Genomic DNA, 72,089 nt, shown 5'->3' with positions numbered 1-72,089 from the left:
TCTGGTGAGTATGCAGGCCATGGAAGAACTGGGACATTTTCAGCTTCAAATAATTGTGTAAAGATCCTTGCGACACGGGGCTGTGCATTATCATGCTGAAACATGAGGTAACGTTATTTGTCGAAGCTGAACTGGTGGGGGCTGCTCTTCTCTGCTCTCCAGGACTCAGAGGGATGTGCTATCTCAAGGCCATCAGACTGTTAAACAGCAATCACTAGCACATTAGAGGCTGCTGCCTATAGACACAGACTATAAATAACTGGCCACTTTAAGAAATGGAACACTAGCCACTTTAATAATGTTTACATATCTTGCATTACTCATCTCAAATGTATGTACTGTATTCTATACTATTCTACTGTATCTTAGTCCATGCCGCTCTAACATCGCTCATCCATATACGTATATATTCTTAATTCATTCCTTACTTAGATTTGTGTGTATTGGATATATGTTGTGAAATTGTTAGATATTACATTTTATATAACCTTTATTTAACTAGGCAAGTCAGTTAAGAACAAATTCATATTTACAATGACGGCCTACACCGGCCAAACCCGGACGACGCTGGGCCAATTGTGTGCCGCCATATGGGACTCCCAATCACGGCCGGTTGTGATACAGCCTGGAATCGAACGAAGGGGTCTGTAGTGACGCCTCAAGCACTGAGATGCAGTGCCTTAGACCGCTGCGCCACTCGGGAGCCCATGTTAGATATTACTGCACTGTCAGAGCTAGAAGCACAAGCATTTCGCTACACCTGCAATAACATCTGCTAAACACTTGTATGTGATCAATAACATAGCATTTTGATTTGATTTGATAAGACACTGTTAGATTCTAAATACTAAGAAAAGCTCAAACCAAGTTTATTCACCCAATGGGTCAAACAGCTACAAGACAAAGACATGTTCCCACCAGCACAAGTATACAGTATATACCCCACTTTAGGTGGAGTCTCCTCCTTTTCTCTACACATTACATCTTTGTTGCTAGGCAGGAAGTTAAGTGACGTGGGTAATAAACTGTTCCTTCCCCTTCATGTGACCTAACCTGACCTTGGTCCCCATTCCACACCAATCCACAGCTATCCACCCTTATCTGACCCCACCATATACATTCCTGCTACATATAACCATTCACTTCTGGTGTAGCAAGTATTTCAAATTACAATTCAACAACTGAAACCAGACTGTGGCCCTTCTCGTATCCATAGGTTACCTGATGTCTAACAATAACATGTTCTGACAGAATGTAAACGTTCTGCATTCCCCTCTCTCCCGCTGTAACATGAATAAGGATATTCATATTTCCAGTTTAGAAGTCAGAACCCAGGAGGTTTTGAACAATAACTCCATACTGTTCAACATTATATAAACTTGGAAATTACTTTTAAAACATTATTAACATTCGCAGTTCAGACTTATGGCCTCTGTTCTATAGACAAGTTTACGCGCTGTATCCCGGGTGGCGCCATAACTCTACACAAATGAATTAAATTTCCGCCGGAAGTTGTTGGCACAACGTCTGCCGGTGTAAACACAGCGATGTCGACGCTAGCTTGGGAACACGGTTCTACTACTATGCCGCAACCCGTCAAGGAGCGGAGGGGGAGGAACTTGCAAGGGACTATTTGGAAACTCTGGGCAACAGCATTGAAACCAAAGGCTTAGTGGTGTGCGAAAAGGAACCGTGGCTTGCAGCATCTCCCGATGGAGTGATAAACAACGACATTCTGTTGGAGATCAAATCACCTGTGATGGGAAACAAGTCACTTGCAGAATTTTTGGCAACAAAGAACTGCGAAATCACAACTGTGGCAAACGGAGATAGGGTAGATTACCATATTGCCTGCAATGGTCCAAAAGGCTACTACATGCAGGTACAAATTGGGATGCACTTCACAGGGCTTCAGCACTCCAAGTTGGTGATCTGGAACAAAACTGAGCACCTAGAAATCGAAGTACCCTACGACCAAGGCTTTGTCCAGGGGCATATCATAAGGCTGCGCACATTCTACTTTGTCCACATGCTCCCGAAAATTGTTGATGATTTTGTTGAGGGAAGGTTACAGTTCTGCAGTAAATATCTCAGCATTTTAAAACCAAAATAAACTGCCTTATTTAGGTCATGCCCACAGGAGCCAACAGATGTCCATTGTTTACATGATCTCTTTATGCTGTGCAATATATCAGTGTGCCTACTGTTTGAGTGAAAATAAAGTTTGATGTAATTTCAATCCTTAGAGTGCTACAATTTATTTTAACACAGTTCATAATTCATAGTAAGCTCATACTGTACATAAATAACACTGGATTAATTAATTGTTTTGAGGAAACTAAACAAATGGCTTCAACAAGAAAGATTGCGTGTTTAATCTTAACAGGTATTAAAAAGTAAAATACAAAAGCAGCCCACACAATTACATCACTATGAAAATATTCATATATAATATGAAAAAATACAATGCACGCAGTATTTGTTGTGTTTATCTGTATTTAATGAACAACATGGCTGGGTGTTGGTAGACAGGGACACAGGGCAAGATTCTAAACCTCACTGATCAGTGGACTCTTCAGGTTAACTAGGCCAGCACAGATGGTTAAGATGTTGTCCAGTTTCGGTGCCATGCTGATGGGAACATTCTGGGATAAAATCTTAAACACCTTCAGTCTCTGGATTGCTCTTTCCACATGTATGCGGACATTGGCTACTCGCCTGGTGTGTGTCGTCTCCTCATTGGTCAACTGATTGCGCCTGTAGGTGAAAGCAGGGATGTTCAAACTGACCCTTCTCTCATCAAGCAAGTCTCGAATGGTGAACCCACGGTCCGCCATGACCTCATCACCAGCCCTCAGATAGTCTAGGAACCCACTGTCCATGGTGATAAACTTATCGCTGCTTCTGCCACATAGGCATCAGATATAAACATGATTAGCCCATTAGGGGCCACAGCGACGAGATATTTCACAGTGTTGCGTGATTTATACTGGCTGAAAGTGTCACTCCTTGAGTCGTGGTTTGTGGCTCTCTGCATGGCACTTTCGGCACAGTCAATGATGCAGGTGGTTCGAGGGTAGTTCCTCTGAAACGACAAGGGCATGGTGGCACGAATGGTCTCTCTTGGAAGCCAGGGGATCAGGACTTTGAACTGTTCACCCATCACGTCAATCCAGTGACTAATCACAATGCTTGCCATGGATGTAGACACATTGAAGCGGTGAGCAATATCTCCTAAAATTAGGTTTAGTTTTAGTTTCATCAACGTCATAAGTATTTGGTCAACAACAGGAACGGTAATTGATGGCTTACTGAAAGGCAACAACACCGTCACCAGGGTGAAGAATTGAACCATAAGCACTCCTGTATGCAGCCGGGACCTAGCATCATCAATGACCGTGGTGCTGGTCACAGTAGGACCCATTTCTGCCTCGCACTGTGTGGCCTTGTCTACTTTAACAGACTGTGTTGAACAGTAAATGTGATCAATATGTGACGGATCCTCCCATTGGGTCTGGGCATCTCGAAATTTTGGTGTAGCAGGCTCGGCCTCACAGACAGGCTGACAGGTTTCTGGAGCATCTAAAAAGGGGAAGAGAAAACATAGATGGAGCAAAATTAATGCAGGCATAGAGTCCTCTCACTACAAACATCACAATGGAAAAATGTGTACTACAACATTGCACTCACACGCACACACACAATCATCATCACAACAGCCTGCCACCTTGCATTGTATTTATGATGTAGACTAAGGCACACGCAGGCAGGCAGGCACACACACACACACACACACACACACACACACAATTAATGATGTAGCTATCGTGGGCATTGTTTGTCCCATCTCCAAAACAATCAACTGCCTTAGCAAAATACCGGTAGCAATGTTAATGTATGACAACTTCTTCATAATTAACCGTATTGTCAGCTTCATAGCTAAAGTTGCTGAACTTACCCTCAGATTCAAGTCTGCGTTTCTTTATCTGGGAGGAGGCAGTGGTCCGCTGGGTGAGTTGACGCCTATTTGGCTGGGGAGGGCGATTGTATTCCAACCACAACTCTGGGAAAGGATTATCCTTGGTAGGTTTTTGGTCAACAAAGTGATAGGAACAAACAAAAACGTTGAGGGGTGGTTTCTTTAGATGCAATGCCTTCAGCCAGGTCCTTGATTCCGAGTCGGTGTCAGGCTTGCGAAAAAATGTAAACAATGGAGCGCATGGACATTGCCTCTTTGTAGCTGGTTTGTGGTCATAGCACTCTCTATCTAACCACTCGTTCAGGTGCTTTCTCGAGTTTTTGCAACCAACTACCGCACACGTCGTTCCCGAACCACTTTTCTTCATGTTGTAATTGTAATTTTTATATCCTCTTTGTCACTGCGATATCAGTGCTTTGTCGGCACAACGGAGCTAGCTAGCAAAACAAACCCAGCCCGGCAGAACGGAACTGGATTGCATCGACGGGAGGAGTTCAGGAAGTAGAGCGGAAATGGCTCAAAAACTTGTCTATTATCACACTATGCACACGTTTATTTCCATCTCTCGTCGGACAACTGAGAATGACATTTCAGCTGGAGCTTTTGACCTCCATTTCAGCTGGAGCTTTTGACTTTCTCCATTTCCTCCTTCTGGTTCCTATGAGAGTGATAGCACAAGACTTGAAAAGCAAAAAGAAACACAAAACATAAGAAGTCTTAATAATGTGTTAAGCTATGCATAATTATTTACATTTACATTTAAGTCATTAAGCAGACGCTCTTATCCAGAGCGACTTACAAATTGGTGCATTCAACTTAGGATAGCCAGTGGGACAACCACATCTTGATCACAGTAAGAACACTTCTTCAAACAAGCAGCTGTGAGCAAAGTCAGTGCAATCAGGGACAACTACATCTCGATCACAATAAGTACATTTCTTTAAACAAGTCAGTGCTAGCAGGTGAAATAAGTCAGGTGTTAGTTAAGACAAAATACAGTGGTAGTAAAGGGGGGGTAGAAGGATTACTGTTATACTATCCCAGGTATTCCTTAAAGAGGTAGGGTTTCAACTGTCTCCGGGAGGTGGTCAGTGACTCTGCTGTCCTGGCGTCGTGGGGGAGCTTGTTCCACCATTGGGGTGCCAGAGCAGCGAAAAGCTTTGACTGGGCTGAGCGGGAACTGTGCTTCCGTAGAGGTAGGGGGGCTAGCAGGCCAGAGGTGGATGAACGTACTGCCCTCGTTTGGGTGTAGGGTCTCATCAGAGCCTGGAGGTAAGGAGGTGCCTTTCCCCTCACAGCTCCGTAGGCAAGCACCATGGTTTTGTAGTAGATGCGAGCTTCAACTGGAAGCCAGTGGAGTGTGCGGAGGAGCGGGGTGACGTGAGAGAACTTGGGAAGGTTGAACACCAGACGGGCTGCAGCGTTCTGGATAAGTTGCAGGGGTTTAATGGCACAGGCAGGGATCCCAGCCAACAGCGAGTTGTAGTAATCCAGACGGGAGATGACATGTGCCTGGATTAAGACCTGTGCCGCTTTCTGTGTAAGGTAGGGTCGTACTCTGAGAATGTTGTAGAGCATGAACCTGCAGGATCAGATCACCGCTTTGATGTTAGCAGAGAACGACAGGGTGTTGTCCAGGGTCACGCCAAGGTTCTTTGCACTCTGGGAGGAGGACACAATAGAGTTGTCAACCGTGATGCGAGATCATGGAGCGGGCAGTCCTTCCCCGGGAGGAAGAGCAGCTCCGTCTTGCAGAGGTTCAGCTTGAGGTGGTGATCCGACATCCACACTGATATGTCTGCTAGACATGCAGAGATGCGATTCGCCACCTGGTTATCAGAAGGGGGAAAGGAAAAAATGAATTGTGTGTTGTCTGCGTAGCAATGATAGGAGAGACCATGTGAGGATATTTACATTTACATTTACATTTTAGTCATTTAGCAGACGCTCTTATCCAGAGCGACTTACAGTTAGTGAGTGCATACATTATTTTTTATTTATTTTATATATAATAATTATTTATTTATTTATTTATTTTATTTTTTAAATCATACTGGCCCCCCGTGGGAATCGAACCCACAACCCTGGCGTTGCAAACGCCATGCTCTACCAACTGAGCTACATCCCTGCTGGCCATTCCCTCCCCTAACCTGGACGACGCTGTGCCAATTGTGCGCCGCCCCATGGGGTGGATATGACAGAGCAAGTGACTTGCTGTATAGAGAGAATAGGAGAGGGCCTAGAACTGAGCCCTGGGGGACACCAGTGGTGAGGGCACGTGGTGCAGAGACAGATTCTCGCCACGCCACCTGGTAGGAGCGACCTGTCAGGTAGGACGCAATCCATGAGTGAGCAGCCCCGGGGATGCCCAACTCGGAGAGGGTGAAGAGGAGGATCTGATGGTTCACAGTATCAAAGGAGGCAGATAGGTCTAGAAGGATAAGAGCAGAGGAGAGAGTTAGCTTTGGCAGTGCGGAGAGCCTCCATGACACAGAGAAGAGCAGTCTCAGTTGAATGACCAGTCTTGAAACATGACTGGTTAGGATCAAGAAGGTCATTCTGAGAGAGATAGCAGGACAGTAGGCTAGAGAAGGCACGCTCAACAGTTTTGGAGAGAAAATAAAGAAGGGATACTGGTCTGTAGTTGGGGGGATCGAGTGTAGGTTTTTTTGAGGAGGGGTGCAACTCTCGCCCTCTTGAAGACGGAAGGGACATAGCCAGCGGTCAAGGTTAAGTTGATGAGCGAGGTGAGGTAAGGGAGAAGGTCTCCGGATATGGTCTGGAGAAGAGAGGAGGGGATAGGGTCAAGCGGGCAGGTTGTTGGGCAGGCGGACATCACAAGTCGCAAGATTTGATCTGGAGAGAGAGGGGAGAAAGAAGTCAAAGCATAGGGTAGGGCAGTGTGAGCAGGACCAGCGGTGTCATTTGACTTAATAAATGAGGATCAGATGTCGTCAACCTTCTTTTCAAAATGGTTGACGAAGTCATCCACAGAGAGGGAGGAGGGAGGAGGGAGGGGGAGGAGGAATCAGCAGGGAAGAGAAGGTGACAAAGAGCTTCCTAGTGTTAGAGGCAGAGGCTTCACATTTAGAGTGGTAGAAAGTGACTTTAGCAGCAGAAACAGAGGAAAAAAAAGTAGAGAGGATGACAGGTCCGCAGGGAGTCTAGTTTTCCTCCATTTCCGCTCGGCTGCCCGGAGCCCTGTTCTGTGAGCTCGCAATTAGTCGTCAAGCCACGGAGCAGGAGGGGAGGACCGAGCCGGCCGGGAGGATAGGGGACATAGAGAGTCAAAAGATGCAGAAAGGGAGGAGAGGAGGGTCGAGGAGGCAGAATCAGGAGACCGGAAGGAGAAGGATTTAGCAGAGGGAAGAGATGATCGGATGGAAGAGGAGAGAGTAGTGGGAGAGAGAGAGTGAAGGTTGCAACGGCGCATTACCATCTGAGTAGGGGCAGAGTGAGTAGTGTTGGAGGAGAGCGAGAGAGAAAAGGATACAAGTAGTGGTCGGAGACTTGGAGGGGAGTTGCAGTGAGATCAGTAGAAGAACAGCATCTAGTAAAGATGAGGTCAAGCGTATTGCCTGCCTTGTGAGTAGGGGGGGATGGTGAGAGGGTGAGGTCAAAAGAGGAAAGGAGTGGAAAGAAGGAGGCAGAGAGAAATGAGTTGAAGACAGACGTCGGCAGGTTAATGTCACCCAAAACTGTGAGGGGTGAGCCATCCTCAGGAAAGGAACTTATCAAGGCGTCAAGCTCATTGATGAACTCTCCGAGGGAACCTGGAGGGCGATAAATGACAAGGATGTTATGCTTGAATGGGCTAGTGACTGTGACAGCATGGAATTCAAATGAGGAGATAGACAGATGGGTCAAGGGGAAAAGAGAGAATGTCCACTTGGGAGAGATGAGGATTCCTGTGCCACCGCCGCGCTGACCAGATGCTCTCGGGGTATGCGAGCACACATGATCAGACGAGGAAAGAGCAGTAGGAGTAGCAATGTTTTCTGTGGTAATCTATGTTTCCGTCAGCGCCAAGAAGTCGAGAGACTGGAGGGTAGCATAGGCTGAGATGAACTCTGCCTTGTTGGCCGCAGAACGGCAGTTCCAGAGGCTGCCGGAGACCTGGAACTCCACGTGGGTCGTGCGCGCAGGGACCACCAGATTAGAGTGGTAGCAGCCACGCGGTGTGAAGCGTTTGTATGGCCTGTGCAGAGAGGAGAGAACAGGGATAGACAGACACATAGTTGACAGGCTACAGAAAAGGCTACAATAATGAAAAAGAGATCGGAATGAAATTAACTAAACATCTGGGGAAGCGAGAGAGCGGGGCCTCCCTTGACTAACTCCCGCAGAACAACTTGGCAGAACTATATATGCAAAGAAAAACCAAAGTTTGATCACATGACGATTCCCACTCTCTCTTCGCCTGACTCTATGCCTTCTGGATACCTTTTCTGCTGGGTTCCACACAAAGGAAGGCCCTAAAAAACCTCCTCATGCTTTCACCCAGTCTTCCCCCTGTCAGGCCACAGGCTCCAAGAGGTGTTCCCAAGCCATGTTAATCCTTCCATCTAACCCATAACACATTAGTCACTACTAAAACATACTCAAGTCAATTAGTCAATTTCCAACAATCCCTCTCATGTTCCACGACACCTAGAAAACATAGTGACTTGAACAGGGAAGAGAAAAAATACATGTTTAATAATTTCACACCACCCTTGACCACCCTTGATGCGAATAAGACTGGAGAAAGAACCGTCCATCCGTTCAATGCCAATGGAATGCTAGTCTCCTTCAGCCTCATCCTCGGGTGTCAAAACAAGACACAGACTATGACATTTACGTCATTTAGCAGACGCTCTTATCCAGAGTGACTTACAGTTAGTGAGTGCATAAATTATTTTTTATTTTTCATGCTGTGGGAATCGAACCCACAACCCTGGCGTTGCAAATGCCATGCTCTACCAAATGAGTTACATCCCTGCCGGCCATTCCCGAATTTGAGACTCTCAACTTACACTGTTAGAATGTATTTTTACAAACAGGGAAAATATATAAACAATATGTACTACTTATATTACAGATATTATATTTTCTCATTACGGCCCCTATTTGTCCGTGTTTTACCGTAGCGAGTGGCATGTTTTTTTTTTTTTTTTTTGGGGGGGTGGGGGTAGATCAGCTTAATATTGCTGATAGATTATAACTTCCATCAATGTAATTGTCTGCATCACTTCCAATCCCCCATGTTTTTTATATATATACTTTTATATATATATACTTTATTACTTTTCAACCCCGCCATCCTTTCCCTACTTGGGGTAAATTAGTGAACAACAATGCTTAGGCCTCTACTTCCAGCTTATACTTACTATCTACATTTTATGGACACAGTCAATTTTACAATAATAATATTTTATTTGTTTTTGCTCCTGAACTTCTTCTACTCTCAACCTCTCTGATCATTTTCATGATGTCCATCCGGTTTGCTTCTATATGCCATATCTTTCTAACTGCGCTCTTTCCCAAAAGCTCCCAACATACAACCTATATACTTATTAAGGACACAGTATGCTTACATGATTAGTTATCTTGTTATTATTTGTTGTTAGTTGTTATTAGTCCCATCCTTCAACTCCATTCAACACCTCCCATCTATCTCTTAACACCATCCATATAGGATTTCTATTTGCCATATATATTTCAACTGTACTGTGATGTTTTACAAAAGTTCTGAACCTTTCTATTCTCATTGCTTCAACAGATTGTGAATTAAAAATAAACATTTTTGCTAAAAGTATTATTATATTATTGATCGATTGACTATGACTTTTCAGATCACCCAGTAATGCTATCTGCAAGGTTAGCTCCAGGTAAATATTGCAATCCTTTAGCCATTCCTGGACCTGTGTCCAAAAACAAGCTACAAATGGACAGAACCAAAACAAATGATCTAATGATTCTGTCTCTTCACAGCAAAATCTGCAGAGCTGGAAAAATTATATCCCCCATATAAATAACATTCTATTGGTAGTAATAATTTTATATAATAATTTAAATTGAAAGATTCAAATTTTTGAAACCGGTGTCGTTTTGCATGTCAGTTCATAAACACTATGCCATGGGATCGGTACGTCAAAAATCTTTTCCCAACTATTTTGCAATCTATATGGGACGGCTGTCAATCCTTTGGTCCTTAAATTAAACTGATATACTTTTTTATTTATCACAGTTTTCCTTAACCAATTATGTTCTTTAATGCAAGGCCGACAGACAAGTTCCTTACTTTCTCCCCCTTCCACTTTCCTCTTCCATTTTTGCGGTAAGGCTGCAATTATTTGGTTGTAATTTTGCAGACATTTCCATATGTTTTTGTTAGCTGCATGTGCGACATAACTCCACCAGTCCTACCAATGATATCATTTACGAAGATTATACCTTTTTTAAACATTTTGTCAAATAATAACGTTTTTTTGTCAATTAGTGGCATGTTAATGACAGATCGGTATCTCAATGCATTTTAACCTAAATTACCATGAACTTCCCAGTGTGTAGACCTCCAAAATCATACCCCAAATAAACAGTTTAGGGCAACCCTAAATCACAGTTGACAACCCCCCCTTCTTCCTGGCACTCATCTTCTTCAAATAGCATTACAGTTCATCTTCCCAACGGCACATATGTAACTCATGCCTGTTACAATTGATGCCCATGATAATGTCCCGATTTCAATATCTGGGGAATAATCAGATTTTCCAGAGCCCATGAATCTCTCACCTGAGCCGCCACCACCATTCTGTAAGAGTCCATTCTGTCTGGTCCATTTTCCCACCAGTGCACCAGCAGCATGAGAGGAGTTTGAACGTGATCTCTCTCCATGCTAACCCCACATGCACGGTCTCATGCCGTGCTCCTGCCGCTCGTACACAGGTTGCTAGCTCGGACTCAGGTCTCAGATAAGAGTGGTGAAAGACAAGGTTGTAGTGAACACCTTTGACGCTATTTCTTCAGCAGTTTAGGGGGGGTTGAGGTTCACACTGTTCTTGGTCAAATTATCCCTTCCATGCATCAAGACACCATCTGTGTTCACCTTCGCCATAACTCAAGAGAGGACACAGCAAAACATTTTACATTACATTTTAGTCATTTAGCAGACGCTCTTATCCAGAGCGACTTACAGTTAGCACATACATTATTTTATCGAACCAACAACCCTGGCGTTGCAAACGAGATGCTCTACCAACTGAGCTACATCCCCTGCCGGCCATTCCCTCCCCTACCCTGGACGACGCTGGGCCAATTGTGCGCCACCCCATGGGTCTCCTGGTCGCGGCCGGCTACGACAGAGCCTGGATTTGAACCAGGATCTCTAGTGGCACAGCTAGCACTGCGATGCAGTGCCTTAGACCACTGCGCCACTCGGGAGACAGTTTAAGACATTTCTGATTCTGGAAATCCAGACCATCTATTCACCGTATGACAAATTATTACATTCCCAATTTTCTTAATACCAAAATATCTAAGACAAATGTCCAAGAGCATAACAACACACTGTTGAAACCATTTTCCAAATTGGCTTATACTCCCTTATCATACTGGCGACCTCACTGCAGAGTTACCGGGTCAGGGAGTATGAGCACTAACCCTTAGGGAGAAATCCCGACAATACAGCAGAGCCAATCTGGTGAGATTTGTATCGAAACAAAGACAAAAACAAGAACTAAAACACCAACAGCAATACACATATATCACTCAAGGTGGAGGAAACCTCAATCCATTTGGAGTAACTGTCAACCATTATCAACATATATTTTCCTTTTATATGCATACTGAACAAAATCAATTTGCATATTTACCAAAGGGCCAGGGCCCCAGGGAACTGGTAATTTCGCCTTTGGACATATGACTCACATCGTGATTCATGCATATAAAAAAACAACAACAACACTGCCTGTTAAATCAAAAATAAACAAATTAGAATAACAAATACAATTTGAATTACACCCCTTGATAACTCCATAAGGAAATAATTGTATCCCATAAGGTAATGGTAAAATAGACTGGAGACTGGTGTCCCTCATTCATATTATATTTAAATCTCACCTAATATCTCTATCATTTCTAGTGAGGTTGATCAGGCCTCACCAGAAAATCAGGACAAAGGTCATTCAACACCATTAAGTATTTTCTTTCCCTTTTCTTTCCCTTTTCTTCAGAAACCATTTAAAACCATTTAAAACATTTCATCATTCTGCGTACCCAGTTTACAACCAAATTAAAAAGACCCCACACAATACATGAAACACGGTATTAACACCACTATAACTATTCATAACCGGTGAGTTGTGTGTGCCTGCTGGTGTGTGTGGTAAAATGTAGGGCAAAAAGACACAAATGGCCAGGCCTTACTAATCTAGGATCTCCCTTTACGGCCGGCTCCAGATACCTTTATACTTTATAAAACTGCAGAATTTCACTAACCGCTCTCCCAAGACAACAGCCTCGGGAAACATTTCAAAGAGAGAGATAATGACACCCCATCCTCTCCTGGAAGAGACAGTGTACTTTATATTGTATTCACTATGCTACATCTTAATCAGAAACCCAAAAGTTTGAATTACAAACAAAACATGATAATGATAAGTCCACTGTCCTCCCTCCAATCATTAGTCGTTTGTTTTAATCCATCCCAACATTTATTTACCCTTTATTCAGCATGTACTACCCTTAGACACGGCACCATTTCTCTCACCACTGAGTCTAACGATTTACTCCCATATATGACTGGTTCCTCTTTTCCCCATGATTTTCCTTATCCGGCCTTCATGTCCATGAACAAAAATGTTAAAAGGTCGTTTTAAGTTTGTTAACCGTAATGCTGTCGCTGTTAGGCCTACTGCTGCTAGGTAGCTCTCTCTCTGCTCTCCCCCTCCCCTCTGTCTGTCCTTGATTGCAGGAGTGAAGTCTGGTGTGCGGGAGTCAGGGTTCCAGCTGCAGCTCATTCACCATAATCACCTCAGCCTTTAAGACCCGGTCAAACTTTCCACTCATCGTCAGATCATAGTCAAGACAACCATGTTAGTCTCGCTGCCGACTCAACCTGTCTGTTTTCGGCTCTTGTGTTTTTTGGACTGTTTATTTACTTTTTCTCCTGTGCCACAGATATTTGGAACCTGACTCCTGCCTCCGCTTCACTCCTGCCACCACCATCCTGCTCTCCACTACTCGGGCCTCTCCTTTGGACTCACCACGGACACTAGGACATTACGGTACCACACCTGCCCTGACCTGGATCTGTACCCTCCCTGTAACCTGGACTTGCTCTTCCCCATTTATTGGAAACCTGGACTATTGAACATTATAATAAACCTGTTAAAACTTCTCTGGCTTGGTGTACTTGTCTGCATTTGGGTTCTATCCAGTTAAATCATAACAGTATGATCTGACCAACATGAACCCAGCAGACAGTAGCTCGGATACCACCCCAGAGTGCACTCAAATTTGGACTGCCATAGCCAATCAGGGCATTCTACTTGGCCAACATGATACCCTGTTTAAGACGATTGCTGAGGACAGTCAGGTGCTGCTTAATCAGGTTCAATTACTCACCAATCAAGTGTCTGCCCTTACTACCCCTTCAGCCCAGATCAGAGAGCCTTTTGTTCCTGCTCCAGAGCGCTATGGAGAACTACATTCGGGACTCCTTGGCGGCAGGTATTATGCGTCCTTCCTCGTCACCTGTAGGAGCGGGATTCTTTTTTGTTGCTAAGAAGGATAAGACCCTCAGACCCTGTATTGATTACCGTGGACTTAACAACATCACCATTAAGAACAAGTATTCTCTGCCTTTGATTAATTCTGCTTTTCCCCTCCTTCATGGTGCTACCATCTTTACGAAACTGGATCTACGAAATGCGTATCACCTGGTGCGCATTCGTAAGGGTGATGAATGGAAGACTGCCTTCAACACACCCTTGGGACATTTTGAGTATCGGGTTATGCCTTTTGGGTTGTCTAATGCCCCTGCTGTTTTTCAGGCACTAGTCAATGATGTCCTTCGGGACATGTTGAATCGGTTTGTTTTTGTCTATCTGGATGATATCTTGATTTTCTCAGAGTCCTCCCAGGAACATGAACTGCATGTGCGCCAGGTGTTGCAAAGGTTGTTGGAGAACAAACTGTTTGTGAAGATGGAGAAATGTGAATTTCATGTGTCTGAGACCTCTTTTTGGGTTACATCATAGCTCAGGGGAGCTGCGGATGGACCCAGCTAAGATCTCTGCTGTCACGGACTGGCCAGCTCCCTCTACCCGCAAAACAACTTCAACGATTCCTGGGGTTTGCGAACTTCTATAGGAGGTTCATCAAGGACTACAGCCGCATTGCGGCGCCACTCACCGCTCTCACCTCCATCTCACGACCGTTCGCTTGGAATGAAGGGGCCGAATCAGCGTTCGAAGAACTGAAACATCGCTCGCCTCGGCTCCCATTCTGATGCAGCCGGACCCCCGACCGCCAGTTTGTCGTGGAGGTGGATGCATCCGACACTGGGGTAGGTGCAGTGTTGTCACAACGTTCTCCTGAAGATAACAAACTGCATCCCTGTGCTTTTCTCTCAAGGAAACTTTCTCAGGCAGAGAGGAATTATGATGTTGGAAATCGTGAACTGCTCGCTGCGTTAAGCTGGCTCTCGAGGAGTGGCGACATTGGTTGGAGGGGGCGGAACAACCCTTCATCGTTTGGACGGATCATAAGAATCTGGCTTACCTCCAGTCAGCGAAGCAGCTCAACCCCCGTCCAAGCCAGGTGGGCACTATTTTTTGGGAGATTCAATTTTTCTCTGTCTTACCGTCCTGGGTCACGCAACGTCAAGCCTGACGCCCTGTCTCGTGTTCATTCGGCTGTTGATACTGGTAGTAACCCTGAACCCATTTTGCCTCCTACCTGCAGTATTGCAGTCATCACATGTGACATCGAGGGGATTGTTAGACAGGCTCAACATCATCAAGCTGACCCTGGGAGGGGGTCCTCCTAACCGGATGTTTGTCCCTGAGTCTGCTCGCTCCCAGGTACTTCAGTGGGCTCACTCGTCTCCCCTTACCTGTCACCCTGGAGTTTCGCGGACCCTTGACTTTGTGCGACGGAAGTTCTGGTGGGCCACGATGGAGGCGGACACTCGAGCCTTCATTGCTGCTTGTACGGTATGTGCACGAAGTAAAACTCCACCCAGGCCAGCGCTGGTCATCTACGACCTCTACCTATACCCAGCCGGCCCTGGTCGCATATCGCTATGGATTTTGTCACTGGACTTCCCCCTCATCTGGTAAGACTGTCATTCTTACGGTGATTGATCGTTTTTCTAAGTTCGCTCATTTTTGGCCCTACCTAAACTGCCCACTGCCAGAGAGACGGCTGATATTTTGGTTGAACATGTGTTCCGCTCTCATGGTCTACCCACGGATATTGTCTCTGACAGGGGTCCCCAGTTTGTCTCCCAGGTGTGGAAAGCTTTCTGTAAAGCTTTGGGCATTACATCCAGCCTGTCCTCTGGATATCACCCCCAGACCAACGGGCAAGCCGAGAGAGCGAACCAGGAGATGGAGACCGCACTTCGCTGTGTCACTGGGTCTAACCCTGGGTCATGGAGCTCCATGCTCCCCTGGGTGGAATATGCTCATAACACCTTGACTAACGCTTCCTCTGGTTTGTCTCCCTTTTCTGTGTGCTCTGGGTTATCAACCTCCCTGTTCCCTTCCCAAGAGAGGGAACTTGCGGTACCCTCGGTGCAGTCCCACATGCGCCGCTGCTGCAAGGTCTGGAGGAAGGCCAGGGTAGCTCTGTCCCGAGCTTCGGCGTACATGCAGAGGCAAGCCAACCGTCACCGGTCCCAGGCTCCCGGTTACTCTCCTGGTCAAGAGGTATGGCTGAAGTCACGGGACCTTCCATTGAAGGTGGAGTCGAAGAAGATGGCGCCGGTTTTATAGGACCGTTCAAGATACTGTCTATTGTTAACCCCTGCGCCGGTTAAGCTACAGCTTCCTGCCTCCCTACGGGTTCATTCCACCTTTCATGTTTCCCAGATTAAGCCTGTGTCGGTTAGCCCTTTGTGCCCGCCCTCTCGTCCCCCTCCTCCGCCCAAGATCGTGGGTGGGGGTCCGGTCTCACTGTCCGGCGACTTCTGGATGTTCGCCGCCGGGGTCGTGGTTTCCAGTACCTGGTGGATTGGGAGGGTTATGGTCCTGAGGAACGTTCCTGGGTGCCCAGGAGCTTCATTGTGGATCCTGCTCTGGTTCGTGAGTTTCATAGGTTACATCCTGATAAACCCTGTCGGCCGCCAGGTGGCGTCCGTAGAGGGGGGTACTGTTAGGCCTACTGCTGCTAGGTAGCTCTCTCTCTGCTCTCCCCCCCCCCTCTGTCTGTCCTTGATTGCAGGAGTGAAGTCTGGTGTGCGGGAGTCAGGGTTCCAGCTGCAGCTCATTCACCATAATCACCTCAGCCTTTAAGACCCGGTCAAACTTTCCACTCATCGTCAGATCATAGTCAAGACAACCATGTTAGTCTCGCTGCCGACTCAACCTGTCTGTTTTCGCTCTTGTGTTTTTTGGACTGTTTATTTACTTTTTCTCCTGTGCCACAGATATTTGGAACCTGACTCCTGCCTCCGCTTCACTCCTGCCACCACCATCCTGCTCTCCACTATCGGGCCTCTCCTTTGGACTCACCACGGACACTAGGACATTACGGTACCACACCTGCCCTGACCTGGATCTGTACCCTCCCTGTAACCTGGACTTGCTCTTCCCCATTTATTGGAAACCTGGACTATTGAACATTATAATAAACCTGTTAAAACTTCTCTGGCTTGGTGTACTTGTCTGCATTTGGGTTCTATCCAGTTAAATCATAACAGTCGCTTGACAAGAGTTGCTTCTTTCAAAACTCTGCTAACAATTACTCACAATATAAACAGCAATCTAATTTCTCGTGACCCCTCCTCCCTTTCATCAATTCTATAAATCTATGTCAGAATAAGACAAAATAAAATGTAAATCTATTTCATCCCAATGAAAATGTTGGTCCACCATCTCCGCAATAGCCGTTTTGATAACAGGTTTCAAACCTGCCATCAAAGCAGACGTACACATTCTAACAGTGTACTCACGTACCCCCTCATTTTGACCCTGAGTGTATTTACTAATTTGTTAATGTTAGGGCGGAACAAAATATTTCCAATAGCTGTCACAAATATTTCCATTTTTTCCTGAGAAGTTGCTGGGTCACATGCCTCACAAGAGGACGACCAGGCGGGAGTACGATAGTTTCTGACTAATGTGCCAATATTGCTCTCTGCAATATTGGCACATAACGTACAACATTATCATAATTAATTATGCTGCGCATTTCACCAATACTCAGCGGTTGGTGTTGAATTTGGAATCGTGTTATATTTTGGCCATCTGGCAGAATTGGATTCCCTCCCTCTGTGAGTTTCTGCCCGGGATAATAATTCATCACAACTGCATGAGTACTAACCGGGCGCACCTCTCTAAGGTTTCCGGAATCCCTTGGATCTATGATCCAGTCCGGAACTGCTATGTCTGGAATTGTGATACGTGCCTCTGCTGCCTCTCTATACCCGTAACGCTCTTTTTCCTCTATGTGAGAGGAATATAGCAGAGACATTATCTGTTTAGCCTGATATACATGATATCCTGGGGGCGTACGGTGGGGAAGTGGCGAGATTATATAACCTCACCATCCCACAGGTGTTCTGATTCTGCTGTAGGACAGCTTTAAATTGTTGGACTTTATTTAGATTATTTTCCAGAGCCCTCGCGAGGTCCTGGTTCTTTTCATGTTATTCATGAGCACACCCATCTGCTATTTCTAATTGTTTTATTAGTTGCCTCATACTTGTCAGTCGCCTGGACAAGATGACCCTGCATTTATTTAATTTCAGCTTCATCGGTTATACTCTTTTGTTGATAAACGCCGACATCAAAACGCTTGTATATTGAGTTTGCGATTTCTCACTGATGTCATTGTGCCAGACCACAACAGCATCTCTGAGTTCTTTATTTGATTGGAATTTTCCATCAGCAGGGAAATGCTGACCAATTCTATCCAGTTTGCTGAAGTTTTCCCCTATTCAAGCCGAATTGGTAAAATGCTTGTGCGCTTCTTTTAGCGCATCCATGACTCCATTAAACTTTTCTTCCTCTAGCCCCCTTTACAGGAAGAATCGGGGCCGCCGGTCGCCATTTCAATAGTTTTTATTCCGACGCCTCTCTTGACTGTGTCCAGAGTGTTTAGATTTCTTCACCCACGGCTCTAATATTCGCCAATTTTAATCTATATATACTGTATGTTTTATAGTTATCCCACTTCCCGGAGATATAGTTACGGTTTCGGTACCTAATAATTTGGTCACTGGACCTGATACCTTGTATTAGAAACAATACTGAAGCTTCTGCCAATTTACTACTGGAGAATACGGGTGACCTAATGTCTTATACCAGTGTTACGCCTCAAATATCACTGTTGTTGACAACACACATTACCAAATTATCCACAGTTGTCTTCCTATTTCCACATAATCTGTCATGGTTCCCTGCCCCAATAGGGCATAAACCAACCTCTCTCTTTATCGCTACTGCTAATACACTCAAATCATGTTCAAACAATGTTTGAATATCTTTTTAATTTTCTAACCATGGATGAGGCTCTTCTCCAGAACTTATAGGCAACCTTTTATACTAGTACACAAACATTACAATTTATCCATCCACAAACACTCTACAGCCTCACGGCCACCGCGGCTGGGCTTTCACCCTCCTTACGGGTCTGGCCGATAAACCACTACACTAGGGATTTACCCTCCACAGGGACTACCCTGTTCGGGACTTACCCTTATCCACGACCGGTCGTAACACAATGGGACTTCTGAATAAGCTCAGGCTTTCTAGGTCGGTATTCTATTATTGTTCAGCCTACGATTCTCATCTCCCCAAGATGTCAGAATGACTGGTAACATGTGTAGGAACTGTGCCCACCTTGTTTTTGGTGCCGGCTCCTGTTTCACTGAATTGACACTGAAGTTCGAATGTAAATCGTGGTGAACCCTGCTCGCAGCGCCAACTGTTAGATTCTAAATAAACAGACTAAAAACTCACAAATGACTAAGAAAAGCTCAAACCAAGTTTATTCACCCAATGGGTCAAACAGCTGCAAGACAAAGACATGTTCCAACCAGCACAAGTATATATACCCCACTTTAGGTGGAGTCTCCTCCTTTTCTCTAAACATTACATCTTTGTTGCTAGGCAGGAAGTAAAGTGATCTGGGTAATAAACTGTTCCTTCCCCTTCATGTGACCTAACTGACTGGGAATATTAGTGCAAAATGTGGGGAAATTATGTGATAATGTGTCAGTTTTTATCACTACACTTATTGGAGATGAAACTGTAAAATGGTTAAACTTTGTTTTCTTATTATTGGTAATCCTATACCGTAAGAATCAAGTTATTATTTTAAAGACTAATGTATAGCGGTGATTGTGAACATTTAGCTATTACAACGTTCATCAGAAAGAAATGAGGTTGTCTATGCTGAATGTGGAAGTGGTTTTTGTACATTTACTCCCATTAGCACAGTAATACACTGCTGTGTCCTCACTCTTCGGGCTGTTCATCTGTAGGTTCAGCTTACTGCTGGAGTAATCTCTGGAGATAGTGAATCTACCCTGGACTGACTGGGAGTAAGAGATTGGACTACTAGATGTGCCTATATAAGCAACCCACTCCAGTCATTTCCCAGGAGCCTGTCTGAGCCAAGCCATGTAGCAGTTACTGAATGTGAACCCAGAGGCTGTACAGGTCAGTTGGTGGGATTCTCCAGGCTTTTGAACTACTGTTCCAGACTCAGTCAATGTCTGACCATGAACACCTGTTGAAAGAAATCACAGCTGTTGTTAAAATGGAATCTAAAACTTAATGGGTCAATTTATTCACCATAAACCTTTAAAAAAAAGACACTCACAGGAAGGGAGAGAAAGGAAGAGGGGCTAGTTGAAATTTTCATAAGGAGAGGATATATAAAATTAATGGGAATATCAGAAGATAAAATACAATTAATAACTCTGCAAGCTATAAATACTCTAATGTGTTTTCCATGTAATATTAGGCAGGACTGTGATACAATTAGTTTTACATTCTGCAAATATTTTTTGTGGAGTGTCAATGGTCTCCAGTCTTTAATATTAAGTTGCATATATTTGTATTTATACTGTATCACAATATATATATATATATATATATATATATATATATATATATATATATATATATATAAAAAAAAAAATCTTTTTCTTTTTTTTTCTTTTTTTTTTAAATTTTAGATAGTAAAGAGCTTAGACCTTCTTGTTCGGTATTGGGCACCTTTATCACATGAATTATTACAATATATAGTAATGGATCATGCATTACTTCATTGAATGTTTGATAGACAATTAGAATACCATCAAGGTCTGTAGTCTTATCAGGCTAGAATAAGTATTATTGGCAAATAATTCACATATGAATTTACTGCACAGCCAGTGATAATTAGGGCTTATTTTAATTTACAAATATGATATTGAGAAGCATCTTTGTTCTATTTAATTTTAATTAGTCTTATTATACAATGAATCCCTGGAGGATGGGTTTTTGTACAGCTCTGGTCATGGTTTGTATCACTGTGTCTCAAGGACACAGTAATAAACTGCTGTGTCTTCAGTCTGGAAGTTGTTCCCTTGTAGAAACACTGTACTGCTGGAGCTGTCATATCTAGAAATGATCTTGCTCTTTAGTGAGTTTACAGTGTAAGTACTACTAGTGCATGTATAACCAACATGCTCCAAAGCTTTGCCTTCAGCTTGTCGTATCCATCCAGGACAATAAGAGGATATAGAAAATCCAGAGAATTTGCAGGAGATGCTGAAATAGGAAACATCATTCAACTGACGACCGAGGTCAGCCTGCAGGTGCCCGGCACGCAACAAGGAGTTGCTAGGGAACATGGTTTGTGTTGAAGCTGCTCTTCTCTACTCTCCAGGACTCAGAGGGACCTACTAGGACAGACAGACAGACAGACAGACACTGTTTAAGTAGGGAAAGAAGGGAGGGTTTGCATTGAGGTAGAGAGATGGAGGGGGAGAGGAGAGGGGGTATACTGTAGAGGTGGGCATACTGAAGCTTTTATCATGTCTTAATGAGAGGGTCCATGTCCACAGTTTGGAACTTGTGAGTTTGGAATTTTTCATTATATATTATATTATGGAGAAATAACAGGTTGGAGCTTTACAATGACAGACAAGGTTGGGTAGGTTACTTTCTAAATGGAATCCGTTACAGTTACGAGTCACCTGCCCAAAATTGTCATCAGTAATGTAACTTTTGCATTACACAAACTCAGTAACGTTATCTGATTACTTTCAGTTACTTAAGCATTACTTTCCCCTTAAGAGGCTTTAGAAGAAGACAAAAAAGGATCCATCAAACACATTTGGTGTGTCATCATAGTGGTCTCTGACTTGTGGTCAGACTCACTCAGGTGGAACAAACTTCAACTTGCGCGTTTTTTTCAATGTTTAATTGAATGTCATTGAGAAAACAGAAAGGTGCCACAATGTATTGTTTTGCAAACATCCTTTTTTAATTTAAAAGTAATCCAATAAGGAATGATTTGACTTGTGTTTATTAAGAAGGTTAATATCGCCCCCTCCTGATTGGTAGATATAACTCCAACTGTTTAAAGGATGAGTGAGTTTTTGTACATGTCTGGTCCTGGTTTGTATCACTGTGAGTCTCTGGCACAATAATACACAGCTGTGTCTTCAGTCTGTAGGTTCTGCCCTGTTAAAGTCACAGTATTGCTGGAGGAGTCTAAACTGAGGCTGAACTTGTTCTTCAGGGAGTCTTTGTGGTGTGTGCCTCCAGTATATTTCATTCCAATCCACTCCAGTGTTTTCCCTGCAGGTTGTCGAATCCAAGCTGTGTAATAGCTACCTACAGAGTATGAAACCTTACAGGAGATGGTCAGTGGTTGACCTGGCTGGACAGTCATAGAGGCTGGCTGAGTGAGGTCTTCACAGTGAACACCTATGGACAAAGCATTTAAAATATTACCTACTGCAATAGCATCATAGAGTTTTAACAAAACTAAAGCCATCACTAATTGTTTTATCGTTCCCCCCAAATTCAGAGACTCACAGGAGGCAGCAGCCAGCAGCAGCAGCAGAGATGCAGGGAACATGGTTTATGTTGAAGCTGAACTGGGAGCTGCTCTTCTCTAGTCTCCAGAGACGTCACTTACTAGGACCAACAGACAGAGTGAGGCTGTTTATAAGGGAGAGGGAGTGAAAGGAATAGAGGTGAACATTTGCATAAGGAAAGGAGACACATACAGTATGAAAGTGGGAATAAAACAATGATAATGAAAAAGCTTTAACAGTAACATTTGAATATGTTACTCCTGTAAATGACTGGTGGTGGATAATATTAGATTAGAGGCTTCTGACTGATACTATGTTTGCCAATATGTATCACAACAATGAATTGTGAGAAGGCCCCTGTATATTTTGTTATAAAGAGAACTATACTGAGAGGTAGTGAACCATAGCATAGCGTTAGGATTTAGAATACTTGAATGGACATTAACCTTCTGATGATGGGCCACAGGTCAGCCATGTTGGTCAAGGACTTTGTCAACTTTGTTTTTCCAGTGCTGTGATAAGATATTTTGTAAAACAATGAATGTGAATAATTTATCTGCACTGTATGTGTATTAGCTTGGAACCAGACTGTTTTAGAGGAATGATTTCATAAATTTTTCAAATTAACTGCCAATATGCCAACATTCCATTCAAACATTGCTGTCAATCCACAGCCATACACTGGCTCAAATCAGTTAGTGATAGGATTTAGACAAGTTGGAAATGCAACAAGTACTGATATTGTATCATATAATAGTACACACAGCTTTCCAAGAAAACAAAAACTGAGACATTTATGGTCTGTTTATCTATATTTTTAGACGCTGTTTATACAGAAAGTTGGTATAAAACACATATAAACTGTATTTATGATAATATGACAACATTTTAGGTTGACTATAATTCCATTACACAATTTATGATACATCACATGCCTTACTTTTATTTTCCTGCATAAGTCAAAGCAGAAAATGCATCACCTATGCCTCTACTGCCATTCATTCCAATTAGACTGGTTTTGGATTTCTCCCTGACCAAGATGGTTGCCATTTTCTCCCCATTATGGAACTTTTAGGATTTCTGATACAACTCCTCTAGTGATTTAATAGGATCTGTATGTAGTGAACCTACTCTTATAGGAGAAGGAACTCTTTAAAATGGTTAGGAAAAACACCCTATGGGAATAACATGATATGGATATGTGCTTGCATTTTTCTATTCCTAATATCCAACAAGGGATTATGTAGAGTGTATATCCATGGCTGACCATTTTGTGCTCAAAACGTTTGAACTGAGATAGCTTGTGCTGATTGGGGAAGTGGATTTTGTACAGCTCTCCCACCGCTCTCTCTCACTGTGTGTACCGGGCACAGTAATACACTGCTGTGTCTTCACTCTTCAGGCTGTTCATCTGAAGGTACAGTTTACTGCTGGAGTCGTCTCTGGAGAGGGTGAATCTACCCTGCACTGACTGGGAGTAGTAAGCAGAAGTACCATGTATATAACCAATCCATTCCAGTCCTTGCCCAGGAGCCTGTTTTATCCAACCCATCCAGTGGTCCTTGAATGTGAACCCAGAAGCTGTACAGGTCAGTCTGTGTGAATCTCCAGGCGTTCTAACTACTGGTCCAGACTCAGTCAATGTCTGACCCTGAACACCTGTCGAAAGAAAGCACACATGTTGTCAAAACAAAATCATAAACCTAATGGGCCAATTTATTAATCATAAACTTGCTTTAAATCCAGAGAGACTTACAGGAGGCAGCTGCCAGCAGCAGCAGGGATGCAGGGAACATGGTTTTTGTTGAAGCTGAACTTGTAGGAGTTTACCTTCTTTACTCTCCAGGACTCAGAGAGAGAGATGTGATTCACACAGAGAGACTGTTTATATAAGGCAGAGGAAGGTAGATGAAAGAGAGGAGCTATAGGTAATTTGCATAAGAAGGCAGGTACAGTATGACAGGGTTGGGAATTTCAGAAATCTCTGGGAACCATATTGACTTTTGACACTTCACTTATAGGATGGAACTCTATACCATAGAATGTTTAGAAAAACAGCCATAGGACATTTTAAAAAAGTATATCATAATAACTTAGCCCTCTCAATAAAACATTTCAGAAAACTCTGTGAACCATATTGACTTTTTACACTTCAATTATATCAATTATAGGGAAGGAACTCTATAGAATGTTTACAAAAACAGCCATAGGACTCATAATATTTTACCCTTTACAAAAAAATAAAAATAATGGCGTATTTAATTCATGAGGGTTAACTTAACTCTGGGAGTGTTGTATTTATGACCATAGAGTGTTCCATTTAGAGTCAAATAGTTTAGAAATCAACACTGTGCAACTTTCACACTGAAAAATCGACATAACAGTTTGCTGTGAATTTGTTGTATATTGAATTTCACTGTTTGTGATTTTGAACATTTAGCTCTTAAAGCTGTCATTCTATCATACTCTGTTGTTCTTACAGTAGGCTGTATGTTAGTTTGATGTTTTTGTTCAGGTCTTCCATTGAGCTGTTGCACTGTGCCTCCAGTTTGTGCACAATAATACACAGCTGTGTCCTCAGCCTGCAGACTGGTGATGTCTAAGTACAGTACATTACTACTGTCTCTGGAGATGGTGAATCTGCTCTTAAAAGAGGCTCCATAGTTGATGGATCCACCATCCCAGATGATCCCAATCCACTCCAGTGTTTTCCATGGCTGCTGTCGTATCCAACCTGTACCATAGTCCGTCAGGGCATAGCCAGAAACTGGGCAAGACAGTTTCACTGACTGTCCAGGATGTTTGAGTTGAGCAGGGGAGGAGGTCAAACTAATGCTGTGTATATTTGAAAGAGATGGGAGTGTAGAGAAAGAGAGATGAGAGGCATTCATCAAAAACTATATCACAATAGCAAAACAACTAACTAACACAATGGCAAAATAACTGACTAACACAATGGCAAAACAACTGACTAACACAATGGTAAAACAACTGACTAACACAATGGTAAAACAACTGACTAACACAATGGGAAAACAACTAACAAACATAATGGGAAAACAACTAACTAACACAATGGGAAAACAACTGACTAACACAATCGCAAAACAACTGACTAACACAATGGTAAAACAACTGACTAATACAATGGGAAAACAACTAACAAACACAATGGGAAAACAACTGACTAACACAACAGTAAAACAACTGACTAACACAATGGCAAAACAACTGACTAACACAATGGTAAAACAAGTGACTAACACAATGGTAAAACGACTGACTAACACAATGGTAAAACAACTGACTAACACAATGGGAAAACAACTAACTAACACAATGGGAAAACAACTAACTAACACAATGGGAAAACAACTGACTAACACAATCGCAAAACAACTGACAAACACAATGTTTCGTGTCCTGTATTCAAGAGACTAAAATCCCCCCCAATTATATGGCAGGAATGCCAGGAGGAGGAGGGATGTAAGAAACATGTTTCTCTGTTGTATGGCAGACGGTGTCTGTCTGGGTACTAACAGACAGGGTGGTTGTGGTGATGAAGGTTGTGTCAGAACAGTTCATTGATATAGCAGAGGGAGGGTGTTCATTTTGAACTATCTGTGCTACAAAGACAGGTGTTTGACACGTCACTGGATGCATTCTATATGCATAATGTACTCATAATATATGCACATCTATCCATCCATACGTAAATGTGTATTTATTGTATTGCTTGTACATCGTTTTATTTTACATTTGTGTGAATGTCCTTGTCTATCAATGTTTAGTTACTTCTAATATTTTGTGTTTTTTTGTGGACCCCAGGAAGAATAGCTGCTGCCTCTGCAAAAGGTAATGGTGATCTAAATAAACAAACAAAATAAACAAGTAAACATACATACATACATGCATACATTTTGTATACAGTGAGGGAAAAAAGTATTTGATCCCCTGCTGATTTTGTACGTTTGCCCACTGACAAAGAAATGATCAGTCTATAATTTTAAAGGTAGGTTTATTTGAACAGTGAGAGACAGAATAACAACAACAAAAATCCAGAAAAACGCATGTCAAAAATGTTATAAATTGATTGCATTTTAATGAGGGAAATAAGTATTTGACCCCCTCTCAATCAGAAAGATTTCTGTCTCCCAGGTGTCTTTTATACAGGTAACAGGCTGAGATTAGGAGCACACTCTTAAAGGGAGTGCTCCTAATCTCAGTTTGTTACCTGTATAAAAGACACCTGTCCACAGAAGCAATCAATCAGATTCCAAAGTCTCCACCATGGCCAAGAGCTCTCCAAGAATGTCAGGGACAAGATTGTAGACCTACACGAGGCTGGAATGGGCTACAAGACCATCGCCAAGCAGCTTGGTGAGAAGGTGACAACAGTTGGTGCGATTATTCCCAAATGGAAGAAACACAAAAGAACTGTCAATCTCCCTCGGCCTGGGGCTCCATGCAAGGTCTCACCTCGTGGAGTTGCAATGATCATGAGAACGGTGAGGAATCAGTCCAGAACTAAACGGGAGGATCTTGTCAATGATCTCAAGGCAGCTGGGACCATAGTCACCAAGAAAACAATTGGTAACACTCACTACGCCGTGAAGGACTGAAATCCTGCAGCGCCCGCAAGGTCCCCCTGCTCAAGAAAGCACATATACAGGCCCGTCTGAAGTTTGCCAATGAACATCTGAATGATTCAGAGGAGAACTGGGTGAAAGTGTTGTGGTCAGATGAGACCAAAATGGAGCTCTTTGGCATCAACTCAACTCGCCGTGTTTGGAGGAGGAGGAATGCTGCCTATGACCCCAAGAACACCATCCCCACCGTCAAACATGGAGGTGGAAACATTATGCTTTGGGGGTGTTTTTGGCAGACATATCAGTATAGATGACGGATCACCACCTCAAGCTGAACCTTGGCAAGACGGAGCTGCTCTTCCTCCTGGGGAAGGACTGCCTGTTCCATGATCTCGCCATCACAGTTGACAACTCCGTTGTGTCCTCCTCCCAGAGTGCGAAGAGCCTTGGCGTGACCCTGGACAACACCCTGTCGTTCTCCGCTAACATCAAGGCGGTGACCCGATCCTGTAGGTTCATGCTCTACAACATTCGGAGAGTACGACCCTGCCTTACACAGGAAGCGGCACAGGTCCTAATCCAGGCACTTGTCATCTCCCGTCTGGATTACTGCAACTCGCTGTTGGCTGGGCTCCCTGCCTGTGCCATTAAACCCCTACAACTCATCCAGAATGCCGCAGCCCGTCTGGTGTTCAACCTTCCCAAGTTCTCTCACGTCACCCCGCTCCTCCGCACACTCCACTGGCTTCCAGTTGAAACTCGCATCTGCTACAAGACCATGGTGCTTGCCTACGGAGCTGTGAGGGGAACGGCACCTCCGTACCTTCAGGCTCTGATCAGTCCCTACACCCAAACGAGGGCATTGCGTTCATCCACCTCTGGCCTGCTGTCTCCCCTACCTCTGCGGAAGCATAGTTCCCGCTCAGCCCAGTCAAAACTGTTCGCTGCTCTGGCACCCCAATGGTGGAACAAACTCCCTCACGACGCCAGGACAGCGGAGTCACTCACCACCTTCCGGAGACATTTGAAACCCCACCTCTTTAAGGAATACCTGGGATAGGATAAAGTAATCCTTCTACCCCCCTTACCCCCAACCCACCCCCACCCCCCCAAAAAAGTATAATTGTAAAGTGGTTATCCCACTGGCTATAAAGTGAATGCACCTATTTGTAAGTCGCTCTGGATAAGAGTGTCTGCTAAATGACATAAATGTAAATGTAATGTAAATGTTTTTCTGCTAAGAGGACAGGACAACTTCACTGCATCAAAGGGATGATGGACGGGGCCATGTACCGTCAAATCTTGGGTGAGAACCTCCTTCCCTCAGCCAGGGCATTGAAAATGGGTCATGGATGGGTATTCCAGCATGACAATGACCCAAAACACACGGCCAAGGCAACAAAGGAGTGGCTCAAGAAGAATCACATTAAGGTCCTGGAGTGGCCTAGCCAGTCTCCAGACCTTAATCCCATAGAAAATCTGTGGAGGGAGCTGAAGGTTCGAGTTGCCAAACGTCAGCCTCGAAACCTTAATGACTTGGAGAAGATCTGCAAAGAGGAGTGGGACAAAATCCCTCCTGAGATGTTTGCAAACCTGGTGGCCAACTACAAGAAACGTCTGACCTCTGTGATTGCCAACAAGGGTTTTGCCACCAAGTACTAAGTCATGTTTTGCAAAGGGGTCAAATACTTATTTCCCTCATTAAATTGCAAATCAATTTATAACATTTTTGACATGCGTTTTTCTGGATTTTTTTGTTGTTATTCTGTCTCTCGCTGTTCAAATAAACCTACCATTAAAATTATAGACTGATCATGTCTTTGTCAGTGGGCAAACGTACAAAATCAGCAGGGGATCAAATACTTTTTTCCCTCACTGTATGTAAATAATGAGTGCCAGTTGTGGCAGTAAGGAACTGTGTTGTAATGGCACCGTCTTTTGGCCAGGGAAGATGAATTGCTGTGTCCTATAGCTTGTCACATGTATAATTTCAGTAATTGTGGTATTCTACTCCATGTATTGTTACAGAACCTAGTGACAAGGCCAGTCAATATTTTGCAAAACAATTTAGTATAAGTTGTCCCCTGTTATTTGAGGTGCATTTGATATATTGACTATTTCTCCTCTGATCTATTACCAAAGAAGATAGGCTAGATATTCTTATTTAGTATGTTATGGATAAAACATTTATTTTTCAAGAAAATGAGTGGAATTGAGGCGCGGATGATCCCTGCATGTGTATTTCCCACCGTAAAGCATGGAGGAGGAGGTGTTATGGGGTGGGGGTGCTTCGCTGGTGACACTGTCTGTGATTTATTTAGAATTCAAGGCACACTTAACGAGCATGGCTGCCACATCATTCTGCAGTGATATGCCATCCCATCTGGTTTGGGCTTAGTGGGACTATCATTTGTTTTTCAACAGGACAATGACCCAACACACCTCCAGGCTGTGTAAGGGCTATTTTACCAAGAAGGATAGTGATGGAGTGCTGCATTAGATGACTTGGCCTCCACAATCCCCCGACCTCAACCCAATTGAGATGGTTTGGGATGAGTCGGACCGCAGAGTGAAGGAAAAGCAGCCAACAAGTGCTCAGCATGTGTGGGAACTCCTTCAAGACTGTTGGAAAAGCATTCCAGGTGAAGCTGGTTGAGAGAATGCCAAGATTGTGCAAAGCTGTCATCAAGGCAAAGGGTGGCTATTTGAAGAATCTCAAAAATAGAATATATTTTGATTTGTTAAACACTTTTTTGTTTACTACGTGATTCCATATGTGTTATTTCATAGTTTTAATGTCTTCACTATTATTCTGCAATGTAGAAAATAGTAAAAATAAAGAAAAACCCTTGAATGAGTAGGTAGTGTACGTAAAATATTTGGTTATAAACCGCTTCTTATACAGTTTATCCCCAGAGGATGGGTTTTTGTACAGGTCTGGTGCTGCATTGTATCACTGTGGCCACCAGCACAATAAAACACAGCTGTGTCTTCTGTCTGAAGGTTCTTTCCAAGAGACATCTTCGTAGAACCCTGCTTGGTGGTCTCTGAGTTTGGTATCCACCAATGTTTTTACTCTTTCCAGGATCACCCTGTTAAAAACCTTTCTGTAGAATCCATGCTCAGCAAATACTTCTGTGTGATTTTATAGAATCGTAGCACTCTTCTTTCAAATCGAGTATCACAACTAATTATGAAAAAGTCTTACATTATCTTCAGATAGGAATGTTGTCAAATGTAATTTTGTTATTAAATAAAATTGATTTTCACAATTCAGAGGTTGTCACTGGGTTCCATCCTTTTAAGCCAAGGTTGGCCAACCCTCTTCCTGGAGAGCTACTGGGTGTGCAGGCTTTTGCAAATCTGATTTGAACAGTCAAGATCCTTATGGGCAGCTAATTTGATTCAGTTGTGTTAGATTAGGGCTAGAGCAAAATCCTTGCCATTGTAAAAGATGACTCCTACACACAATTACTTGTACATATTTACTGTATTTTCTGCTCTTTCTCAAAAGAAAGTAAGGAACAACTTTGAAAAACTCAGAGGCCTTATTCATGAAGCATAGACAGTGTTTCTGAGATGGGGAGCTCTCATATTCAAGTATAAGGTTGTCTATCCCACTGTTTGCAGAGAAGGGTTAATGAAGTGTGTGTTTCTGTACATGTTCCACAGACTGTCTCTATTTATGTCTGAAGGGTTTTTGAACAGCTCCACCACCACTCATCTGGCCCTTCATTTGACACTGTGTTAACAAACCTCCAAACGAGCTTCAATGCCATACAACAATCCTTCAGTAGCCTTCAACTGCTCTTAAACACTAGTAAAACTAAATGCATGCTTTTCAATCGAACGCTGCTAGCACCCGCCCACCCGACTAGAATCACCACTCTCGACGGGTCTGACCTAGAGTATGTGGACAACTACAAATATCTAGGTGTCTGGTTAGACTGTAAACTCAACTTCCAGACTCACATAAAGAATCTCCAATCCAAAGTTAAATCTAGAATCGGCTTCCTATTTCGCAACAAAGCCTCCTTCACTCATGCTGCCAAACATGCCCTCGTAAAACTGACTATCCTACCGATCCTTGACTTCGGCGATGTCATTTACAAAATAGCTTCCAACACTCTACTCAGCAAATTGGATGTAGTCTATCACAGTGCCATCCGTTTTGTCTCCAAAGCCCCATACACTACCCACCACTGTGACCTGTACGCTCTTGTTGGCTGGTCCTCACTACATGTTCGTCGTCAAACCCACTGGCTCCAGGCCATCTATAAATCACTGCTAGGCAAATCCCCGCCCTATCTTAGCTCATTGGTCACCATAGCAGCACCCACCCGTAGTCTGCGCTCCAGCAGGTATATCTCACTGGTCATTCCCAAAGCCAACACCTCCTTTGGCCGCCATTCCTTCCAGTTCTCTGCTGCCAATGACTGGAACGAATTGCAAAAATCTCTGAAGCTGGAGACTCTTATCTCCCCCAATAACTTTAAGCATCAGTTGTCAGAGCACCTTACCGATCACTGCACCTGTACACAGCCCATCTGAAATTAGCCCACCCAACTACCTCATCCCTATATTGTTATTTAATTTGCTCTTTTGCACCCCAGTATCTCTATTTGCACATAATCTCTTGCACATCTAGCATTCCAGTGTTAATACTATTGTAATTATTCTGCACTATAGCCCATTTATTGCCTTACCTCCATAACTTGCTACATTTGCACACACTGTATATATATTTTCTGTTGTATTTTCTGACTTTATGTTTTTTTTCTTTACCCCATATGTAACTCTGTGTTGTTTTTATTGCACTACTTTGCTTTATCTTGGCCAGGTCGCAGTTGTAAATGAGAACCTGTTCTCAACTGGCTTACCTGGTTAAATAAAGGTGAAATAAAAAAAAATAAAAAAAAACTCACATCACTGGACCCAGCGTACACAGTAATAAACCTTCAGACCAGACACTTTCAGATGTGTCATGCTCACTGAGCTCTGTTTGGTCAGTTCAATCCGCCCCTCCAGGGTTTTGGCATAGCCTGCTGCTCCAGTATTGGTGTTGATCCAGCCCATCCATTCCAATGGCTTCCCTGTAGGTTGGCAAATATAGTTCATACCATATGTTGTAAAGGTATACCCAGTTCCTCTGCCGGAGGGGTTGAGAGTTTCTCCAGGCTTTTTCTGGAGTGGACTGGAGGGAATGGACACCATAGTCTGATCATTTAAACCTGAAGGAGAGAAAGAGAGAGAGGAAACAGAGGAAGAGGAGAAATGAGAGAGGGTGGAATATTGAGAAAAGCATGAAGGAGATAGAGGTTACAATGGAAAATTGTCATCAGTCTTTGTTCTGCATAAGAACAGTTAAGAAAGGAGTAAAACCAAGCAGAACTCACAGGTTAGACAGAGAGAGAGCAGCAGAAGGTACAGTTTTCCCATCATACTGAAGGTGGAGATATGAACTCAGCTGCTCCACACAAGACAACAAGACAACAAGTCAGCAGCAGAACATAATTATATATGAACTCTGAGGGTTCTGGATTTAAATCATGATGTCATGGGGGAGGGGCTGATGACTGAGGTCAGAGGTCCATTTATGGCTCATCAGTAGTGCCAGGAGTTTTTCCTGTTCAGGTCACTTAGTTAGAAAAACCTCCAGGGCCTACTCACCACACACATAACTGACTCAAGGACTGGAGGAACTGTGGGGAACATGATCATTTTCTAAATATTGAGAACCTTCATGATTTCAATTTATTGTGGGTTCAATTAAATGGCATATACTGTATAAACATCCATTTGTCAAGGAAATAATTAACAACAAAAACAATACACTAGTATTCACAGGACATGTCTCCAATGGGGCTGTTAAGCAAAATCAATCATTACAAAAAAAGATTATGTTTTACATTTATACATTCTGTCATGAATGAACACAGCATAATGAGATGCATCACCTCACATAGCCTGTACTTTGTTTTGTTTCTGCATACATGTGTATAGATGATGTAATTAAGCAATAAGGGACTAGAGGCCGTGCTATGTGCTGACTTCAGTCACAGGTAAATGGCGTTGTTCGGCCCGAAGCGACAGCCCAGGCGTTGCTGACGCCTACCAAATCTTACAACACCTGGATAGGTATTTTACCTATCATTTATTGCAATCTGCATAGAACTAGGAATTAGAAATGTGATAGGATCTCTATGGCAATCTGTCAGTCCATGACACAGTCAATGATGTGGCACGCAACCATTGGTTGATGCATGCAACGTCTGAGAAGGGGAACGCGATCATTCTCTCTACAGGGGAGTTCGCATTTCAAAAGTAAAACAAATCTTCAGAGGTCTGATAGGCAGAAAGTTAGGCTTATATTAACTATACCAAACTAAATACTAGGCTGGAAGCAAGGGGAAATAATGTGCAAGTTGAGATAAATACAAGAGATGATTCGTACAGCAACATTAACATGATATTCTTATGGAGATTCAGTGATCCTTTTCAGATGGAACTGTCAGCAGGCATTGGTCAATTAATATATCAGTATGTATTGTGGAGTGACACTTTAATCATTTTTTCTAACTTCTAACTTTCTACTCTTGCCTATAGGACAATGCTCATGTTAACAGTAGTTCAGTTGATGGTTTACTGGTTGCTTGGTTCTCAGGGGAATATGTGCAGTTTGTAGGCTGTTGTACTGATGCTCTACTGCCCTCTGTTGACTCTGCTGGCAGTTAGAGTCTCTGAGGGTTTTTTGTACGGATCCTCCACTCACTCACACCACTGTGTCTCGCACAGTAATACACAGCAGAGTCCTCTGCTCTCAGACCAGACAGCTTCAGATACACCATGCTGTTAGAATTGTCTCTGGTGACTTCAATCCGTCCTTCAACACTTTTTGCATATGCAGTTCCACTACCAGTCTATATTTATCCATTCAAGTGCTCTTCCTGCAGGTTGACGTATCCAGGCCATGTGGTAGCTACTAAAGGTAAATCCAGATCCCTTACAGGAGAGGCTGAGAGGTTCTGCAGGCTTTTTCAGGACTGGACTGGAGCGAATGGCCTCCAGACTCTGACCATACACCCCTAATAGAGAAAAGAGAATGAAGACAATAGATCACTAATATGTTAATTCAATGGATATTATCATTATCTCTATACGTAAAATACTTTGTTCCAATAAATTGCTAGATTATTGAGTACATACTGCAGAGGCCCAGCAAAACCAGGAGGAGGTGTAGTTTGCCTGTCATCTTTTCAGGATGGAAGACAATTCACCCATTGTAGAAAACATCATATAAGTACACAGTCTTGGGAGACAGAATTTGCATGACAACCATGGTTGGGTGGTATTATGTCACATGCATATAAAAGAGGTTTCAAGGTAAATATTCAATTCTAAGACAACGACATACATCAGCGTTTACTGCCGATCAGCAAACATTTTCTGTATTGTTCAGACAGTAAAGTCGTAGTTTTGTTGTGTATTTTTCAACAATTAACATAAAGAACAGTCATTAAATAATTTATATTTAATCATATTGCACTTTAATATTATCACAACAATATCACCATCACATTCATACAAGTGGTGCCTTAAATAAATTGCGGTATCTTGTCACATGTTGTCAGCATAGGTTTGATTCTGGCCTACTGCCCTTTGACACAACCTCTCTCTGTCTTTTATCACTGTCATCCTCTCTCTCTATCTGTTCAATAGTCAGAAAATACCTTAAAAATTTTAAAACTTTTTATTAAACACATCAAACAAGACAAAAAAAAAGTACAATTCACATCTTGATGTACTCTCCCCTGAAATGTGTTCCTATTGTTTCAACGTCACATGGTCAGCAACGACTGGGCGCACTGTCATTTCAACGTGCAATATTGGGTAATATTTGGTTGAGAAGTTGATCAATGAGATTACAAGCTATATTCACCCTCTGAAAAAGACAACCAAAAGTTAGTTGAATTTCCAATGTGTAATCACTATGCTTTCAACCATCTAAAAGCATAGCCGAATTCCAACGGATAAACAATGTCCGATTTTTGGTTTGGTAGTCACCCAAAGGGATATCACTGCGCTTTCAACCATTCAAAAGCATAGCGAAGTTCAAATGGGAATACAATGTCAGATATATTGTTTAATTATACAACAGATTAATGTGATATCTGTGCTTAATCTAATATCAGAACCAAATGGCCTGGATTTCAGTTGAGATTACATAAAAAATACATGGTGCAGGTGATCAATGCTGGTGCAATTGTGAAGATCTCCACAGACCTGCAGATGGCCTATGCATGTTACCTCTTATCAACAATAGAAAACATACACATACAAACACCGACATCATACAAACATCAACTACATCACACCTGCCCAGACCCACTAGCCCTCACCGCTATCACCAGCTCCCGGATCACTTTCTGCCACATGGCCTCAAACCTCACGATTCTGTTTCTCTCCGTCGCCCACGCACTTTCAATTTTATGATGGTAAAGCATTTGACCTTTCAATTGCGTGAATGACGGGCAATTGGTTGATTTCCAGTTTTTAAGTATACAGTTGTTTTAAGGTGATTGATGAGTAAAGTATTGTCCAACCCATCGGGTCTCTCACTGCACCCTCATTTTCCATGTCTTGAAATAAGTAGACAGACAAATTACATTTACAGTGTAATACTTCTGACAGCCATCTTTCCAACTCTGCCCATAACTTTTGGACTTTTTAACATTCCTAAAAGGCATGAATAATTAGTTTTACACTTCAGACATGACTCTGCCCTTGTGCTGTAGAATTTGTGAATTGTGTCTCTTGTATAATACATTCTATACATTAATGTATACTTGATTAAGCCTAAATGTTAGTTAACTGTAATCTTGTTAGTTATGTTCCAACATTCCCTCCATCTTGTGCCAATATCTGTTATTTTTCAATCTTGGTTCCAATGATTTATATATTTTTCTAAGAGATTGTCAGTTGGATAGGCTCTCTGCAACGTTTTGATTAGCTTCCCTATCATATGAAAGTATGGTCACATTTAATTTGCTCTGTTAAACCTACCATTTGGAATGAGTTCGATAGCAACAGTGAATCTATTTAGTTTTTAAATGTGTTACTGCACTTTTACAATGTTACATTGGTCCATTTTTAGGGTTAATCAAGATACTATATAAGGGAAATGTCTTTATCAGAGTGCAGGTGCATCCTGGGGTAGAAGTCATGCTTGGGTAGCTTTGAACTACTGCGCCCAACTCTCATTTTGATAGACACGCCTGATAAAAACACATTCTGAAACTCTCTCCCCTATAAACAATTATAATCAAGACATACTAAAGTATTTAGGGGGAGGTGCCCAGGACAGCTATGAGAAACCACATAGAGCAATTAGATAAGGACTCATTGTTTAATGCAATTCTTGAAAAGTGTGTTATATTTATTTTCAAACACAAACCATGAATATGGTCTGTCAATAAAGTTGTGTGTGATGAGTAGCGGTGAGTGACTGAGAATATTAAATAATATAATTAATACAACTGTTGACAAGGTCTATAATATAAATGAAATAGTGATTCAATTGTCTGATTATTTTATCCATCTCACCATTTATTCAAACCAAATGCAAATCGTGTTCATGTGGTTGAAACATTGTATGGTTAACAGCCACCAGCTGGTTTATGCAAAAGGCTGTTTCTCCTCAGCTGAAACAAGGTAGTGAGAATTAGATGATGAAAGTGTATAGGGACAGTCCCTGCAGTCCCTGGGCTACTTAACTGCTTTAACTGTCTATCTGAATCATCAGAGATGCTAAACTGGGTCCCTGAAACGCTCAGGTGAAAGATTGGAGTTCACCAGGCGTGGTGCCACACAGCTGTGAGGGTCACAGAGGTGAAGAGAGAGGGGTGGGGTATGTGAGAGAAACAGACACAACTGATAAAAGGAGAGCAAGGCCTGTGTGGAACGGAATGGATTATCAAACATAAACCCTTAGACTATGGAATGGATGCATTAATAGTTACTTCTCATACAGTTTGACCAAAATGATGGAAATGATGCTGTTTCTGTGACTTAAAGCGTAATTATTATGACATAAGTAACTATAAATATGTTTATTCCATACTGTAAGTATGTACGAATAAATAGTCAGTTTATATTGATATGTTCAATCAATTTGGTCAGAATCTGTGACTATTTGGCTACTTGTACATTTTACCTCTTAAAAATGACATTACAGTTTCAATATCTCAGGCCCAGAAAGTCAGATTCTTACAAGGTAAAGTTCTCCTGGTTCAGTATTCTCAGAGGGTCTACGTCATCGGAGAATAGTCCTTGGTGATGCTACAGACCACAACTGTAGCTGAAAACATCTGCATTTTCATCCTTTCTGTATATTTGCATGTCTTAAAGCATAATAACGGTTTGAAAAGTAACAGTCCACTGAAGATGGAGTGCTCTGCCCATAATAAGTCTGGCACCTGAGACAGGATAGACTGGACCTTAAGTTTAGTTAAGTCTCTACATGTTCAAAATTCATTGGTTCTAATTAACAGGGCATGGGTTTTGTTTCAAGATGTCAAAACCTCTCTGTGTCACGGAGGCTCTCCGCACTGCCAAAGCTAACTCTTTCTCCTCTGCTCTCGTCCTTCTAGACCTATCTGCTGCCTTTGATACTGTGAACCATCAGATCCTCCTCTCCACCCGCTCCGAGTTGGGCATCTCCGGCGCGGCTCACTCTTGGATTGCGTCCTACCTGACAGGTCGCTCCTACCAGGTGGCGTGGCGAGAATCTGTCTCCGCACCACGTGCTCTCACCACTGGTGTCCCCCAGGGCTCAGTTCTAGGCCCTCTCCTATTCTCGCTATACACCAAGTCACTTGGCTATGTCATATCCTCACATGGCCTCTCCTATCATTGCTACGCAGACGACACACAATTAATCTTATCCTTTCCCCCTTCTGATAACCAGGTGGCGAATCGCATCTCTGCATGTCTGGCAGACATATTAGTGTGGATGACGGATCACCACCTCAAGCTGAACCTCGGCAAGACGGAGCTGCTCTTCCTCCCGGGGAAGGACTGCCCGTTCCATGATCTCGCCATCACGGTTGACAACTCCGTTGTGTCCTCCTCCCAGAGTGCAAAGAGCCTTGGCGTGACCCTGGACAACACCCTGTCGTTCTCCGCTAACATCAAGGCGGTGACCCGATCCTGTAGGTTCATGCTCTACAACATTCGCAGAGTACGACCCTACCTTACACAGGAAGTGGCACAGGTCCTAATCCAGGCCCTTGTCATCTCCCGTCTCGATTCTTGCAACTCGCTGTTGGCTGGGCTCCCTGCCTGTGCCATTAAACCCCTACAACTCATCCAGAATGCCGCAACCCGTCTGGTGTTCAACCTTCCCAAGTTCTCTCACGTCACCCCGCGTCTCCGCACACTCCACTGGCTTCCAGTTGAAGCTTGCATCTGATACAAGACCATGGTGCTTGCCTACTGAACTGTGAGGGGAACGGCACCTCCGTACCTTCAGGCTCAAATCAGTCCCTACACTCAAACGAGGGCATTGCGTTCATCCACCTCTGGCCTGCTGGCCCCCCTACCTCTGCGGAAGCACAGTTCCCGCTCAGCCCAGTCAAAACTGTTCGCTGCTCTGGCACCCCAATGGTGGAACAAGCTCCCTCACGACGCCAGGACAGCGGAGTCACTCACCACCTTCCGGAGACACTTGAAACCCCACCTCTTTAAGGAATACCTGGGATAGGATAAAGTAAACCTTCTACCCCCCCTTACCCCACCCCCCAAAAAATAAAAATAAAAAATAATAATAATAATAATAATAATAATAATAATAATAATAATAATAATAATGTAAAGTGGTAGTTCCACTGGCTATCATAAGGTGAATGCACCAGTTTGTAAGTCGCTCTGGATAAGAGCGTCTGCTAAATTACGAAAATGTAAATGTAAAATGTAAATAAAGCTATATGTCTGGGCAACGTGATAACCTTGATTTTTACATATTTAATGTCAGGATAGACCACCTTGAAAGGGTGCTAGACTGTCAGAAAAATAAACATGATTGTCATTCAATAATTTGGCTAAAAACAGCACAGTAGAAATCAGTATGAAATCAGAAACATAGGACACAATAGCAGAATAGCAACCAATAATGGAATTGAGATGAGAATATGACCATTCAATTCATAGCAGTGAAATTATCTCCCATATGGGTCCAGAGTGCAGTCAGTGTGCAGTGTGCAGACCCTCATGTGCAGTGTGCAGTGTGTCAACCCTCATGTCCATGCAGAGGTTTTTGTATTGTATTTTTCTATCACTGTGGCCACTCAGGTACACAGTGACTCACGCCATTACAAAAACCGATGTATTTGTATTTGTATTTATTAGGGATCCCCATTAGTTCCTGCTAAGGCAGCAGCTACTTTTCCTGGGGTCCAAACACATTGAGGCACTTACATTACATATAAAACAAAAGATAAAGCAGTACATCATATAGCATTATTACACCACTACATATCTACAATACAAAATGTATAATACCACCATACAACAATATTACAATGTACGTGTATTTGTGCTAGTGATTGTGTGTCACATACAGCCACAGTATCCTCTCAGTAAAACTCACTGAAACCTCCAATGTCTCAATGTGGACCATGTCTTTTCCAATCCTGTGTCATTTACAACCACCATGGAAGTTCAATTCAAGCTAATTTTTAGATCACATGATTTACAGTGTACAGAAAATGGTTGTTCCCCATTGTGTCTGTTTTAAAGGTCTAAAGAGTATGGACATTTGTTTGAGTTGAAAATGTGAAAGCACGTTTAGGTTCGCTGCCTATAGACAATCAGAATGTACATGCCTGTGGTGTCAGCACTCTCACACTGTGCTTGGGAGAGGTGGTAGGTTTTTACATTTACATTTTAGCAGACGCTCTTATCCAGAGCAACTTACAGTTAGTGCATACATTATTTTATTCATACTGGCCCCCCGTGAGAATCGAACCAACAGCGTTGCAAACGCCATGCTCTACCAACTGAGCTACATCCCTGCCGGCCATTCCCTCCCCTACCCTGGACCAATTGTGCGCCACCCCATGGGTCTCCCGGTCACGGCTGGCTACGACAGTGCCTGGATTCGAACCAGGATCTCTAGTGGTACAGCTAGCACTGCGATGCAGTGCCTTAGACCACTGCGCCACTCGGGAGTGTTTTGTCATGGACTGTATCATTCTGACCCACTATATGGCACAGTGGTTCAACCCTGTACAAAAACCTCCCCACCACTCTGTGCAGGGCCAAAGCTGGAATAAACATGTGCAACTTCTCACAACAACCATAACATGATCTATTGATTTTGATCTGATGAACATTATGTCAAATTATGTTTTACTACTTATTAATAACTCTTTGATTAGTTTGGGCTTTCAGCTTTCGCTCTGTCAGGCATTTTGACCATGACAATGATTAAAGAACCTTGCTGAGGACAGTTTTATACACAGTAATTAAGTTCATTTTTAGTTCTTATTTAAAGTGAAAAAGATATGTATATATTTTTTTAACAAATACATTCTGTTGTCAGAATCCAATAATTGGAGTAGCTGTTTAAATGTTTTCTCTTGTAATTGCGTATGAGATGAAGTAGGTAGCCATATTCCACCACAGTGGTTTTTGTTATGGTGTGTAACACTGTGCCCCCGTAGTTATCACGATGACACACACCCACACAAAAACCTCTCCACACACCAGAGACCAGTACATCTATCAGGTACCTGTCATATTTCCCTGGAGTCATCACAAGTCTCTCTGATTCAATGAATGATATTATTTTTACCTTGGAAATGTGTCTTTAGCCAGTAGAGTTGATCTTGCCAGATTTTATAATCCGAATGTATATGAAAAAATGCCAATCCATTCCGTTCTCACCGGCCGTTGCATTTGGAGGAGAGAGTGCACAGATGAGCATGGATAATAATACATCTTAGAGTGAGTTATGCAGCATCTCTTTAGGTTGTCAAATGAATGTTCTTTGCACTACAGGAATATGAATGGAATTTGTAAGAATGTGGAGAGTGTTACATATTATGGTACAGTATTGGGACATCATACTGTAGAACAGTGGTATTTTAAGAAGGGGCAGTGACCCCTAGGTGGGCCACAGAGGTATTGCGTGTGCATATGTGGCATAGTTTTGGCTGGGTGGTTTTGGTGCAGCTGCCCCAGCAATTTCAGTCAAGGTGTCTCTCAAGCACAATAATAAACAGCAGAGTCCTCTGATCTCAGACTCTTGGCCTCTAAGAACTGTGTGCTTGTGGAGACTTCCTCAGTCAGGGTGAACTTTCAGGGAGTCTGAGTAGTCTGGAGCATCTGTTGAACCAGAGTTAATGCTCCCAATCCATTCCAGAGCTTTGCCTGGTTTCTGCCTTATCCAGTTCATGTAGTAAATTATTAATTCAACAGATGTAACTTTTCTGGTGGAAATGTACTGGCTTCGTACTCACCCTATATGCATGCTAGTGTGAAAATAACAAACCCATAGCTGTGCAAAATCATTCTGTTCTGAAATGTCATATAACTCTAGTAACTATTGTATGAGTTGAGTGATGAGTTGGCAATATGCTGCTTTATACACAGAGTGGGAAGGGAAGTAAGTTTGCTTAGCTCTCCCTCTGGAGGTTTGCCACAGCTGGCACTGGGCTATTCAACTTATCTCCTGTAGGTTCTACACCTGTCACTGAATAGACTTACTATTTATTACCAAATGCTGCATAAGATAGACTTTTCCATCTTTTGGATCATTTCATTCCATATTCAAAAAGAGTTATGTTGAATATCACTAGTTTGATCTCAGTACTATTCAACATCATTCTCTCTGAAAAATACTTATTGTATTATATATGGCTGAGATGAGGGCCAGTCTCTTATTACAGTAAAAAATACTTCCTTCATGGTGTGACTTCAGATTTTCACTACATTTTACATTTTTTTTTGCATTTTAGTCATTTAGCAGATGCTCTTATCCAGAGCGACTTACAGTTAGTGAGGTAATACATTTTATTTTTTATTTTATTTATTTTTCATACTAAATGATAGTGTTTAGCTGCTTAACAAGAGCTGCTGTCCTGAAGCTCCCTATAATTGTTAGCAGAAGTAGCCTCATGCGCTGAATATAAGTGTTGCTGTGGATAGCAGCTCTGATGCCTGGCAGCTTGTTAGTCTCCAGTAGCATTTGCACACCTAGAAAGTGACCTTTATCTAAGTCAGTGGTTCACAACCGTGATGGGATATAACATTCTGTAGCACACGTAAACTTTCCCTATTAATTAATTTAGTAGTAACGACCTCCATCTCATCTGATCCATTCTACACATCATCTATTTTTTGTGACAAATATTTTTTAGTAATAAATTACATAGGGTTTATGATAAATATGTTCATCGTTTTTATAGTTTCTTACTCATTATGGTTAATTTGTCCTTAAACGTTGATTGGTCCCGGGTTAACGTAACTAAAATAATTTAAAAAATCTAAATCTAAATCTGTCAGTTTAAGCTAGGGATATATCTGTTTTGTGTATGGGCTGCCTTCAACATCCGCGGTGGAAAGTGGCAGAGCTACAGCGCTGTTTGCCAGACCAGGGGACATCTCGAAAATCGGTGTTCTCATGAAAATCTGTGGTGTCTGAATGGATTGGCCAACAAGATGAGACTCTCACAAACACAATGGTGTTCTCCGTTTTGTCCTACAACCCCCAGAAGTATCATGAAGGTAACCCCCTACCGGTTTGTAAATAAAATATCCGGAGCTTTCTCATATCTCCTAGATATAGGACAGACACTTCAAAACCATATTACTTTTGATAGATTTGTATTTTTTGCCATTTATAAATGTGTTATTCAATGCATTTCTGTGGACTATATAGCAGTAAAGGCCAAGTTCACTATTTTATCAAATACTGTAATTTGTTTATATATTTTTGTTGATACCTAAAGGGGTCCTACAATTCAAAATAAAATAGATAAATGATCCATGTTATGACCATCTTAAAACAATTCCATATGTTAGTGGAATGCCCTTGTTGGTTGCCCCTCAACAGCCAGAGGGCACTGGACTTGAAACAACGATACAGATGTAACCATGTGCCATTCAATGTATTATCTGACCGCCACTAGTGCTCCCAAGTCAAAATTCTGTGTTTATTCATTTATTGAGTGTTCCATTAAAAAAAAACAGGATTAGGAAAAGTTTCTAAGCATACCTGAGAGTTCCTCAACTCACACCAGTGTGTGGCGGCACATCGATTGGGAACCACTGATCTAAGTTACCAAATAATCAACAACTTAGAAAAGAAACCTACATTTGAACGAAATTAATGACTTTTATGACATAAGATAATTCCAACCTGTTGAAAATAGTGGAAAAATCTATTGTGTGCGTGGTAGCCCAATTATAGAAATACAACGCGACACACCGAAGTTCACACGACCATATGACATACATAGGAAAATCAAAGCACTAAAATACTTAGGGTTTTGTCAATATATATATTTATATACAGTATATGGGTGTGTGCTTGTGTGGGTGTGTGCGTGCATGCGTTGCTTTCGTACATGCAGTGTTTCTCCTCTTTCAAGGAAGTGTATTTGTGTTCCTGGCAGTTGCTGGACAGTTTCAGTGCCACAGGTGCGGTATCAAGGGGATAGAGAGAGAGGAAGCTGCTTTTGCATGACACTATTATTAGACAAGTTAGAGAACCAAGAAACCACCTCAGATCAACTGATAACAGAATGTTGAAGTCTTAGTTGAGTATTACAGATATAGCCCAATGTTGTTTAATCTGTCCTGGGAGGGACTACAGCTGTACATTGGCTCCATAGATAACTCTGCCAAGCAGAAACACTCCAATCAGTAATGTCTTTGGATATAGGATGTGTCCTTGTATTAGAATCCAGTGGATGTCTCAGTAAAAAGACAACAACTAAAAGTTAGACTTTATTAAAGTGAAAAAGGACACACAAACATCACAGGATACACAGGATACAATATAAATCAATGAATGAAAAATAACATATCACCACAATGCTTGTATAATATTGACAACAACAATACTAATCAATCATAATCAATACTGTATTGGATATATACTGTGATGTCACGAGAGGCTGTGTCCTAGAGGGACGTTACATCCCCCTGAGGTGGCTGCAAACCCAGACAGCTATGGCTCCATCTGCTGGTATGGTCGGGAACTCCACCCCTCTATGGCCAATCTTCCCACGCAGCTGAAACAAATGAGGAGCTGATGAGCTGAAGGTTTGGGAAGGGAAGAGACACAGTCTCCAACCTGGGCTCTCTGGAGGACAAGAGTGCTGCACGTCCACTTCCATGAGGAATATAAGGATTTGGAGATACTTACCTTTGGGAAATACTCACCTTTGGATATATGCACCTGTGGAAATACGTGAGAGACATTTGGAAGGACTTTTTTGCTGGGTTGGCCACTAGCTGCAACGTGGACTACAGTAAGGCTGGGGAAAAGTTATCTGAGCGAGTGAGAATTATGACTTTGGATGTGGAAGAGACATCCCTGAACTGTTAACCCTTAAAGAGCCACAAGAGAACAGAATTTTGTTATATTTGCGTTAATTTCCCAAGACCTATAATAAAATCCTTGTTTTGTTTGAACCTTGTCTCCTTGCACTACTTGAGCAATCCCGCTGAAAGCTGTGTAGCCTCTCGTGACGTCACAGATGGTGGAGAATACGGGCACGCTCAAGCGTTAATAGTGCATGTCAGAGGAGGATACCGAAGGTTTGATCACCCAGTTTTCCAAGTTGGCCGTAGGCTCCCCGCCCGACTGAAATGGAGGACATATTGAAAGCCCTTGTTGCTGGCCAGCAAGCCCAGATGCAAGCAAACGTGGCTCTCTTGGAGGAGCAAAAGAAAGCCAACCTTCTGAAGGCAGAGGAATTGCAGTTGCAGAGACAGAGGGTGGTCCAAAATACCCGCCCAATAAAGGCAAGTGACTTTATATCTAAGATGGGAGCTACCGATGACATTGAGGCATACCTGCATGCATTTGAGGCCACGGCCACTAGGGGAAGCCTGGCCCAAGCAACAGTGGGTTGGTCTGTTAGCCCCCCTTTCTAACCGGGGAATCGCTGAATGCTGTCCGGGACCTGGGCCCTGACCAGGTTACTGACTATGATGCCCTGAAGTCTGAGATCCTCAGCAGATATGGACTCACAAAGTTTGGTATGGCCCAGCGCTTTCACAGCTGGACCTTCCAACCAGACCAACCTCCTCGGGCGCAGATGCATGAACTTGTCCGAATCGCAAGGAAATGGCTGGATCCGCAGAGGAATACAGCAGCGGCGGTGGTGGAGGCCGTTGTGGTGGATCGTTACCTACGCGCCCTGCCTTATGAGGCAAAACGGTTCATCAGTCAACAGGCCTTGACCACGGCTGATCTGACCGTGGAAGCTGTGGAAAAGTACCAGGCCACAGCGGAGATGCTGAATGCTTCCCCGAAAAGACCCCAGGAGTGCGGCCCCACCACAAATGGGAAGAACCCGTCCAAAGGACCCCAAGGTCTCGAACCCAGCCACGTCAGGACTTATCCCGGCTCCAGGGGGAGCCAGAAACCAGGCGGGTCCAAGAAGAGTACACCAGGAGGGGGAAACTCGACAGTGTTACCGGTGTGGGGAGATGGGACATATCTCCTGGCAGTGTGGGAAACCAGCCGATGAACCTATGCCCACTGCGGAGTCCTCCAGCTCAGCACCCACACACCGTTTTGCCTCGCTCTTGGGAGTCGTAGATGGCGGCCCAGATCGACCCCCCACCTGCCCGGTAACTGTGAATCACCATGATGTGGAGGCCTTACTGGATTCTGGTAGCCGGGCCACCCTGGTGCGTAAGGATTTGGTGGGCCCAACGTGTCTGACCCCGGGGAAAGTCCTCCCAGTTTCCTGTGTCCATGGGGACACCAGAGAATACCCCATTACTGAACTTACAATGACCAGCACACGGGGAACCATACACACGACGGCGGGGTGGTTGATTCCCTCCCCGTCCCTGTCCTAATTGGACGAGACTGCCCAGCCTTTTACCCACTCTGGAGAGAGTCTCAGGAGAGGATAACCCGAGTACCTCGGAAACGGAGAGGCAAGACTCATCCTGGGAAGGCTCCGGTGCAATCCTCCGAAGTTACTCACTCCCGCCCCGGGCTCTGATAGGGATGGCAGGTGCCCAGACCGACACAGAGACGGAGCTACAGAATCTGGACAAAGAACTGTCTGGTCTGAAGGGGACCGCTGAGAGGTATCGTTTGTTAAAGCAACAGTTAGACATGAAGACAGAAGAGTTAGATATCCTCCAGGCTAAACTCCAACAGAGCTCCTTCCCTAAGCAACAGGAGGAGCTGGAGAGGCTGCGCAGGACCATCGAGGAGTGTGAGGAGACCCTGCGCAGTAGTAAGGAGGTCCAGAAGAAGGCAGAGGAGAAGTACAAGGTGTTGGAGAACAAGATGAAGAATGCGGAGGCAGAGAGAGAGAAGGAACTGAAAGCTGCTCAACAGAAGCTAAACTCTGCTAAAACCAAGGCTGATGCGTTCAGTAAGAAACTCAAGGAGAGACAACAGGAGGCTGAGTCCCTGGTCCTAGAGTTGGAGGAGTTGAAGAGAGAGCAGTCTGGCAAGCACCACGGCAATGCGGACGCCCTCTCCCGGCGTGATGCCTTCTTCGCTGCCTTTACCCCGACGAGGACGTCGGTCCCGAGAGGGGGATGTGTGATGTCACGAGAGGCTGTGTCCTGGAGGGACGTTACATCCCTCTGAGGTGGCTGCAAACCCAGACAGCTATGGCTCCATCTGCTGGTATGGTCGGGAACTCCACCCCTCTATGGCCAATCTTCCCACGCAGCTGAAACAAATGAGGAGCTGATGAGCTGAAGGTTTGGGAAGGGAAGAGACACAGTCTCCAACCTGGGCTCTCTGGAGGACAAGAGTGCTGCACGTCCACTTCCATGAGGAATATAAGGATTTGGAGATACTTACCTTTGGGAAATACTCACCTTTGGATATATGCACCTGTGGAAATACGTGAGAGACATTTGGAAGGACTTTTTGCTGGGTTGGCCACTAGCTGCAACGTGGACTACAGTAAGGCTGGGGAAAAGTTATCTGAGCGAGTGAGAATTATGACTTTGGATGTGGAAGAGACATCCCTGAACTGTTAACCCTTAAAGAGCCACAAGAGAACAGAATTTTGTTATATTTGCGTTAATTTCCCAAGACCTATAATAAAATCCTTGTTTTGTTTGAACCTTGTCTCCTTGCACTACTTGAGCAATCCCGCTGAAAGCTGTGTAGCCTCTCGTGACGTCACAATACATAACATTATTACTGAAGAACACTATGCCATAACCATCCCAGACCATTTCCTTTCTAATCTAGACACATCTATCTCTGCAGTCCATCATGTGTTCTTCACTGCTTCATCTGAAAAGAGGCAGAGACAGATACAGGTTATTACAATAAACAGACAGCGAAGTGGAAAAACGCAGGTTTCCTTTGGCCCACAAAGAGTTTCTCACCTCTCCTCCGTGTATATAATCATATTTGGAAGGGAAAGGAGCAACTCTCGCTCACAATCAAATCAAATCAAATGATATTGGTCACATACACATATTTAGCTAATGTTATTGCTTGTGTAGCGAAATGCTTGTGTTCAATTAAACACTTGATACATTATTTTTTCATTTAAAATCATGACGTTTCAGCTGCCAATGGCCTTCATCAGAAGTCTACAATCACATGAAATAAGCTACAGGTATGTAGCTCAGTTGGTAGAGCATGGCGTTTGCAACGCCAGGGTTGTGGGTTCAATTTCCATGGGGGGTGTCACACCCTGGCTCTGGGACTCTATATGTTGAGCCAGGGTGTGTTCATTCTATGTGTTCTGTTTCTATGTTGGGAGTTCTAGTTTGTTTATTTCTATGTTGGCCTGAGTGACTCCCAATCAGAGGCAACGAGTGTCAGCTGTGGCTGGTTGTCTCTGATTGGGAGCCATATTTAAACTGTCTGTTTTTCCCTTTGTGTTTGTGGGTTCTTGTTCCAGTTGGTTGTGTTTGTACCGTGGACTTCACGAGTCGTTTGTTGTTTTGTTCATTGTCAGTATTTATCCCTATAGATAAATAAACATGTTCGTTCATCACGCTGCGCCTTGGTCCTCATCTCTTAACGACGAACGTGACAGAAGAACCCACCATCACAGGACCAAGCAGCGTGTCCAGGAGCAGGCAGCCTGGACGTGGGAGCAGATCTTAGACGGGCAGGGGTCCTGGACCTGGGAGGAAATCCTGGCCGGGATGGATCGCCGGCCATGGAGTGAGACAGTAGAGAGGCGATGGAGAGAGGAGCAACGGCGTGATCAGTGTCGTCGTCGGACTGACGAGAGGCAACCCCAAAAAAAATGTAGGGGGGGGGCACAGGGCATGGACGACGGGGCTGACGGAGGCAGAAAAGGGGCGTATTCAGAAGGCCACCAGGTTACGGGGGCCACTGGTCAAAGTAGGGAAAGAAGGTTTAGAGGCACGGCGAGAGGTACTGGGGTGTGTTACCAGTCCGGTCCGGCCCATTCCAGATCCCGGGGTAGAGCCAGTGGTGTGTGTCCCCAGTACGGTCCGGCCTGTTACGGCCCCTCGCACCAAATGTACGGTGCGCGTCGCCAGCCCGGTCCGGCCTGTTCCTGCCTCTCGCACCAAGCCTACGGTGTGCGTCGCCAGCCCGGTCCGGCCTGTTCCTGCCCCTCGCACCAAGCCTACGGTGTGCGTCGCCAGCCCGGCCCGGCCTGTTCCTGCCACTCGCACCAAGCCTACGGTGTGCGTCGCCAGCCCGGCCCGGCCTGTTCCTGCCACTCGCACCAAATCTACGGTGCGCGTCGCCAGCCCGGCCCGGCCTGTTCCTGCTCCTCGCACCAAACCTACGATGTGCGTCGCCAGCCCGGCCCGGCCTGTTCCTGCCACTCGCACCAAGCCAGGGGTGCGAGTCGTCAGCCTGGTCCAGCCCGTTCCTGCTACTCGCACCAAGCCAGGGGTGCGAGTCGTCAGCCTGGTAAAGCCCGTTGCTGCTCCACGCACCAAGCCAGGGGTGCGAGTCGTCAGCCCGGTAAAGCCCATTCCGGCTCCACGCACCAAGCCAGGGGTGCGCATCGTCAGCCCGGTCCGGCCCGTTGCTGCTCCACGCACCAAGCCAGGGGTGCGAGTCGTCAGTCCGGTGAGGCCCGTTCCGGCTCTACGCACCAAGCCAGGGGTGCGTATCGTCAGCCCGGTCCGGTCCGTTCCTGCTCCACGCACCAAGCCAGGGGTGCGAGTCGTCCAGTCCGGTGAGGCCGTTCGGCTCACGCACCAAGCCAGGGGTGCGTATCGTCAGCCCGGTCCGGTCCGTTCCTGCTCCACGCACCAAGCCAGGGGTGCGTATCGTCAGCCCGGTCCGGCCCGTTGCTGCTCCACGCACCAAGCCAGGGGTGCGCATCGTCAGCCCGGTCCGGTCCGTTCCTGCTCCACGCACCAAGCCAGGGGTGCGAGTCGTCAGTCCGGTGAGGCCCGTTCTGGCTCTACGCACCAAGCCAGGGGTGCGTATCGTCAGCCCGGTCCGGTCCGTTCCTGCTCCACGCACCAAGCCAGGGGTGCGTATCGTCCAGCCGGTCCGGCCCGTTGCTGCTCCACGCACCAAGCCAGGGGTGCGCATCGTCAGCCCGGTCCGGTCCGTTCCTGCCTCACGCACCAAGCCAGGGGTGCGCGTCGTCAGTCCGGCACAACCAGTGCCTGGGTCACCGGTGCCTAATCAGGTACCGCTCAACTGCTCCACAACGGAGCTGAAGCTAACCGCTCCTGCTACGTCCAGTTCAGCTCCAGCCAGCGGGGCCAGACCGGACCAGGGGCGCTATGGGGGGAGTATTGGTGGGTGGTGGGCAAGCCCGGAGCCAGAACCGCCGCCGAGGAGGAATGCCCACCCAGCCCTCCCCTGTTTTGCTCTAGTTGAGGCGCGGTCGCAGTCCGCGCCTTTAGGGGGGGGGTACTGTCACACCCTGGCTCTGGGACTCTATATGTTGAGCCAGGGTGTGTTCATTCTATGTGTTCTGTTTCTATGTTGGGAGTTCTAGTTTGTTTATTTCTATGTTGGCCTGAGTGACTCCCAATCAGAGGCAACGAGTGTCAGCTGTGGCTGGTTGTCTCTGATTGGGAGCCATATTTAAACTGTCTGTTTTTCCCTTTGTGTTTGTGGGTTCTTGTTCCAGTTGGTTGTGTTTGTACCGTGGACTTCACGAGTCATTTGTTGTTTTGTTCATTGTCAGTATTTATCCCTATAGATAAATAAACATGTTCGTTCATCACGCTGCGCCTTGGTCCTCATCTCTTAACGACGAACGTGAAAGGGGGCCAGTATGAAAAAATTAAATAATAATGTATGCACTCACTAACTGTAAGTCGCTCTGGATAAGAGCGTCTGCTAAATGACAAAAAATAAAACATAAAAATAAAAATAAGCGGTGTCAGTACCTTGACCAGGCTGAGCACTGTGCTGTAGGTGAGGGAGAGAAGGAAGAGGATAACGAAGGAGGAGGTGGTGGACCACAGGCTGCTGAACTCATCCTCATCGTTGTCCGTGCAGCTCAGAGCGAAGCCGTCCTCAGGCTCAGTCAGTAGGATGTTCTCTGAGAACCGGGAGAGAGACAGGTGGTGAGGAATGGACATACACTTGTGTCTGCGTGTGTATGTGTGTCTGCGTGTTTGTGCAAGTGTGTTCATGTGTGTCTGCATGTTTGCGTGTGTCTGCGTGTTCATGTGTGTCTGCATATGTGTGTGTCTGTGTTCATATGTGTATTGTAAACCTATATTAGTCTTTATCATATTCTAACAAATACAGCTACATGAGTTCAAATGATATGGACACACACAGACACACACATCAACACACAAAGACCACATTAAACTGAGCTGTGCAGACTTATATCTTGTCCTAATATTAACATGCACACCCACTCACATTTATGTCAAACTACACCTATACACTAAATAATACATCCATGACCAACTTATGGAAAGCATAGTACTACTATGTAGGCTATTCAGTACTGTTGTGTCTTTTCATGCCAAAACAATTGTCTTCATTCTGTTTTTATATTTACAATAGACCAGTATATTTTCTAATACTTGAAGTAATTGATATAGGAACACGAAACCATGTGATCTCATATGCGGTATTGTTTATTAGCCAGCCTCCACATTAGGAAGACACATTGAACAGTGACAAAGGACAACAATGGCAACACAAGACTGTGCAATAGGACTGACATCTTACAACACAATAGACTGGACAATATCACATTAGACAATATACATGTCTACAGTCAACAAAACTATGACAACACTAACATGTTAACTTTAACTCAACAAGGACAACAATGAATGACATCAAAAAGGACAACAGGGGACACACCTAGTAAATGGCTATTCTGACCCACAGAGGAGTCAATAAGGCAACACAACAAAATAAACACACACAGATTAAAATCACTTGTCTTCACATGAGTTACCCATGGAGTTCGACACACTCCTCTCCTTAGGTGCGGTGTTGTTGTCCGAGCCGGCGTACTTGACGGCGCATGTGAAAAGCACGTTTGTCTCCCACTTATCCTTGGTGGTGGTGAAGACGCTGGTGACGGAGTACTTGCCTTCCGGGGTTTTCTGAGGAGGGCTGGTGACCCCCTCCTGGTACTCGCCGCTGCCCACCTTCCACATGATGTAGACGTCACAGAGAGACGGGCTGACCACCAGGCACACCAGAGTCACGTTCTCCTCCTTCTCGGTGTCTTCCTTCGGGAGAAGGTGGACGGACACTGAAGGGGCTCGACCTGCAAGAGGATTGATTTTAAGGAGAAACGTTACACTCATGTATGTGTAGGCACCTATGAAAACCAGTATTTGAATATCAGTTTAAAATCCAACATAGTGGTCCTTAACCCTGGTTCTGGAGCACCACGGGGGTGTGCAGGTTTCTGTTCTAGCCCAGCACTAACATACCTGATTCAAGTAAGCAAATAAGCGTTAATGATTAGTTAATGATTAGTTGATTTTCTGACTCAGGTGTGTTAGCGCTAGGCTGGAGCAAAAGTCTGCACATTCTGTGGCTTCCTCTCCAGAACCTGGAGTATGTGACCACTTATCACAACCACATTGAGAAGTCTCAGTGACCTACTTTCTTTGGTGAAGCTGAGGTCCTGAATGACCGGTGTGACTTCACCACTCTTCGTGACAGAACACTGGACTTTGTTCACATTTGTCCACTCTGGCTGGTCTATGGTCAGAGTGCTGACCTTGCTGTTCAGGTTGCCCTTTGATTCAATAGGTTTCAGAATGATGCCTTTCGTCTTGGCCTGTCCATTGACCTGCCAGGTGATAGTGGTACCAGACACTGTGTCCTGGTCTGTACCAGTGATGACACAGTCCAGCACTGCTTGGTTGTCCGAGAACACCTTTTTCACACTCGGTGGGTTCAGAGTCACCGTCAGTGGTTCTGAAAGGGGAAGGAAGCAGTGGGAAAGCATGACATGTTAATGTTACTGATGAGGAACTTCACTAAATAATAGAGATCCTGTATGTGTGCATGACATCAATTGTAGTACAGTCTACTCCTATGTACAGACCTGTTTTGGAGATCGTCTTGGTGATGGTTTGTTTCTGGTCCTGCACCATACAGCTGTACTGGACCTTGTTGTTCCAGTCAGTGTTGATGACCTTCAGCAGACTGCTGGCTGAGAAGAGGCCTGACTGCTGTTGTCCTACAGTAGTGGTCAGGCCCTCCACCTCCGTGTCATTCTTCTTCCAGGTGACAGTGACTTCCTTGGTGGCGAAATTCTCAATCATACACATCAGGTACTGGGTGGTTCCAATGGGCGCCGACAGCAAAGACACTGAGACTGAGAGAAAAGACATGGGCACATGTTAGTTTAACCCCTTATTGAAATAATACTGATATTTTCAAAGACATCCAGGATAAACACCAAGCATCATTCTAAAGGTATAATCAGGTTTTCTAAACATAAATAGTTTACATCACAAACATTAAAATGCAATCTTTAGAAAAATAGAGCCAACTTCAATATAATATAATGACCACATCTTACCTGGTTTATTGATGTATGCTGTCTTTTTACCTCCAGGATGTTCCACGGAACATTTGAAAGTCGTTGAGGTTTTCCAGACATTCTCATCCATGCGGAGCTGACTGACTCCTGTGTAGGTTTCCCCGCTCTGGACCGCCGGGTACTGGATGAAGTCCGTCAGCGCACTCCCGCTGGCGTCTGTCCATTTGAAGGTGAGTGAGGAAGGCGAAAACCCGGTAGCGACACAACCGATGCTGTAGACGTTGTCAATAGGGGTTCCACAGTTCATAAGAGTGAGCAGAGTAGTGGGGGCTGTGGTTGCTGCAAGAAATAAAGAAAGAAAGAAAGAAAGAAAGAAAGAAAGAAAGAAAGAAAGAAAGAAAGAAAGAAAGAAAGAAAGAAAGAAAGAAAGAAAGAAAGGTAAAACTTAATTTGAATGTACAGAAATGACCTGGTAACTACTAGGAATTACCGTGGTAAAATGGTCATTACACAGTTATAACCTAAGAACTAATTGTTCATTTAATCTTGCACTATATTTACATTTTACATTTTAGTCATTTAGCAGACGCTCTTATCCAGAGCGACTTACATGAGCAATTAGGTTTAAGTGGCTTGCTCAAGGGCACATCAACAGATTTTTCACCTAGTCGGCTCAGGGATTAGAACCAGCAACCTTTCGGTTACTGGCACAACGCTCTTAACCACTAAGCTACCTGCCGCCCCTATAAGGCACCATTTAGTTCCATGTAGTTGGTTGTCTTGTATTCTTTGAGGTATAACTATCTCTAAGTTTAATATTTTATTAGTCGTATGTACAGGATACACATGGTATGCACCGTCAAACGTAATGCTTACTTGCAGGTTCCTTCTCAACAATGCAACAACAATAAGAATTAATAAAAGCTAATAATTCGAACATTAAGTAACTGGCTTAGTAGAATAGAAAAAACATTTTAGAAAAGGTATCATTCAGGAAGGCACAATTAAGTACATATTAACACATTCAATTGCAGACACATTTACCAGTGAAAACAACCATAAAATATAACATGCTGTTCCTCTAATACCAATTAATTGAAATCATTTTAATTAAATGATTTATATGGATTAAGGTGATGCCAATTAACACTCAATTCAATATGGGCTAAGATGAACTCTGCTCATATTATCATACCCTTTAATTGGTTTATGTGTTTGACTCCTATATTTTCATTTTCATAGGGTCAATTTCGACTTAAAGCAAAGCCTACATAATTAACCAATTAAACACCAATCACAAACAGTGAAAGAAGTATGTGAGGAGATGACCAAGCAATACTGCCCTACCTAGGTGTGCTACACTAACAACAGTATCCAAGTTATAATTTCAACGTTCCTCCATAAAACAATGATTTATCTACAAACCATACAAATTTAACTGCATAAAAAAAGAAAAAAAAACTGTCTTACCTGATGATACTGTGACCATTGTCCCTTTCCCCCAATAGTCAAAGTAGCTAAACACAGTGTGACAAGGGCATATGCCAGGCAGTACACAAACTACCCTCTTTACAGCAATTGGTTTCAACTAATCTTGATAAATTCATCACTAAACCAAAGTAATTAGGTTTGTAAAATAAAATCTAAATAGATACTACATTCTAACATAGTCACACTTGGTCAACAATATATTTCCACAATATGGATCTTGAATATATTGAATATTTTCTCTTAGACTGTCATTTTTTTCTGAGGAACGAAGGGTTTTCTATTTATAAGACTTTAGGAAACAAACTTCTGCATTATTCTACAACAGCAGAACCTAGAAATTGAGGAACTAGTTGACTTTCAAGGGAATAACCAAATTGAGGTAAATCATTTCTTTAGTGGACTATGAACAGGTCTATTCAATGACGTTTTGCATCTGAAAAATGCACAAGACAACATATGTTATTTCTACACAGAAAATAGAATGGGAAAATTAAACATTTGATGGATGTAATAAATGTAAGTTTACTTACCTGTTGAGACGGTGACTTGTGTCCCTTTACCCCAGTAGTCAAAAGCATCACAGTGCTATGTCTCCATTCACTGCCTGTACAAAAACCCTGCACCTCAATAGGCAGCTTTAAAGTCATGATACAGAATCCAATAGACATTAACATATAACGCAATATCGTAATATTATCATACACCTGATTTTTTAAGGACATACATTGTGAATTCAGTTTTGTATACCTTTTCAAAACTGATGCTCAGGTCCATGTCGTGACATCACTCTATCAAAACATACTTTTTGAAAATGTAAAACAATATAAAATGGGGTTATATCAATATCAGACGATCATTTGAAGAATATTGTATGGTTTCTCCCCATTGTCCCTATCCTCAGGCAGATATAATACAAGTTTTGTCACTGAGGTTTTTGTACAGCCTAATTTCACTGTGCCCCCAAACCCCATATCACAGTGATATACCCCAGCACAAAAACACCTCCTTCACATCTCCATAGGGATTCCATATGACTGTCTGCTCTCAGTCAGGTATAAGAAACATAAAACCATGGCTAAAACTATACATAGTAGCTTTACTACAGATTCTTACGGTATTATATTCTCTATTCTCTCCGGGGCGGCAGGTAGCTTAGTGGTTAAGAGCGTTGTGCCAGTAACCGAAAGGTCGCTGGTTCTAATCCCGGAGCCGACTAGGTGATAAATCTGTCCATGTGCCCTTGAGCAAGGCACTTAACCCTAATTGCTCCTGTAAGTCGCTCTGGATAAGAGCGTCTGCTAAATGACCAATTATTATCTATGAGTTGGTGGATTAATCTTCAATGTTTGTTATTATTGTTTGTGACTAAAGGTGTATCCATTGTCAGTTTGTGACAGTTGTTTGCAAATGTATGGATTTATGTCACAGTATAAAATCCAATATCATGGCTATGGCCAAATCATGTTTATGGTGAGGTTTCATTAGGTTTACATTGGTACCATTGTCGTGGGGGGTGTTTATTTGACCTGTTCAGTGTTGATGTGTCCATACAGGAGCAAAGGGGTTTTTGTACGGCGTAATATCACGGTGGCCCACGTATAGTCACAGTGATACACACCACAACAAAAACCTCCCACCAGTACCACACACCTGCTCTATGAGGATAGCCACACATTCAGATGGTTGTGGATAGGTAATAACACACATATCTATTATTTCTTCAAATATTTTTGAATATTTTAAAATATTATGTATTATAACATGATTTAAGTATTCTTTAAAATTAGAACATTTTACCTAAATCCTGCAGGTACAATGCTTTATAACTGTTATAAACATGTATGATACTTTTTATTAATGTTTTCATTTTCAACTCACTCAAAATAATTTAGTCAGAATTAGTATGAATGTTATAACCTTTATTAATATTTGTTACAAAGTCAGCATCAATATGAATGATTTAACCTTTAATAGTTGTTATTTGGTCAGCATCATTATGAATGGTTTAACCATTAATAGTTGTTATTCAGTCAGCATCATTATGCATCTTTAACCATTAAATGTTGTTATTTAGTCAGCATCATTATGAATGGATTAATATTTAATAATTTATATTTAGTCGTCTTCATTATGAATGGTTTAACATTTAATAGTTGTTATTTAGTCAGCATCATTGTGAATGGTTTAACCTTTAATATTTGTAATTCAGTCAGCATCATTATGAATGGTTTAACATTTAATAGTTGTTATTTAGTCAGCATCACTATTAATGGTTTAACCATGAACAGTTGTTATTTAGTCAGCATCATTATGAATGGTTTAACCTTATAATAGTTGTTATTTAGTCAGAATCATTATGAATGGTTTAAATTTTAATAGTTGTTATTTAGTCAGCATCAATATGAATGGTTTAACCATTAATAGTTGTTATTCAGTCAGCATCATTATGAATGTTTAACCGTTAATAGTTGTTATTTAGTCATTATCATTATGAATGGTTTAACCTTTAATAATTGATATTTAATCGTCATCATTATGAACGGTTTTGCATTTAATAGTTGTAATTTAGTCAGCAACATTACGAATGGTTTAACCTTTAATAGTTGTTATTTAGTCAGCATCATCATGAATGGTTTAACCTATAATAGTTGTTATTTAGTCAGCATCATTATGAATGGTTTAACCTTTAATAGTTGTTATTTAGTCAGCATCATTATGAATGGTTTAACCTTTAATAGTTGTTATTTAGTCAGCATCATTATGAATGGTTTAACCTTTAATAGTTGTTATTTTGTCAGGATCCTTATGAATGGTTTAACCTTTAATAGTTGTTATTTAGTCAGCATCATTACGAATGGTTTAACCTTTAATAGTTGTTATTTAGTCAGCATCATTATGAATGGTTTAACCTTTAATAGTTGTTATTTAGTCAGCATCATTATGAATGGTTTAACCTTTCTGTTTAATACTAGGTGCTCCAGCACCTTTGGTGCATTTGGATGTTCATCATCTTTTTTACTAAAATAACAAAGAAAAAACCTAGTATCACTTAATTATAAAATCTGCTTATAACCTGCTTCACACCACTGTGTGTAATTATATCTGATATAGGAATACACAGCTGTGTCTTCAGTTTGAATTCTCTGCCCTTCTAAAGTGACTATGTTGTTGGAACCATCTTTGGAGATGCTGAACCTGCTTTTCAAAGAATATTTGCAATTTCCATCTGAACCATTCCATAGCTTTATCTACAGGATGTCTAATCCAGTCTGTGGTATAGCTATCATCACTGATAGAATACCCAGAGACCTTACAGGTGATGCTCAAATACTCTCTGGGATTTACAACCATTGAGCTTGGCTGCTGAGTTCTGGGTCAACAATACCTTGCACACCTGTCGGGGGAAAAATCTAGATATTTGAAAATGGTCTAACATTAGGTACATGATACATTTATACAGTTTGATTATGTTATAGTAAAAATGCAGGAGAAATGCAGGGAACATGGTTTGTGAGGAAGCTGAACTGATGGGAATAATACTTATTTACTCCAACTGAGTGAAAGAGAAACAGACTCTTCTTTAATACAAAGAGGGGAATTGATTTGCATCAAAGTCAGAGATTTAGGATTAAAGGAGAACTACAGTAAAATTACTAGAATCACAGTGACATGTTGAGTAGAACAAGTATGTATCATAATACTATTAATAATAATACAATTATCTATTATGGGATGCATTGACTTGCATTATGAATGGTTCTGTTCTGCTCATTGCTTACAATATGTTATTACAATCATTATCATTGATGCTTTGGAGAACTGCACAAAAGGCACAGATGGTGAGAATCTAACTATTGTTGTCCCCAAAGATACAGTATATGCTTGACCCATTACTCTTTTTAGATAACAGTAAAAGTCTGCTATCAGTAATTAAAACTCTTAATTGGATTAGACTGATATATAGGTGAATATAAATAAGCTGTCATCAAGATGATGTTTACTGACTAAAATGGCCAGAAGAGTGGATTAAGCTGCATTGAGCTTGATAAGGAATGGTATGCTTTGAATAAACTTGGAATTTATGCTGGATCCTTATTTTGTCTGTCTCACATCGCATTTGACTCTGTTTTGATTTGATTTGATTTGCTAGTGAGAGTGCTTGATACATTTTTGTACAGGGCTGCAGCCTCCTGTGTCACTGTGTCTCTGGCACAATAATAAACAGCAGAGACTGTTCATCTGGAGATACACCTGTTTCATGCTATTGTCTCTGGAGATGGTGTACTAACCCTAAACAGACTGGGGGTAGTAAGTGCCACTGCTGTCACGAGTAATAGTTGCAACCCACTCCAGTCCTTTCCCAGGAGTATGTCTGATCCAAGCCATCCAGTAGCTATTCATGTCCAAACCAGAGGCTGTGCAGGTCAGTTTGTGTGGATCTCCAGGCTTTTTAACAACTGGTCCAGACTCAGTCAGTGTCTGACCCTGAACACCTGTGGAGACAAAGTAACATTAGAGAAAATCCCTGGACTCAAAACCTCTATGATTATTCTTTATCAAACAATAAATGGTCTAAAAGTGTTCACCTGTCAAGCCTATTGTCATCAGTAGAACCACAATCATAAACGTCATGATTAACTATTAGTAGTTATGGTGTCTCTGTTCCTCAGTCTAGTCAGAGCTTCAGTTCCTCTCCTCCACTCTGCAGAGAGATAAGTAGTGATGGAAGAGGTCAGAGTTTTGCATTGCCTCCTCCTCACATGGTGGGAAGATCACATAAAGATTAAATAGAGAACTCAGAGATGGGAAACAGGTTTATATGTTCTGAATAATTTGTTAAATACTTGTTCATGTAACAACAAGAAAGCTTGACCAGACTGGGCAAGAGATTGTTTGATTGTGTAGTTTGAATGTTAGAGACTGGATTATTTTATTGCGTAGTGCTTTGTGATATTGTTGTATTCTTTACAGTAATGATACTCAGTATTATTCTAGTGTGACACAAAGAGAGGTAGTAGTACACCACCTAGCCATGTTGTTAGGGGTTTTTGTACAGCTGCTTCACCAGCTCCAGTCAGTTTGTCTGTCGAGCACAATAATAAACAGCAGAGTCCTCTGATCTCAGTCTCTTGACCTCAGTTGAAGATGTGGTATTTACATTGATTTAGAGTTTAACCATGATACTCAGACATTCTTCAGTCACCATGTAATGCTTTACTTACAAGCATATGGACATCACCATGACAACTAAACTCCAGACAGTCATCAGTTCCATTGTTCAGTATTAGTTAGCACAGAACTTGTAATGTTGTAATGTTAGTCCAAGCTGCCTATAATGAAAAGTCCAGATCTGAGTTTCTGATTATGAAGGGATGAATGGGAGGGAGACTGCATAGACCGTCCTCTAGAGGCTTAAATACAGACTGACAGGGAGAGATCTTCTGTACTATTCCTTAGTACTTATTCTCTCCTCCATGTACTTCATTCTACACTCTGTAGTTCAGATTTTGCTGATGAGACGTGTTGACTATATACTGTATAATGGCTTTAGTATGATGTGTTGACTATATATAATGGATTTAGTATGATGTGTTGACTATATATAATGGCTTTAGTATGATGTGTTGACTATATATAATGGCTTTAGTATGATGTGTTGACTATATATAATGGCTTTAGTATGATGTGTTGACTATATATAATGGCTTTAGTATGATGTGTTGACTATATATAATGGCTTTAGTATGATGTGTTGACTATATATAATGGCTTTAGTGTGATGTTTTGACTGGAATGGCTTTAGTATGATGTGTTGACTATATATAATGATGCTCTGAGACTCACCAGGCTTTACAGCCATTCAACTTGGCTGGCTGAGTTCAAGACCACCACATCTAAGGGAAAAAAACACAATTAGTAATATGGTAATTAGTATGAGTGTTAAGGCTATTGTTGAAATTATATTTTCTCAATATATTTTATTGAGCATCAACCCATTCCTTCCCCCAAATCCCAAGAGACTCACAGGAGGCAGCAGCCAGCAGGAGCAGCAGCAGAGATGCAGGGAACATGGTTTGTGTTGAAGCTGAACTGGTTGGAGCTCTTCTCTACTCCAACTGACTCTGAGACAGACAGTCCACTTTTTATACAGAGAGAGAGGTGTTGTGTTAGGCTCCTTTGCATATAGAGTTGTATTGTTGTATTATAAACGTATTGTTTAAGTATTGTTACGGCGGAGCCCGGCGAAGCACGAGGCTAGCTAGCTAGCGGGTAGCTACTGGTAACGTTTATTGGTAATTATCTGTTTAGTGCAATGGTGGAGAGTGGTTTCCAATGTTAATGTGCTAGCTAATGTGCTAGCTAGCCAACGTTTAATTTTTTTGCTGCGTTATGAAAGGAACTAGACACGGTCATGAATTATCTGTTTAGTGTGTTAACACACTCTTGGTATGCTAGCTAGCTAGCGGGTAGCTACTGGTAACGTTTATTGGTAATTATCTGTTTAGTGCAACGGTGGAGAGTTGTTTCCAATGTTAATGTGCTAGCTAGCCAACGTTTAATTTCTGCTGCGTTACGAAAGGAACTAGACACGGACATGAATTATCTGTTTAGTGTGTTAACACACTCTTGGTAGTTTGTTGTAACCAAGTATTGGTGCTAAACTGTGTGTTATTGGATGCTAGCATGCTAGTTAGCTATGGCGTCATAGCTAGGCATCGTGGGCTGTTGTGGGTAGTTACTGTGGGTTGGCATTGTTTTTCGGCGGTGCGGGGGGTAGCACAAAGCTAGCTAGCTAGCCGTTCTTCAAACAAGGTCAACACAGTGGCCATTGCTAGCTAGCCAACAGACACGGACACGAATTATCTGCTTAGTGTGTTAACACACTATTGGTGGTTTGTTGTGACCAAGTGTTGGTGCTAAACTGTGTGTTTTTGGATGCTAGCATGCTAGTTAGCTATGGTGTCATAGTTAGCTAGCTGAATAAAGTGGGTTGAGTCTATTCCTTTAAACATTGAACCGCTGTGGTTCACAACAATTCTGATTTCTAAAGGTGGAAGTTGGTAGAGTTTTTGTTCGGGTGGTTCAGTGAAACAATTATAGTTTCTGAGGTAGAAGTTTTTGGTGAGGGAGGCCCTGCTCTCTACTCTCCCAGATGTTTAGTTCATTTCATTCCGATCTCCTCTGCATTATTGTAGCCATTTGCTACAGCCTGTCAACTATGCCTCTGCCTATCCCTGTTCTCTCCTCTCTGCACAGGCTACACAAACGCCCCACACCGCGTGGCTGCTGCCTCTCTAACCTGGTGGTCCCTGCACGCACCCCACACCTGGAGTTCCAGGTCTCAGGCAGCCTCTGGAACTGCCGTTCTGCTGCCAACAAAGCTGACTTCATCCCAGCCTATGCTAATCTCCAGTCCCTCGACTTCCTGGCGCTGACGGAAACATGGATTACCACTGAAAACACTGCTACTCCTACTGCTCTCTCCTCGTCTGACCATGTGTTCTCGCATACCCGAGAGCATCTGGTCAGAGGGGTGGTGGCACAGGAATCCTCATCTCTCCCAAGTGGACATTCTCAATTTTTCCCCTAACCCATCTGTCTATCTCCTCATTTGAATTCCATGCTGTCACAGTCACTAGCCCATTTAAGCTTAATATCCTTGTCATCTATCGCCCTCCAGGTTCCCTTGGAGAGTTCATCAATGAGCTTGACGCCTTGATAAGTTCCTTTCCTGAGGATGGCTCACCCCTCACAGTTTTGGGGGATTTCAACCTCCCTATGTCCACATTTGACTCATTTCTCTCTGCCTCCTTCTTTCCACTCCTCTCCTCTTTTGACCTCACCCTCTCACCGTCCCCCCCTACTCACAAGGCAGGCAATACGCTTGACCTCATCTTTACTAGATGCTGCTCTTCTACTAATCTCACTGCAACTCCCCTCCATGTCTCTGACCACTACTTTGTTTCCTTTTCTCTCTCGCTCTCCTCCCACACTACTCACTCTGCTCCTACACAGATGGTAATGCGCCGCCGCAACCTTCGCTCTCTCTCTCCCACTACTCTCTCCTCTTCCATCCTATCATCTCTTCCCTCTGCTCAATCCTTCTCCCTCCAATCTCCTGATTCTGCCTCCTCAACCCTCCTCTCCTCCCTTTCTGCATCCTTTGACTCTCTGTGTCCCCTATCCTCCCGGCCGGCTCGGTCCTCCCCTCCAGCTCCGTGGCTTGATGACTCATTGCGAGCTCACAGAACAGAGCTCCGGGCAGCGGAGCGGAAATGGAAGAAAACTCAACTCCCTGCCGACCTGGCATCTTTTCACTCCCTCCTCTCTACATTTTCTTCATCTGTTTCTGCTGCTAAGGCCACTTTCTACCACTCTAAATTCCAAGCATCTGCCTCTAACCCTAGGAAGCTCTTTGCCACATTTTCCTCCCTGCTGAATCTCCCCCCCTCCTCTCTCTCTGTGGATGACTTCGTCAACCACTTTGAAAAGAAGGTTGACGACATTCGATCCTCGTTTGTTAAGTCTAATGACACTGCTGGTCCTACTCACACTGCCCCACCCTATGCTTTGACTTCTTTCTCCCCTCTCTCTCCAGATAAAATCCTGCGACTTGTGACTGCAGGCCGCCCAACAATCTGCCCGCTTGACCCCATCCCCTCCTCTCTTCTCCAGACCATCTCCGGTGACCTTCTCCCCTACCTCACCTCGCTGATCAACTCATCCTTGACCGCTGGCCATGTCCCTTCCGTCTTCAAGAGAACGAGAGTTGCTCCCCTTCTCAAAAAACCAACACTCGATCACACTGATGTCAACAACTACAGACCAGTATCCCTTCTTTCTTTTCTTTCCAAAACTATTGAGCGTGCCGTCTTTAGCCAACTCTCTTGCTATCTCTCTCAGAATGACCTTCTTGATTCAAACCAGTCAGGTTTCAGGACAGGTCATTCAACTGAGACTGCTCTTCTCTGTGTCACGGAGGCTCTCCGCACTGCTAAAGCTAACTCTCTCTCCTCTGCTCTTGTCCTTCTAGACCTGTCTGCTGCCTTTGATACTGTGAACCATCAGATCCTCCTCTCCACCCTCTCCGAGCTGGGCATCTCCGGCGCGGCTCACTCCTGGATTGCGTCCTACCTGACCGGTCGCTCCTACCAAGTGGCGTGGCGAGAAGCTGTCTCCGCACCACGTGCTCTCACCACTGGTGTCCCCCAGGGCTCAGTTCTAGGCCCTCTCCTTTTCTCCCTATACACCAAGTCACTTGGCTCTGTCATATCCTCACATGGCCTCTCCTATCATTGCTACGCTGACGATACACAACTAATCTTCTCCTTTCCCCCTTCTGATAACCAGGTGGCGAATCGCATCTCTGCATGTCTGGCAGACATATCAGTATGGATGACGGATCACCACCTCAAGCTGAACCCTGGCAAGACGGAGCTGCTCTTCCTCCCGGGAAGGACTGCCCATTCCATGATCTCGCCATCACGGTTGACAACTCCGCTGTGTCCTCCTCCCAGAGTGCGAAGAGCCTAGGCGTGACCCTGGACAACACCCTGTCGTTCTCCGCCAACATCAAGGCGGTGACCCGCTCCTGCAGGTTCATGCTCTACAACATTCGGAGAGTACGACCCTGCCTTACACAGGAAGCGGCACAGGTCCTAATCCAGGCACTTGTCATCTCCGTCTGGACTACTGCAACTCGCTGTTGGCTGGCCTCCCTGCCTGTGCCATTAAACCCCTACAACTCATCCAGAATGCCGCAGCTCGTCTTGTGTTCAACCTTCCCAAGTTCTCTCACGTCACCCCCCTCCTCCGCACACTCCACTGGCTTCCAGTTGAAGCTCGCATCCGCTACAAGACCATGGTGCTTGCCTATGGAGCAGTGAGGGGAACGGCACCTCTGTACCTTCGGGCTCTGATCAGTCCCTACACCCAAACGAGGGCATTGCGTTCATCCACCTCTGGCCTGCTGGCTCCCTTCCTCTGCGGAAGCATAGCTCCCGCTCAGCCCAGTCAAAACTGTTCGCTGCTCTGGCACCCCAATGGTGGAACAAGCTCCCTCACGACGCCAGGACAGCGGAGTCACTCACCACCTTCCGGAGACATTTGAAACCCCACCTCTTTAAGGATTACCTGGGATAGGATAAAGTAATCCTTCTACCCCCAAAAAAAAAAAATTGTAAAGTGGTTATCCCACTGGCTATAGGGTGAACGCACCAATTGGTGAGTCGCTCTGGATAAGAGCGTCTGCTAAATGACGTAAATGTGCCCTTGAGCAAGGCACTTAACCCTAATTGCTCCTGTAAGTCGCTCTGGATAAGAGCGTCTGCTAAATGACTAAAATGTAAAATGTAAATGTAAATAAAATGATAAGACTGTTATTAACTGTGTTGACCTGCATTATGAACGGTCAAAATGAAATGCAAAATGTAGTCAACTTTGGATTGTCAATTTCTTTACAGTACAGTATATAATTACTATTATCACTTCCATTGTTATAGTCATCACTGAACAGCTCTAAATCAGAACATAATCATTATATTTTGGGGGTTTCTCAAGGATCTATCCTTTGTCCATTACTGATTTTAGTTTACATTAATGACTTTCATCCGGTATTTAAAAGCATATTTGAAGAGTTTCATTCCAAAACGCTATATATACACTGCTCAAAAAAATTAAGGGAACACTAAAATAACACATCCTAGATCTGAATGAATGAAAAAATCTTATTAAATACTTTTTTCTTTACATAGTTGAATGTGCTGACAACAAAATCCCACAAAAATTATCAATGGAAATCAAATTTATCAACCCATGGAGGTCTGGATTTGGAGTCACCCTCAAAATTAAAGTGGAAAACCACACTACAGGCTGATCCAACTTTGATTGTAATGTCCTTAAAACAAGTCAACGGCTCAGTAGTGTGTGTGGCCTCCACGTGCCTGTATGACCTCCCTACAATGCCTGGGCATGCTCCTGATGAGGTGGCGGATGGTCTCCTGAGAGATCTCCTCCCAGACCTGGACTAAAGCATCCGCCAACTCCTGGACAGTCTGTGGTGCAACGTGGCGTTGGTGGATGGAGCGAGACATGATGTCCCAGATGTGCTCAATTGGATTCAGGTCTGGGGAACGGGTGGGCCAGTCTATAGCATCAATGCCTTCCTCTTGCAGGAACTGCTGACACACTCCAGCCACATGAGGTCTAGCATTGTCTTGCATTAGGAGGAACCCAGGGCCAACCGCACCAGCATATGGTCTCACAAGGGGTCTGAGGATCTCATCTCGGTACCTAATGGCAGTCAGGCTACCTCTGGCGAGCACATGGAGGGCTGTGTGGCCCCCCAAAGAAATGCCACCCCACACCATGACTGACCCACCGCCAAACCGGTCATGCTGGAGGATGTTGCAGGCAGCAGAACGTTCTCCACGGCGTCTCCAGACTCTGTCACGTCTGTCACATGTGCTCAGTGTGAACCTGCTTTCATCTGTGAAGAGCACAGGGCGCCAGTGGCGAATTTGCCAAACTTGGTGTTCTCTGGCAAATGCCAAACGTCCTGCACGGTGTTGGGCTGTAAGCACAACCCCCACCTGTGGACGTCAGGCCCTCATACCACCCTCATGGAGTCTGTTTCTGACCGTTTGAGCAGACACATGCACATTTGTGGCCTGCTGGAGGTCATTTTGCAGGGCTCTGGCAGTGCAAATCCTGCTCCTCCTTGCACAAAGGTGGTAGCAGTCCTGCTGCTGGGTTGTTGCCCTCCTACGGCCTCCTCCACGTCTCCTGATGTACTGGCCTGTCTCCTGGTAGCATCTCCATGCTCTGGACACTATGCTGACAGACACAGCAAACCTTCTTGCCACAGCTCACATTGATGTGCCATCCTGGATGAGCTGCACTACCTGAGCCACTTGTGTGGGTTGTAGACTCCGTCTCATGCTACCACTAGAGTGAAAGCACCGCCAGCATTCAAAAGTGACCAAAACATCAGCCAGGAAGCATAGGAACTGAGAAGTGGTCTGTGGTCACCACCTGCAAAACCAGTCCTTTATTGGGGGTGTCTTGGTAATTGCCTATAATTTCCACCTGTTGTCTATTCCATTTGCACAACAGCATGTGAAATGTATTGTCAATCAGTGTTGCTTCCTAAGTGGACAGTTTGATTTCACAGAAGTGTGATTGACTTGGAGTTACATTGTGTTGTTTAAGTGTTCCCTTAATTTTTTTGAGCAGTGTACATTTTCAGAAATGTTGCCAAATTAGCTTTTATTGTTTAAACAACTTGTGAAAGAGAATAGTGTGTTTTTTCACTATTTAATCATGGCATGGGGTTGTTCAATGACAGACATGTACTTGTTCAAAATCTATCACCTGATGGTTTCATTTCAGAGAGACAAATAATCATGTTATTTTGCAACATTCTATGTAACTGCCTCACTCTTAGCAAAAGAAGTAATACATAACTACATTAATATGAGATCTGTATGTAAAACATTTACTTTTGACATTTTAGTCATTTAGCAGATTATCTTATCCAGAGTGATTTATAGTTAGTGCATTCATCTTAAAATTGATAGGTGAGACAACCACATATCAAAGTCAAATATACTGCTATGAACATTTCATTGCAGCTAAACAATGGATATACAGCACATGGTTTTGTCAAAATAAAATCATACACATCTAAAATCTATGAATTAAACATTTGAGAACAGTAATATTTTACACACATATGAAGGTAGTAATCATTTCTGATGAAAAAACCCAAATGTGAAAAACTGTGATAAAGCCTAGCACAAAATCAAATCCTTCAAATCTCCATAGGGATTCCTTATGAGTCTGTCTCTGCTCTCAGTGAGGTATAAGAAACATAAAACCAAGGATAATAGAATGTAACATAACAATACTAAAGATTCTTACAGTATAATATTAATCTATGAGTTGGTGGATTCATCTTCATTGTTTGTGATTATTGTTTCTGACAAAAGTTGTATCCATTGTCAGTTTGTAACAGTTGTTTGCAAATTTATGGATTTAGGTTGCAGTATAAAATCCAATAACATGGCTATGGCCAAAAATAATGTTTCATTAGGGTTACAGTGGTGCCAGCTTATTCATGATTTCGACTAGCTGATAAACGCTGCCTGCCTGTCTGTCTCGTCCCAACTCCCGACACGTTCATTACTATGGGACAGCTGGAGATCGAATTTGAATACTTAAACATTGTTGCAAATCTCGGAGAGACAGACAGCAAGGTTTATACAAATCTCCGCTGTTGAAAACTAAATGTTAGTCTAAACGAAATGTTACAGTGGAGAAGTTTATAAATTGCTTGGCTGGGCTGATGAGACAGTGGATTGCGCAGTCAGATGGAACAGAGTAAATAGGCTTTTTAACGTCATAGATTTAGCCGGTGGTAACTTGTGTAATAGACACCGGCTGGAATGCGGTTTTAACCAATCAGCATTCGGGGTTAGACACACCCATTGTATAAACCATACCAAAAACCTCCCACCAGTACCACACACCTGCTCTATGAGGATAGCAACACATTCAGATGGAATGTGGATAGGTAATAATACAAATATCTATAATTTGTTCAAATATTTCAGAACATTTTTAACCGTTAGTTTACTTTTTTGTAAAGTATTATATTTACATTTTAGTCATTTAGCAGTTGCTCTTATCCAGAGAGACTTACAGTTAATGAGTGCATACATTTTACAGCACAAAAATAAGAATATTTACCTATGTGGGACAATACAATTAATATTCCCTCTTGGGAGTCTATTGTGGAGTTCCCCAAGGATCTATAATTGGTTCATTACTGTTTTTAGTTGAAGTGTATTTCTGTTTGCTGATCACATTAATGTAATTCTGTCCAAAGATGCTCAAAACGTAATAGCTATTATGAAGATTGAGTTGCATAAAATATACTTCTGTGTTAATGTAAATAGTGTGCTTTTCACTGTTTATAATGAGTGTGGAAGTTTTATGTTTATAACATTGATATAGGTGGACAGTTTGTTTTCCACTATTGTTGAGTGGTGTACGTGTGTGTGTTTTTAATGAACAGACATGCCTCACTGCCTCTCATCTGTGTTGATCAGTTTTTGTACGGCGCTGCAGGCTCCTGTGTCATTGTGTCTCTGGCACAATAATAAACTGCAGAGTCTTCAATCTTCAGGCTTTTCACCTCTAAGTACAGCTGGTTTTTGGAGCTGTCTTTGGTGATGGTGAACTGGCCCTGGAGAGACTGGGCATAGTAAGCAGTGGTTCCAGTGTTAATGTATCCAATCCACTCTAGTCCTTTCCCTGGTTTCTGACGGATCCATTGCATCCAGTAGCTACCCATGGAGATTCCAGACACAGCACAGGACAGTGTTACTGACTCTGCAGGTCTCTTCACCACTGGCTCAGAGGAGGTGAGTGACTGCCCCTGAACAGCTGAAAAACAGACAGAGAGTTTAGATGACTATCACCCACCAGCCAAATAGTATAGCTCTTCTCCTCTCCCTTTCACTGGACAGAAATAACTCCAGTTAACTCACCTGAGATGAGAGCTAAGAGGAACACACATTCTAGAACTCTCATTTTGGGGAGTTCTAAGGTTCTTTAAAAGTACGAGCACAGACTGGGAGTGGTTGTTGTGACTGAGGGAGATGGTCTGTGGAGGGCACTTATATCAGACTACTGAAATGGGAGGAGACCTTGGGTCTATGTGAACAGACACACATTTGCATCTCCATGGTGTTAAATGTTTCTCCCTGTAGCTCTAGTGGTCCAAATACTACATATCTTGGTACTGTTGAGAAATGTTTTGGAGAAGACTAAAGGTGTTCATGTAATAGTGACATAGCCACTTATTGTGCCAGTGTCTCAATAAGAAGTTTTATATCATAGAGCAGTTCTTCAATTGATATTATTATGTTATATTGAATCAATGAGGGCCATATGTTGCACTTGTGCTTGATTCATGTGGGTATTCCGTTTTAGTACTCCTGTCCTGGTTTGTATCACTGTGGTCATCGAGCACAATAATACACAGCTGTGTCTTCAGTCTGCAGACTCTGTCCTGTTAAAAACAACGTGTTGCTGGAAGTCTCTCTGTGTCACGTTCGTTGAAGGACGGGTCAGACCAAGACGCAGCGTGAAATGCATACATGTTTATTATAACGATAAACACATGAACAAAACAACAAAACAACGTAACGTGAAGTCCTCAGGCTAAACACAATACAAGCCTCTACACGGAACAAGATCCCACAACAACTGATTGCCAACAGGCTACATAAGTATGATCCCCAATCAGAGACAACGAGCGACAGCTGCCTCTGATTGGGAATCACACCTGGCCAAACATAGAAACACACAACCTAGAATGAGAACGTAGAAATAACAACATAGAACTCCACACCTTGACTCAACATACTAGAGTCCCATAAGTCAGGGCGTGACAGTACCCCCCCCCCCCAAAGGTGCGGACTCCGACCACACAAACCTGACATAACAGGGTAGGGTCCAGGTGGGCATTCTGCCTCGGAGGCGGATCCGGCTCCGGGCGTGACGACCACATTCTCTAAGCCTCCCCGTTGCGCCCCTGGTCTGGATGTACCTAGCCCTGTCTGGACCCTGGTGTGGGAGACCCCGAACCTGGAGAAGGGCTGACGTCTGGGTCTGGACTGGAGCTGCTGACCGGAGCTGGACTAGGCACCGGTGGAGTGGACTGCTCTGGCTCCGGAGTGAAGCTGCCGACCGGAGCTGGACTATGCACCGGTGGAGCGGACTGCTCTGGCTCCGGAGTGGATCCGCTGACCGGAGCTGGACTAGGCACCGGTGGAGCGGACTGCTCTGGCTCCGGAGTGGAGCAGCTGACCGGGGCTGGACCAGGCACCGGTGGAGCAGACTGCTCTGGCTCTGGAGTGGCACCGGTGGAACGGGCACGGGCCGTGCCGGACTGTACACACGCACCACTGGTCTGGTGCGAGGAGCAGGCACGGGCCGGACCGGACTAGGAACACGCACCACTGGCTTGGTGCGAGGAACAGGAACGGGCCGGGCCGGACTGGCGACACGCACCACTGGCTTGGTGCGGTGAGCAGGCATGGGCCGTACCGGACAGGGAACACGCACCACTGGCTTGGTGCGAGGTACAGGAACGGGCCGGGCCGGACTGTACACACGCACCACTAGTCTGGTGCGAGGAGCAGGAACGGGCTGAGCCGGACTGGGAACACACACCACTGGCTTGGTGCGAGGAACAGGAACGGGCCGGGCCGGACTGGGAACACACACCACTGGCTTGGTGCGAGGAGCAGGTACGGTGCGTACCGGGCTGGCGACACATACCACTGGCTTGGTGCGAGGAACAGGAACGGGCCGTACCGGAATGGGAACACGCACCACTGGCCTGGTGCGAGGAACAGGAACGGGCCGGGCCGGACTGGGAACACGCACCACTGGTCTGGTGCGAGGAACAGGAATGGGCCGGGCCGGAATGGGAGCACGCACCACTGGTCTGGTGCGAGGAGCAGGTACGGGCCGGGCCGGACTGGGGACACACACCACTGGCTTGGTGCGGGGAGCAGGTACGGGTCGTACCGGGCTGGCGACACGCACCACTGGCTTGGTGCGAGGAGCAGGAGCGGACCGGACTGGGAGCACACACCACTGGTCTGGTGCAAGGAGCAGGAACGGGCCAGGCCGGACTGGGGACACACACCACTGGCTTGGTGCGAGTAGCAGGAACGGGCCATACAGGACTGGTGAGGTGCACTGGTGACACAGTGCGTAGAACCGGAGCAAGATATACTGGACCTTGGAGGCGCACTGGAGACCAGGAGCGTTGAGCCGGCACAACCCGTCCTGGCTGGCTGCCCACTTTCGCACGACACGTGCGGGGCGCTGGCACAGAATGCACTGGGCTTTGCATGCGCACTGGCGATACAGTGCGTATCTCTGCATACATGGGTTCCTCAATTAACCCACGCTCCTTATGTTGCCTAACCAGCTCCTCTCTCAGTGCATCTACTTCCTCCTTCTCCCTACGAGCCTCCTGCAGTGCCTCCTCTTGAATGGAGCTCTCCCACTCCATTCTCGCTATCAGCCCCCGTAATGTGGTGGCCTCCTCTCTTACCTTGCAGATCCGATCCTTCTCTCTCTCTCGGCCATCCTCCTCCAGTGAGGACTCCTCTGGGAGCCCCCACGAGTTAGGGAACAGAAACTCAAACAAATGTTTTTCTTTTTTAAATATTTAATTATTTTATGTACAATTGAGCATGGTATGTTTCAACCTGTCTGTGAGACTATGGTATGTGTCAACCAGTGTGTGTGTTGTGGATGACATGGAGTTGATGGTGACAGAGTGGACCATAGACTCATTTTAGTGTTTAGAGATCAGTGTTGACCAGTTTTTGTACAGCCCTGAAGCATGCTGTGTCACTGTATCTCTGGCACAATAATGAACAGCAGAGTCTTTAGTCTACAGTGTTCATCTGGAGATACACATGTGTCATGCTATTATCTCTTGGGATGGTGAACCAACCCTGAACAGACTGGGGGTACAAAGTACTGCCATCATCACTGCCAGTAATAGTTGCAACCCATTCCAGTCCTTT

General features: G+C 43.8%; 2 long non-coding RNA genes, 1 pseudogene and 2 gene segments (V, D, J or C); all 5 read right to left on the bottom strand.

Annotated features, from left to right (window-relative positions):
• Positions 1-2,476: 2,476 nt before the first annotated feature.
• LOC123491191 lies at positions 2,477-5,933 on the bottom strand. The gene is made up of 2 exons (XR_006661165.1): positions 5,894-5,933; positions 2,477-3,234 (listed from the first exon to the last, which is right to left on the bottom strand). It is a non-coding gene; the product is annotated as an uncharacterized LOC123491191 (long non-coding RNA).
• Positions 5,934-21,718: 15,785 nt separating this feature from the next.
• LOC123491189 lies at positions 21,719-22,335 on the bottom strand. The segment is given in 2 exon segments: positions 21,719-22,113; positions 22,225-22,335. Coding segments are annotated over 2 exon segments (348 nt in total).
• Positions 22,336-24,974: 2,639 nt separating this feature from the next.
• Positions 24,975-40,884, bottom strand: LOC121568820. Its single transcript, XR_006001294.2, has 4 exons — positions 40,668-40,884; positions 32,212-33,900; positions 31,741-32,046; positions 24,975-25,061 (listed from the first exon to the last, which is right to left on the bottom strand). It is a non-coding gene; the product is annotated as an uncharacterized LOC121568820 (long non-coding RNA).
• Positions 40,885-47,262: 6,378 nt separating this feature from the next.
• LOC121570744 lies at positions 47,263-60,542 on the bottom strand (annotated as a pseudogene).
• An 8,036-nt stretch (positions 60,543-68,578) lies between these two features.
• Positions 68,579-69,113, bottom strand: LOC121568818. The segment is given in 2 exon segments: positions 68,579-68,919; positions 69,024-69,113. Coding segments are annotated over 2 exon segments (384 nt in total).
• Positions 69,114-72,089: the final 2,976 nt, after the last annotated feature.

The sequence above is a fragment of the Coregonus clupeaformis genome, chromosome 7, assembly GCF_020615455.1.
Source record: "Coregonus clupeaformis isolate EN_2021a chromosome 7, ASM2061545v1, whole genome shotgun sequence".
NCBI lineage: Eukaryota > Metazoa > Chordata > Actinopteri > Salmoniformes > Salmonidae > Coregonus > Coregonus clupeaformis.
This window is presented reverse-complemented; position numbering and strand designations above follow the sequence as displayed.